Below are 72,089 nucleotides of genomic sequence, written 5' to 3'. Positions count from 1 at the left end.
GAACCCAATTAAACCTGAGTACAGCTCATCATCCCCAGTCTGATGGACAATCTGAGCGGACGATTCAAATTTTAGAAGATATGCTTAGATCTTGTGTGGTAGACATGGGTGGAAATTGGCATGGCTCCTTTTAAAGCTTTGTACGGTAACACTTGTAGAACGCCTCTGTATTGGACTGAGACAGGTGAAAGAAAAGTCTTAGGCCCGGAAATGATTGAAGCTACAAGTGCTATGGTCGACATGATTAGAGAGAGGATTAAGTCTGCTCAGTCAAGACAGAAATCCTATGCCGACAAGAGAAGGACCGACCTGGAGTTTCCTATTGGAGAGAAAGTTTTCCTTAAGGTATCACCTATGAAAGGTGTGATGAGATTCAATGTGAGAGGGAAGCTTAGCCCCCGCTTCATCGGACCTTTTGAAATCTTAGAAAGGGTTGGACCTGTTGCTTATCGCTTGGCCTTGCCTCCATCTCTTGCTGGAGTTCACAATGTGTTCCATGTTTCGATGCTTCGGAAGTACATAGAGAACCCGGAACACGTACTACAGCAAGCACCCGAAGGACTTAGTGCTGATCTTTCTTACGATGAAGGACCGGCTGAAATCCTAGATAAAAAGGACAAGCAGCTGCGGAATCGCACCATTCCTTTGGTGAAGATTCGGTGGAAGAACCATACCCCGGAAGAGGCTTCATGGGAAAAGGAAGAAGAAATGAAGGAGAAATTTCCTCATCTTTTTGGTAGCATAGGTACGCTTTCAATTTCGAGGACGAAATTCTTTTAAGGGGGGAAGAATGTAAAATCCAACTTTTACCTAACCCTGACCCGACCCGGTCATTGTTATGTTTGTAGGTCCAAAGACCCGAAGTGGTGGTAGGAGGGACTTATGGGCCCTACTGGTTGATGACGTAATGTCGGGATTCCATTTTATGGACATTGATGATGCTGCTCCTTCCTTGAGCACATTACCAGTGTTAAGTTAGAATCTGCGCACTGATGAAGAGCGAGACAGTTGAAATAGCAAACGGACTCCGGAGCATAATCCGAAGGTACTCCCTGAAACTAGACCTCTTGAGTGAACTGTAGGAGAAAACCCCATGCAATTTGACCTTGTATAGCCCTCCAAGTCCGCACCTAAAGTTGCTGTACTATTCTGTAAAATTCTGCAGAGTCTGAATTGGTCGATACTATTGGTCGATACCATCGACCAAATGTATCGACCAACAAGTCTGCTAAGCCCAGATTTAAAGATTCTTAGAATATTCTTTTCTATTTATTTATTCCTCGAGACTGGAGCCCTATCCTCGCGTCTTTAACATCTGGGAACGTGAGAGAGCCTCCCAAGAACTCCTCCTTGGTAGTGGTGAAGCATCTTCTTCATCAATCATTGCCAACCACTTATTCCTACCTTCTTGTTCCACTTTAAAGGTATGACTCTCTCTCCTAATCACTTTCTCACTCATCTTTTCTCTATTTTACTGTTGGGACCATGGTCAAGGTGCTGCAACCTTGCATACACCTTGCCATGAACCTTCTAAACCCCACACAATGATGTTTTCACCGATGTGACTATGATTGATTCACCTCATGATCATTGACTACACATTTCCATGATTTATTGCTTACCAACTTGCTTTATTTACCAAAACTGAGATGGAGCTCGTGTTTTACTTAATCTATACCTTGCATATGTACTCCATGTTGCTTCTAAACGATTCCCTACCTAATCCCCCATGTTTTCCCCTAATTTGCATTGAGTTGTAGCCAATGCTATGATCTACAACTCTTAACCTTAATATGTCAATTTGGGGATTTCCAAATGGACCATTGGATTATGAAAGTTTCTTGATAATTAGTGTCCCCATGTTGTGCCTAGACTATCCTCCAAGTTTCATGTCAATCCGAGACCAGGAAGACCAAATCTGGGCAAGAATCCGAAAAGCCAGCTTGCTGTCCTGGAATTGAATTGGTCGATACTATTGGTCGATACTATCGACCAAATGTATCGACCAATAGAGTTGCTGTCAACAACTTTTGCCCAGTTCTGATTCGTTTGATCTCCGATTGTTCTGATTTCTTCTCTAACCTTTCATATATGCTTGTTTAGGACTTTAAGACTATTTGGGCCACTGCTTGTGATCTTGGACCATTCTCTTCTCCGATTCAAGGTAAGGATAGTTATCGATGTAATTACCTAGGATATGGAAATCTTGACTTGGTATTCCCATCCTAGTAAATATAGTTTCTAATTCATATCCTTATCATGTTAGACTTGCTACATATGTATTTTAACAGTAGCTTTGTGTTTACATTATATTACTTCAATGTTGTATCATGTTTATCAATTTCAATATATGATGACTTATGTCAATGTCATGAATCGAATGTTTATTATGACGTTGTATCTTGTGAACTGATATGATGAACTTGGGCATGTGATTGCTTAAGTATAACTTGGGATTGAGGGGTACCCTACTGGTGCTTCTGTCCTTGGACATCGGAGGGAATAGTATGGGATATTCTCCGAAGGTGTCCATTGACGCTTTCCCGGGTTATTGAATGACATGCATAGGATTTGTCTAGATGTATGGCTAGGATGTCCCTATCATATCAGACCCGATTCGGAAGGGCATTGAGACCGAACAACCCGTGGTAGTAGTGTGGATTTGTGGGCGCTCAAGACCGGTATCCACTCCGTGAGAGGACATAAATTGCATTACGGTTACCCGAAAGGGGCCATTTATTGATAGGGTTACAAATGGCTAGACTTGGGCTCACGGGCACTCAAGACCGGTGAAATGATCCGTGAGAGGGACGTGAGAGCTTCCCGTTTACCATTTGTGGATGACCAATAGGGTTGATGAGTCCGGTGAGTAATATCCGTGACTCTAGTGTGAAGGATACCGGAAAGGATCCCGAGAGGGGAGGAATGGAAGTATCTGGAACTGGCATGATATGATTAAGTAGATGACTTGCATTGGGCTAGGCTATACCCTGACATGCGCCAATACTTAGACCAAACGGTGATGTGAGAGAGCGGTGACCGACACCCCCAACCATGGAATTGTCCGAGAGGGATGCAGGACCCAAGTCACCCCGGTGATGAGTGACTGAGACTACCCAAAGAAGTATGGTGCTATGACTTAAAGCATGTCTACCATAGATGACCAGCATACTTAGAATAAAGTCATATTGCATTATATGCCTCATATCATCTGCATCATTTTATGATTATCTTGTGGTTTATATGTGGAGGGATAACTTCCTTGCTGAGTTCTTTTGAACTCATTCCTTTTCTGTTGCAATATTTTGTTAGGCTACTCTACAGGTGATTACTCCGATGGTGCCCTCCCTGAGACGGACCCGGATACCTCATACTACTATCCGGAGGCTGGCTACACTGAAGACTTCGGTGACCATACCGAAGAAGATCACCCGGCGTACCAGGGTTAGCCCTGGAGTTGTATGGGAGCAGTCATGTTGGATCTCCATGGTCCTCACTTTTGAGGAGGACATATCCATTGTGGAGGAGACTTATGAGTAGTTACTACTTCTTTTTGTGACAGTTAAACTTAGAAGAATTGTAATAACTTTAATTTATCTTCATAACTTGAGACTTGTACTTAACTTAATTTTGACCTCACTTCCGTTTGGTGAAGGAGTGGATTCCGCCCACTGCCTTCTTAAGTTATCTGATTTGATATTTAATTCCGCACTCTGATTATGTCTGACATCTTATTTTTGGATTCCATGATCATTCATTGTTAGTCTATGATTATTATCTGTTCATGATTGTATTATCGTTGATGTGGATTATGTGGTCCCTGAACTATGGATCTACGGGGCTGTGGATCACATCCCGGGTATGCCAGATAGGGTACCGGCTGGGTCGATGTGACAATGTCAATGTCATGAATCGAATGTTTACTATGATGTTGTATCTTGTGAATTGATATGATGAACTTGGGCATGTGATTGCTTAAGTATAACTTGGGATTGAGGAGTACCCTACTGGTGCTTCTGTCCTTGGACATCGGAGGGAATAGTATGGGATGTTCTCCGAAGATGTCCATCGACGCCTTCCTGGGTTATTGGATGACATACATAGGACTTGTCTAATGGCGTTTGGCTAGGATGTCCCTATCATATCAGACCCGAATCGGAAGGGCATTGAGACCGAACAACCCGTGGGAGTAGTGTGGATTTGTGGGCGCTCAAGACCGGTAACCACCCCGTGAGAGGACATAAATTGCATTGCGGTTACCCGAAAGGGGCCATTTATTGGTAGGGTTGCAATGAAGCCTTTGTTTCTCTCCCCCCTGAGCAGTCGGATAGTGACAATAAAACCCTAACTACTCTTTGGCGTGACTTCACAGAATTTAGCCAACAAAGAGTAGAAGAAAAAACTGAGACATCTTCTGCCCCTCCTGGGTCTGGACCATCCATGATTCCTAAGGTGATTGCCGAGTCTTCTGGGCAGTCAAGACCGTCTACCAAATTCGCTGGTGGACCTGATTCTATTGCTTCCTCCTATAATGAGGAAAATCTTCCCTTAGCTGTCCAGGGTTTTGACTTTCCTTCTTCGTACCATCTTAGGGCTCCCAAATCTGATGAGAGAGTCGACTCAACCCTTCTGGGTGAGTTTTCTCTGTATATAGATGCTCTGGAAAGCGGGGTTCGCTTTCCTTTCTTTAATCCATTGTTTGCAGCCATTCTGAATCATTGGGACATTTGTCCCGGAATGTTTCTTCCCAATAGCTGGCGTCTCATCGTCGGCTTCTTGGGTTTGTGCTTTGAACTTGGCATCACGCCTTCTCTTCCTCTTTTTGTACATTTTCATGTTCTTTCTATTTTCCATCCTCCCAGTTGGGTTGTGCTTTCCAAGCGCAATAAAGTGGAGCTTGACTGGATGGGTAGCATTCTTGCCAAAGCAACCTGCCCTTCCAATCATAAAGGATGGCGCAAGTGGTATTTTTTCTGCCGAGCGCCTCAGTCAAATCTTAACTTCCCGACCGTCTGGAAACAGTATACTTCATACTTTGAGGGTAACTTGGTCCTTCCCTTATCCAAAGAAGACAGAATGGTAGTCAGGAAGATCAAGTCAATTCCATGGTATCAAGAGATACACGGATATGAGATGGAATACAACTCCATACTTCAGTACTGGGGGTTGGTTCAACGTGAGCTTCCTAACCACCAAGTTTTACTTTCTTGATGACACTGTGAATTCTTTCAACTCTGACTCTCATCCTTCTTTGTAGTGCCTCCAAGAATGAATCCCGAAAGTCTTTGGGTAAAGGCTGCGAGGGCTGTTGTGACTGCTGAACAACGGTCTCCATGAGCCTTAACAGCAGAACAGGTATCTTCTGCACCTCCTCCAGACCCTTCCTACAAGGGTATCAGGAATCTGAAGCTAGTGGTTGAGGCTTTGGGGAGAGGGAAAAAACCAATGGAAGAGGTAGATATCCCCTCTCCCGCTCGAACTAAGAGGAAGCATGACTCAGCAGACGCTTCTGCACCGAAGAAATCCAAAAAGAATAAAGACTCCAAGGAGATCTTTATGCCTCAATGGACGCTGACGCGTACCGATAGGGTAACACAGGATCCTGAGAAGGCCGCTGAATGGAGCTCTCTCAATCTTTTTCCTGCCGATCGTCAGGCCTTTGAAGCCCTGGAGGATGACGTCTCATTCGTCACTGCACAAGTTACTATTTTCCTTGATCTTCCACCCATTGCTTTGTAATCTTTCATGAGCTTTTCTGATAATCTCCTCATCCTTCCAGGAATGCCGTGTTGAGCTTTTATCAACACATGGAAGCGCTGAACCGAGTTGGTCGCAATGGTTTTTGCCTGCAGACTGCGAAGAGAATTTGGCAAAGGCCAATTCTGAAGTAGATCGGCTGAAGAAAGCAGCCGAAGAGCTGAAGGCGAAACACGATGAGGAGATGAATTCCTTAAGGAAGGAACTTGACTCGTCAATTGCTCACGCCCATGCTACCGAACGTGAGGCCAGGAAGCATAAAAGGGAGGCTATTGCTTTTGGTGACAGCCTCGAGTTTAAGTCCTTGGATAATGAACATCTGTTGAAGATGACAGTTCCCAGCGCACCCGAACATATTAAAACAGATCTTCGGAGGGACTACATCCGGAAGTACCTAAACAGTGTTCCTTTCTCCAATTTGTCGGGCTCCTTCAACCTTCAAGCTTACCGAGCGGGCCAAAATGACATCTGGGAGAAAATTCTTGAATTTAACCCCTCCTTCGACACAACTCCCTTCCCAGAAGTGTGTCACAAAGAAATCTTCAAGGAGCTTAAGTTGGAATTTCCCGACTGGGCTTTGGAAGAGGAGGATTCCTTTCCAGCAAACCCAAATATTGAGGAGTATCTTGCCGATTCACCGCCTCTTCCCGAAGAACATCCACAGCCTGGCTTAAAAAAAGATAAGGACTCCTCGGCTGATAATGAGGAAGAATCATAGGAAATCATGTTTTCTTTTCTTTTTTGTAAGGGTTGGCCCTCCACGATCTTAATGAAATAGAAATCGTCCTCTTTATCTCGAACTTTTCCAATGACTGCCTTAATACTTCCTCATCTCATATTCAAAAGATTGTTCTGGGAACAAAACGTAAATGATATAAGTTATCGTGTAGATTAACTTGTGCCTTAATGGGGGATAACGTTCGGGATATCATGAAGATGCGTTTGGGAGAGATGTGTTCAGCCTCTGATTACTCCCAACTATTCCTTCATTTATTGCGAAGTCCAAATGTTTCCCTGCATTCGTATATCCATTACTCCTCCTAAGGAGTTGGAAATACCTTATGTAATGGTGGTGCGACGGTTGATAGTATCCTCGTATCATGTGCATATTGTTCCACATGGAAACTTCATTTAATTTTCGAATTTGAAGCGCAGTTTTCCCCTGACCGTTGATCCTGCCTTTCGAAGAATTCGAAGCGTCTCTTCGATCCAGTCCTTTGGTTGCTTTAGGCTTTCAACCATCGCATCCCCCTTTGAGGCTGTTTAAACCCCTCAAGGGTACTTCACCATTATCTCACTATCTGCAAGTTATTTCTGTCTGGTAGATTTGCAAAACGACATTCCGTCTTCCTTTGCTGTATCCGTACTCTTGACCTCCAACACTATCTTCAATCAAAATCTGAACAAGTAAGTCTTCTTTTCTGTTGATGTCACTAACCTTTTCCTCTCCCTGAGTAAGCTCCACAATATTCATACTTAGGGTTTACTTATGACGGAATTTCAGAGTAGTTCATGCTTAATAGAGAACTAGGGTTTTCCTTTTCTTGTATGTTGTGGATTCTCGTATTGACACTGCTTTTTTGTATTTGCAGTGCCTCCCAGAATTAACTTGGACTTTATTAGGGCAAATTCCTGCAAGAAAATTGCTCCTGTACTGACGGAGATTGCTTCTTTTGAGGTGATTGCCGTTGGCGAATCTTCTAAACGTGAGGAGATTGCTGTTGGTGAATCTTCAGATCAGATTCCCACAGTTGCTGCTGATGTTTCTCCCACACTCCCTCTGCCTGAACAGACCGCTCGGTCTCATAAGGAGGATGTGGCTCCCTCCGTTGCTGCTTGTACTGCTGATGCCCCTGCTGTAGAGACCGTTCAGTCTTCCCTGATGAAGACCCTTCGGGCATCTGAGGCAATTATGTTGGCATCTGAGGAAGAAGTGGTCCCTATTGGTGCCGCTTCTATTTCCAACTCTAGAGCTTGTTTGGCATCCTCGTACTCTCCTTTGGAGCTGGAGGATTTTGCCACCAGGAAGCGCCCTAGGTTGGCCGTTGCTGTAGCTCATCCTTCTCTTGATGTAGCTCATCCTTCTTGTTTGTCAAAGAGGTCTAACTTGGTGACAGGCGATTTTGACAAAGCACTGGAATGGTGTACTGCTGTTCAAATGCCTGCCGAGAGTAGAGTCCTCTCCACGATCCCAGACAATGATTTTATGAAAACCGGTGATGTAAGTTTTTCTTGATTACTTTTTTGTTCTGAAGACTCTTCTTTTGCTCATGACTAACTCTGAAGTTGTTGCAGGAGTCTCACTAGTAACTTCCACAATCAAGTGGAAGCAGCCTCTAGACTCAGTAGACTGAGGGATGAAGTTTCCAGGCTTCAGGAAGACTCCAAAGCCAAAGACGTTGAGATTGCTCATCTTGGAAACCTAGCTTGGGAGGTTGCAAAAGAGAAGAATTTCGTGATCGAACGTCTTTGTTCGGATTTGGATGATGCAATGGAGAAGATCTGTCGGCTGGAACGGGAAGCAGGGAAGTCAGGGGTGAAAGGGTCTGAAGCGTTACCCCAAAGGCAAGCTGTTATCCCTTTTCCCGAGTCCCTCCCAACTGATGTTCGTAGGGCTTGCATCTTCAAGTATTTGCACAGTAAGCCTTTTGTTGACATGCTGAATGCTTATAACTTGCAGGCATACCGGGATGGCGAGAACGAAGTATGGGAATCGATATTAAGGAGAAATCCTTATTTCAACATGACTCCCCACCGCGCCAATTGTCATCCTGAAGTGTTTGCCAAGCTGGGACTTCCCCTTCCTACCTAGGCCAAAGATACGACAGACCTTCCACCTCCAGATCCGGATATCATGCATCATCTCGACAATTCTCCTCCTTATTCTCCTCTTAAAGGATTCAGTTATGAAGAGCTTGCCTTGAATGCCGAAGATCAGACTTCTTTTGGTCAAGCTAGATAAAGAGTATGGAATTGCAGAGGATTTTGATAACATGCATTTTCCCAACTCTGTTCTTCTTCTTCCTGAATTTATACTGCTTCTTGACTCTGTGTTACTTCTAGCAAAGCTCCTTCGATCTTGTTTAACTTCTTAATGATCACCGACGATGACTTTCTTTTTTGACCGAGCGAAGATTGTACCTCAACACTTGATGTCATATGTATGCTTGATGTAAAGGTTGGCCTCTTCTGGTTGTTTAAAGAAATAAAGAATTAACTTCATCTTTGAACTTTGTCAGTCACTTGAGTCATTGTTGCAGTAGGTCTTAGTTGTTCAATACAATGCCTTTACTTAGAGATTTCCGTAGAAATTCAATAAGTCTGAGAAGGAACTCACTCGGGTTTTAAACCGATGCCTTTACTTAAGAATTTCCAGAGAAATTCAATATGTCTGAGAAGGAACTCACTCGAGTTTTAAACCGATGCCTTGTAGAAGGAACTCACTCGGGTTTTAAACCGATGCCTTTACTTAAGAATTTCCGGAGAAATTCAATAAGTCTGAGAAGGAACTCACTCGGGTTTTAAACCGATGCCTTAAGATTTTCCGGAGAAATTCAGTAAGTCTGAGAAGGAACTCACTTGGGTTTTAAACCGATGCCTATACTTAAGGATTTCCAGAGAAATCCAATAAGTCTGAGAAGGAACTCACTCGGGTTTTAAACGGATGCCTTTTGATTTTGTCGTTGGATCTGTTCTCGAATGTGTTGTATGATGCCCCCAATCAAAAGACAGTATGTTGAAAATTGAGAATTGTATTGATTGAGTTTGAAATTTGTTACATCATGAACGAAAATGATAATCTTCAGGGATAATATTTCTTCAGATTCCTAGCATTCCACAAACGATCCAACTCTTTCTGGGTTGTCAAGTTCTTCAACCTGTAAGCCTCTGAACCGACTAGTTTAATAACCATATATGGTCCTTCCCATAAAGGGTCCAATTTCCTCTGATGGCGTGGATCTGAAGCTAAGGTATTTCTCAATACCATTTCTCCTGCTGAGTACCGACGGTTCTTTACTCGGGAATTATAATGTGACGCTATCCTCCTTTGATAATGTTGAGTTCGTGCTATTGCTTTTGTACAAACCTCATCCAATAAATCAAGGCTATCAAGTAGTCCTTGTTCATTCGCTTTTTCTTTGAATTCTTTGTCCCGCAGTGTTCCAGCCATTACTTCCACAAGTGCCAATGCTTCAGATCCGTAGGCTAGTTTAAAAGGAGATTCTCCTGTAGGTGTCTGAACCGTAGTTCGGTAGGCCCACAGTACATTCTGTAATTCTTCAACCCACAAGGCTTTATCAGCTTAGAGTCTTCTCTTTATTCCTTCAAGTAATGTTCGGTTTGTAACCTCTACTTGACCATTGCTTTGGGGGTATGCCACTGATGACATACGATGCTCGATCAAATAAGTCTCACAAAATTGTTCAAATTGTGGACAGTCAAATTGGGTGCCATGATCGGTAATGATTATTTTTGGCATCCCGAACCGGTAAATAATTGACTCGAGCACGAATTTCTCCACCTTTTTTTCAGTGATGGTGGCTAGGGCACTAGCCTCGACCCACTTGGTGAAGTAGTCAATTGCTACTATAAGATATTCTCTTCCGCCCGACGCCCTGGTGAATTTGCCCATGATATCGATTCCCCACATCGCGAAAGGGATGGGATCTAAAATCGAGGTCATGGTTTCAGCTGGGCATTTAGATATCGTAGTATGGATTTGACAGTTGCTACATCGGCGAGCATATTCCATAGTAGCTTGTTGGAGCTTAGGCCAGTATAATCCAAGCCTCAAAAATTTTTTGTGTCAAGGCCCGACCACCCATGTGAGCACCACAAATTCCTTCATGCACCTCAGCCAGGGCTGATTCCGATCCCTCGAGACCCAAACATCTCAGGAGGGGTCTAGAGTAAGATCTTCTGTACAGCCTTCCATTCTGCATAATGAATCGCGCTGATCGTAATTTGATTAATATCGCCTCTTTCGGATCCTCTGGTAATTTATCATCTCTCAGATATTCAACTATTGGATCCATCTAGCAACGCTCCGCTTCAATATAGGAAATTTCCTTCTCGTGATAGCTTGGAAATGTTATCTCTTCGATGTAGACCGAAGGGTCTAAATTCTTTTCTTTGGCATTGGCTAATCGGGATAGCTCATCTGCCATTGTATTTTCTTTTCTTGGAATCTGACATACTTTCAGATTCCTAAACTATTTCTGCAATACTTGCACAATTTCTTGATATTTCTGTAACCAGGGTTTCTTAACACCATATTCCCCCTGTACTTGATTGACAATTAGCTGAGAGTCACTATAAACAGTTACGTCTGCTATTGCTAATGCCTTTGACAATCTTAGTCCTGCTATAAGGGCTTCGTATTCCGCCTCGTTATTACTTGCTTTGAATGCAAATCTCAATGCGTACTGAATAATAAATCCTACCAGACTCTTCAGAAGAATTCCAGCTCCTGCTCCATCTTTGTTAATTGAACCATCCACATATACCTCCCACACTGTCGGGATAGTGGGTTCGGTAACTTCTTCCATGGGTGCAGTAGTCTCTACTACAAAGTCGGCTAGTGCTTGAGCTTTGATTGTCGTTCGAGGCTTAAAGCTTACTTGGAACTCATTGAGTTCAACTGACCATGCCACCATTCTTCCAGATAAATCAGGTTTACGAAGAACTTTACTAAGAGGAAAAGTAGTAAATACCTCGATGGAATGAACCTGAAAATATGGCCGTAGTTTTCTAGCTGCTATCATAAGAGCTAGAGCCTGCTTCTCGATCTGAGAATATCGTGTTTCCGCGTCCAGTAGTACGTGGCTGACATAATAAATTGGCCATTGCTTCTTGTCCTTTTCCCAAACGAGAACTGCGCTGACCGCCAAAGGGGATGCCGCTAAATATAGCTGCAAGACTTCTCCCTTCTCGGGTCGAGATAATAGCGGTGGTCTTTCCAGTGTCTCCTTTAGTTCCTCGAAAGCTTTCTGACATTCCTCAGTCCATTTTTCCTCCTTGCTACCCCTCAAGTCTTTGAGAGCTTTGAAAAAAGGTAGACACTTTTCTCCAGATTGTGAGATGAAACGGTTCAAAGCGGCTACTCTCCCCGTCAATCATTGTACATCCTGAACAGTTTTGGGGGCCTCCATATCAATCAAGGCTTGTATTTTGGCTGGATTAGCCTCAATACCCCTTTGTGATACCATGAAGCCCAAGAATTTTCCTGACGAGACTACGAAGGCACATTTCTCCGGATTCAGCTTCATCTGGTATTTTCAGTACTCCGAAAATACCTCTGTTAAATCTTCAATATTTTTCGTTATTGCAATGCTCTTTACCAGCATATCGTCAACATAAGCTTCGACTTTTTTCTCGATCAAATCCTTGAATATTTTGTTGACGGCCCTCTGGTAAGTAGCCCCTGCATTCTTCAGGCCGAATGGCATGACTTTATAATAAAAACTTTCACGATCATTCATGAAAGCCGTAAACTTTTCATCCTCCCTGTTCATGAGAATTTAATTATACCTTGAGTAAGCATCCATGAAACTCAAGGTTTCATATCCTGCAGTTGCATCTATCAGCAAATCAATCCTAGGCAATGTGTAACAATCTTTAGGGCAAGCCTTGTTGAGGTTTGTGTTATCTGTACACATTCTCCACTTCCCGTTTGCCTTTTTGACCATCACGACATTGGCCAACCAGATTGGGCATTCAATTAGTTTGATGAAACCAGAACTCTTCAGCTTCTCAACTTCACCCCGAACGGCTTCATATTTTTCCATGGAGAAATTTCTCCTTCTTTGGATTACTGGTTTCACCTTTGGATCTAGCCAAAGTTTGTGCTCTGCAACATGCCTATCGATTCCTGGCATATCATCTACAGACCACGTGAACACGTCACTATTTTGTTGAAGAAAAGACTTCAACTCCCCCTTTGAATTCTTCCAGCTGCTCAGACCCTATATAAGTAACTCTTTTTTCATCACCGAGATACAACTGGATTTGCTCCAACTTTTTTACTGGCTCGGGCCTTTGCATTTCTACTTCATCCCGATCATCTCGTACTTCAATCAGTAACGCCGTTATCTTTCTCGGCCCTTCCTTGTCTTTTAAATATGCAACATAACATTGCCGAGAAATTTCCTAGTCAGATGAAACTTGACCGACTCCCATCTCAGTCGGGAATTTTATTTTAAGGTGCTTCGTTGAAACGATAGCACCTAATTTTGACAAAGATGGTCTCCCAAGAATTACATTGTAAGCAGGGAGATCCCGAACCACCAGGAAATTTACCCGAATGGTGGCTTCCTTGGGGAAGCTTCCAATCGATAGGTCCAACTATACAGATCCTTCCGCTATTGTAGATGATCCTGCAAAGCCATATAAATGCGTGGATTGATGGCTCCATCAAGTCTTCATCCACCTTAAGTTTTTGATAGGCTGCATAAGATAAAAGATCTGCAGCAAATCCGGTGTCAACTAACACCCTGTGTACTTCGCGGCGTGCAATCTCTACCTTGATGACTATGGCATCATCATGAGGCAGACAAACGCCTCTCTCATCCTCCTCGCCAAAGGTGATCGAACCCTCACCATTTGGCCTCTTACGCTTCTGCGTTTCTCCGGTTTCAACAAATTTTGATTTTGCTTTCAGCCTCCGGAGTGATTCAGGCTCAGGACCTCCAAAGATTGTAAGGATCGGTGACCGAGTAGCATTAATCACCTCCTTACCCTTCTTAGATTTAGGAGCCTCTGCCGGTTGATCTGGGCTAACCGAACGGTCCTTTTATTGCTGCATCGTGTGGTTCCTCTCGCCTTCTATTGACGAAACTGGACAAATGTCGTTGGGATATCAATCTCTCGATATCCACCTTTAAATGTCTACAATCATTGGTATAATGACCGTAATCTTTGTGGAAAAGGCAATACTTTTCTCGATCCTGCTCCCCTGGTTTTGTAGGAAGCTTCGGAGGCCACTTCAAGATATTCCATTTCTTGATAATATTCAGAATATACCCCCAAGGAATATTTAATGGAGTGTACTCACTTTTGTCGGGAGATCTCGGCCGCCACGCCTGATGAGGTTTTCCAACTCGATCTTAAATATTCTGCTTCAGCTTCTGCTTATTCTCAGAAGCCTTTTGCTCTTTTGCGGAGGCTTTATTGTCCCCCTGGCGGGCGTCTAAGATTTCCGTGACTTTGGCCTGTTTTTGGCATCTCTGTACCAACTCAGCATAAGTTGTGGGCATATCTTGAAGTAATAAGTCCAAGAGTCTTCGATTAGTGAGGCCAGTGAACAAAGCAGTTTTAGCTACTTGCTCATCTAGATTCTCTATCTCCATTGTAACCCTGTTGAAGCTTTTCAAGTATTCCCGAATCGATTCACTCTTCCTTTGTCTTATAGTGAACAAGGTTTCCTCAGTCTTCTTGATCTGGATTCCACTCTGAAAGCGCCCTATAAATTTGCTTGCCAACTCGTCGAAATTCAAGATCCTTCCCGATGGGATGTTCAAGAACCATTTTTGTGCCGCTCCAGTTAAAGACGAACCAAAGACCCTGCAGAGAATTTCATCAGAATTACCTATGACCGCCATAGTTTGCTGATAATAACCGATGTGGGCCGTGGGATCTCCGGAGCCATCGAATGTAGAAAAAGTTGGCAAACGGAAATTGTGAGGAAATTGGTATCCAGCAATGGGCTGGCAAACGGAGTCTTTCGAATAACTGAATAGATATTATCAGTTATCCTACCTCTCGCCAATTGCCCGAGCTTCTGATTGATGTTAGCCAATTCTTGACCAATATGTGTTGATTGATCTTCAGCAACACGATCACAACCTCGAACAACATGATCATTTTCACGAACAGCACGATCATCACAAACAGCACGATCATCACGAACAGCACGATCATCTCGAACAGCACAATCATCACGAACAACACGATCGTCATCACGAACAAGACGTCTAATAGTTGGTGAGTGAGTTCTCACTCCTGTAACCAACCTTGTATTTGAATTAGTAGTACTCCCTTGTGGTCCGTCGAACCGATCATCATGCCTAGGGAGATTTTCAGTTCTCCTAGGTATTCGGTCACCTTCACGAAAGTTTTGACTGACATTTTGTTCGTCAATTAGTCTCCGGTCCCGCTGCGATGCGCGCCTTCCTGTATCACGACGATCGGGCTCTGGTGGTACCACCACCTGCTTGGTCAGTGCACGGAGTGCCTGACTTACATCCAGCATCTGGAGTTTCAGTTGATCCAGTTGATGTTGGAGTGAATCTGGAGGATTAATACCTCCTTGACCGCCATCTACTTCGAGCGGTCGACTTCCCTGAGGAATATCTGGATTGTTTACTCCAGGAATTTGGACGCCAGCATCTCGCTATGCAGCAGCTGCTGCTGCTACCGCTGATCTAGTCACCATAGCTTTCGAAACGTTTCCCACCAGACGGTGCCAAATGATGCGTCCAAGATCTGCTTAGCCCTTAGATCTCCTGAAAAGGACCTGCAAAATAAAGCGTCAGATGTGGCCCGACCGCTAGGATCAGGAGTCCACCTCCGAAGGCTAAGTCAGTTGATGAACTTAATCACAAATGGCTCTGCTAGAGCACAGAGTTAAGGAATGAGTAACAAGAATACGATTCAGATAGTAAGCGTCTGAGTGTTTTCGTCCGTCCCCCTCTTATGGGTAGGTTGATGTCTTATATAGAGTGTACATTCGAATCTTCTTCGTTGGATGTATTTGAGCCTTCTTCGGATAGTCGTTGGATCTTAACAGAAAGATCCGTTGAGTGATAGACTTCTACTAGTTTGGACTAGTAGAGGAATCCTAGGATAACTCGACTGTTATTTGGTGGTTATTCATATGATAGCGATGATTGACAACCACCGAACTCTGCTAGCCGTCATTAGGTTAATTAACCTGCTCCAAAAGTATTGGATTAGGGCGTGCTTGTGGCTGATTTAGTTTTCTTCCTCAGTAAGCTATCTCCTGAACCCGGCTCGCTCGGAAGCGAGTCGATTCCCTTCGTCTAGACCGGAGTCGAGGATCGAACCAAGAATGAACCAAGTTCGATCATATTTTCTCCATATCAGCTCGCAAATAAATTATGGAACTCTACTTGGGTGTTAAGTTATCAATTTTTGCAAGATGTTATCATTTTTTATTTTCTACCAAAAAAAATCAGTTTTTTATTTTAATAATTGTTGTGTCAAAATCTGCTCAGCCCTTACATCACTTGAGAATGACCTGCAAAACAATCGTCAGATGTGGCCCGACCATGGGGGTCGGGAGTCCACCTCCAATGGCTAAGTCAGTTAATGAACTGATCACAAAGGCTTTGACTTGCTGCAGAGCTAAAGTAAGAATACGATAACTGGGAATATGATTTAGATACCTTCTTTGTACGTAGGTTTTGACTTATATAGAGTTTACCTCTTAATCCCGTTCGTCGAACTCCTCTTGTCACATCCACCCAGCCGGTACCCCATTTGGAAGGGATGTGATCCACAGTCCAAGGATCAATGATCTGAGGTCCATGCCTCCCACATACACGGTAACACAATCATGAACAGTAATAATCAATGGTAAAAACAGTTAATACTAAGTATCATGAATAAGATAAGATTAACTAAATCAGAGTGCGGAATATAGATAATAATAGAGTGTGATCAAAATCATAAAGGGTGAGAAGGTGTGGTAGCCACCCTCTCAGAGCAGCGGAAAAGAAGTAAATCAAGTTAGTTACATATCCAAGTGTCACCAGAATAATCCAAAAACAAGTTAATTACAAGATCCAAGGTTCCACAAATACACCAGGGGAATGGGGCACTATGCTAGGGTTTCTTCTATACTAATGGTAGTCTCCTCAACAGTACGGATGAAGTAAACCCAACACTGCCGCTCCCGCACAACTGTGGGGCTAACCCTGGTGTGGATAATAATCCTCCTCGGCTCCAATATACGGATCCTCACCGACGCCACTACCCGGAGGGTGCCATCGTAATCTTCGGTACCTGGAATGTAATCTAAAACATTTGCACAAAAAGGAATGAGTTCGAAGAACTCAAAGAAGGAAGTTATTCCACAATTAGAAATCATACACATTCAGAACATATAATAATGCAATGCGATATGGAACATATGATGCAGATATGAGCCTAACTCTATGAATGCTAGTCTCTAGGGTAGACATGCTTTAAGTCATAGCACCGTACTTCTCTGGGTTGTCAGTCACTCTCCCATTTCCATATCTTGGGAATGCCCGGGGAAGATCGGTAAAGTCATCAAAAAGCCGTGGTAAGGGGATCGGTCACCACTCTCTCACATCACCATTTGGTCAAGTACTGGCGCATGTCACAGTAAAGCCTAGCCCAATGCAAGTCATCTACTTAGTCGATCAAGTCAGATTCAGATACGTCCATTCCTCGCCCCCGGCGATCCTTTCCGGTATCCTTCACACTAGAGTCAGCGAAATCCCGGATTTTGGACTCATCAACCCTATTGGTCATCCACATATAGTAAACGGGAAGCTCTCACGTCCTCTCACGGATTGGTTACCGGTCTTGAGCGCCCGTGAGCCCAAGTCTATCCATATGCAACTCTACCAATAAATGGCCCCTTTCAGGTATCCGTAGCTTGGTTTATGTCCCCTACCGGATTGGCTACCGGCCTAGAGCACCCATCCAACCATACACTACCACGGGTTGTTCGGTCTCAATGCCCTTCCGATTCGGGTCTGACACGACAAGATGAACCTAGCCACACAACTAGACAATCCTATGTATGTCATCCAATAACTCAAGAGAGTGTCGATAGGCACCATCGGAGAACATCCCATACTATTCCCTCCGATGCCCAAGGACAGAAGTGTCAGTAGGACACCCCAAAATCCCAAGTCATACGTAAGCAATCACACATCCAATCTCATCATTTCTCATGCATCCAATGCATATTCATAATAGTAATCAAATCATGATATTGAAATGAATCATTATAAACATAAGCAAATCAAAATGATAAAGTAACACAACAAGAGTATAAAGATTTAAATGCTACTGTTCTAACACATATGTAACAGTCTCATAATGATTGAAAGGAAATTAAGGGATTTCATTCTTTAAATAAAGCACAGTTCAATATTTGATGACTTATATGTTTATGGATATAACCATCCTTACCTTGGATGAATTGATGATGAATTGAGAATACCAAGAATAGTCCAATAGAATTGTTAAGGCCCTAAACAAACATCAATAATAAGTTAGAAAAGAAGTCGGGAAGATCGGATGTCATTTGGGTCAAAATCGACCAAGGTTGTTTGTCGGCAACAACTTTGGTCAATGGTCTTGGTCGATGGTATCGACCAAAAGGATCGACCAAAATTGTCTTCGGGACAGAATAGTGGATTTTGGGAATTTTGGTCCGAAATGAGTCTTCCGGTGTTCGGATCAATCTGAAACTTGGAGGCATACTTAACAACAGTAGTAGGACACTATAAATCAAGGAATTAACCCAATCCAATGGTCTAATTAAAAAGCCCCAATTTGAGCTATCAAGTTCAAGTGATAAACATAATGGCATGAGTTGGAATTGATTGCATTGATGAGGAATAGCATGCAATAGTTAGAGGAACTAATAGAAATTCGATTGGAATCATATGGCAATGTTAAACATGAACATAATACACTCTATAGCTCAGTTTGATATCAAATGGCATGATGTTAATAGGTAAATCATAGAATACATATGCTAGGCATGAGATAGAAGCATAGCATCAATGAATAGCTAAGGAAATCATGGATTGAACTTGAGTAGGCACTTGGAGTGGTGGTTGCAAGGTTGCAGCACCATTCCCAATGTCTCATCAGCAAGGTTACAATAGAAAAGAGTAGAAAATGGTAGGGTAGAGAGTGGAATGAGGAGTCATACCTTAGTGTGGAAGATGAAGACAAGAATCAATGATAAACTAAGTGTCTTTGATGAGGTACCCTTCACACTAACCAAGGAGCTGCTTTGGGAAGCTCTCCCCACGTTCTCAAGTGAGAAAATGATTGCAAAAGGGCTCAAGACTCGAGGTTATATTAAATAGAAAAGGAATATTCCATGGAATCATTAACTTGGCAGACTGGGATATTTTGGTCGATGGTCCTTGGTCGATGGTATCGACCAAAAGGATCGACCAAAATATTTCCAGCAGAAAACTCAGGTTTAGAACAGCAACTTCAAGTAGGGATTTGAAAGGCTATACAAGGTCAAATTGAGTGAGGCTTTCTTCCACAATTCAATCAAGAAGTCTAGTTTCGGGGAATACCTACGGATTATGCACAGGAGGTCATTTGGTACATCAACCATATTAATCTTCTCCGATGCGCAGACTTTCCTTAAACACTGACAATGCATTTAAGCAAGGGGTATCATTGTCAATGTCCATGGGCTCGGTCTCCGAATCATGATCATCAATCAGAATGGTCCATAAATCTCTTCTTCCACCGCTTCGGGTCTTCGGACCTGAATACAACAGTAGATCCGGGTCAGGGTCAAGGTTAGAATAGGGCTGGATATTACACCTACGCTCCTTCTTCTGGTGACCGTCAAATCTTGATGGTTAGACCCGTTAGTGGGGTAATGGTTAACCTCCCTTGGTTGCACAATCTTGATGCTAGGGTGTGGTAGTTATCTGATTTGGCACGATCGCTGATAATCATCCCTTTTGACGAACTATTCTTCCCGAGAATCTCGGACTCGTGCTTGCCTGCTGATCGTGTCAGGTTTCTTCTTGAACACGCCATCTTCGAACCCGGTTCTCTCGAACCTAATTCGATCAGTTCGTTCCCGACCGAAATTGATGGTTGAACCAAGGACGGACCCGGTTTAGCGATATTTTTCCCGTATCAATAATAAACTTGGTTTTTTGCCACATTAAGCCTCTGTTATTGACTATTCTTCTCAAGATTCAAGATGAAAAACCACCAGACTCCATGCCATTTAAAATTGTGTACAGCTTTGTCACATCCTACCAGCCGGTACCCTAACTGGCATACCCGAGAGTGTGATCCACAGCCCGAAGATCAGGTAGCCAGTAATCAACCTCCCACATAAACAATAACATAATCATGAACAATAATAATCGATGTGCGAAAGATAAACCATAGATCCAAATCAGGAAAGAATGAATCATATATAAATCAAAGTACTAATTATAATCAGAGTGTCTAAATCAAATAAGTAAAATGAGGCGAAATCCCACTCTACATGTCACATCCACCCAGCCGGTACCCTATCTGGCATACCCGGGATGTGATCCACAGCCCCGCAGATCCATAGTTCAGGGACCACATAATCCACATCAACGATAATACAATCATGAACAGATAATAATCATAAACTAACAATGAATGATCATGGAATTCAAAAATAAGGTGTCAGACATAATCAGAGTGCGGAAATAAATATCAAATCAGATAACTTAAGAAGGCAGTGGGCGGAATCCACTCCTTCACCAAACGGAAGTGAGGTCAAAATTTAGTTAAGTATAAGTCTCAAGTTATGAAGATAAATTAAAGTTATTACAATTCTTCTAAGTTTAACTGTCACAAAAAGAAGTAGTAACTACTCATAAGTCTCCTCCACAATGGATATGTCCTCCTCAAAAGTGAGGACCATGGAGATCCAACATGATCTGCTCCCATACAACTCCGGTGGCTAACCCCGGTACGCCGGGTGATCTTCTTCGGTATGGTCACCGAAGTCTTCGGTGTAGCTAGCCTCCGGATAGTAGTATGAGGTATCCGGGTCCGTCTCGGGGAGGGTACCATCGGAGTAATCACCCGTAGAATAGCCTAACAAAATATTGCAACAGAAAAGGAATGAGTTCAAAAGAACTCAGCAAAGGAAGTTATCCCTCCACACATAAACCACAAGATAATCATAAAATGATGCAGATGATATGAGGCATATAATGCAATATGACTTTATTCTAAGTATGCTGGTCATCTATGGTAGACATGCTTTAAGTCATAGCACCATACTTCTTTAGGTAGTCTCGATCACTCATCACCGGGGTGAATTGGGTCCTGCATCCCTCTCGGACAAATCCATGGTTGGGGGTTTCGGTCACTGCTCTCTCACATCACCGTTTGGTCTAAGTATTGGCGCATGTCAGGGTATAGCCTAGCCCAATGCAAGTCATCTACTTAATCATATCATGCCAGTTCCAGATACTTCCATTCCTCCCCTCTCGGGATCCTTTCCGGTATCCTTCACACTAGAGTCACGGATATTACTCACCGGACTCATCAACCCTATTGGTCATCCACAAATGGTAAACGGGAAGCTCTCACGTCCCTCTCACGGATCATTTCACCGGTCTTGAGTGCCCGTGAGCCCAAGTCTAGCCATTTGTAACCCTACCAATAAATGGCCCCTTTCGGGTAACCGTAATGCAATTTATGTCCTCTCACGGAGTGGATACCGGTCTTGAGCGCCCATAAATCCACACCACTACCACGGGTTGTTCGGTCTCAATGCCCTTTCGAATTGGGTCTGATATGATAGGGACATCCTAGCCATACATCTAGACAAATCCTATGCATGTCATTCAATAACCCGGGAAAGCGTCAATGGACACCTTCGGAGAACATCCCATACTATTCCCTCCGATGTCCAAGGACAGAAGCACCAGTAGGGTACCCCTCAATCCCAAGTTATACTTAAGCAATCACATGCCCAAGTTCATCATATCAGTTCACAAGATACAACGTCATAATAAACATTCGATTCATGACATTGACATAAGTCATCATATATTGAAATTGATAAACATGATACAACATTGAAGTAATATAATGTAAACACAAAGCTACTGTTAAAATACATATGTAGCAAGTCTAACATGATAAGGATATGAATTAGAAACTATATTTACTAGGATAGGAATACCAAGTCAAGATTTCCATATCCTAGGTAATTACATCGATAACTATCCTTACCTTGAATCGGAGAAGAGAATGGTCCAAGATCACAAGTAGTGGCCCAAATAGTCTTAAAGTCCTAAACAAGCATATATGAAAGGTTAGAGAAGAAATCAGAACAATTGGAGATCAAACGAATCAGAACTGGGCAAAAGTTTCTGACAGCAACTCTATTGGTCGATACATTTGGTCGATAGTATCGACCAATAGTATCGACCAATTCAATTCCATGACAAACAAGTCGGCTTTTCGGATTCTTGCCCGCATTTGGTCTTCCCGGTCTCGGATTGACATGAAACTTGGAGGATAGTCTAGGCACAACATGGGGACACTAATTATCAAGAAACTTTCATAATCCAATGGTCCATTTGGAAATCCCCAAATTGACATATTAAGGTTAAGAGTTGTAGATCATAGCATTGGCTATAACTCAATGCAAATTAGGGGAAAACATGGGGGATTAGGTAGGGAATCGTTTAGAAGTAACATGGAGCACATATGCAAGGTATAGATTAAGTAAATCACGAGCTTCATCTCAGTTTTGGTAAATAAAGCAAGTTGGTAAGCAATAAATCATGGAAATGTGTAGTCAATGATCATGAGGTGAATCAATCATAGTCATATCGGTGAAAACATCATTGTATGGGGTTTAGAAGGTTCATGGCAAGGTGTATGCAAGGTTGCAGCACCTTGACCATGGTCCCAACAGTAAAATAGAGAAAAGATGAGTGAGAAAGTGATTAGGAGAGAGAGTCATACCTTTAAAGTGGAACAAGAAGGTAGGAATAAGTGGTTGGCAATGATTGATGAAGAAGATGCTTCACCACTACCAAGGAGGAGTTCTTGGGAGGCTCTCTCACGTTCCCAGATGTTAAAGACGCGAGGATAGGGCTCCAGTCTCGAGGAATAAATAAATAGAAAAGAAAATTCTAAGAATCTTTAAATCTGGGCTCAGCAGACTTGTTGGTCGATACATTTGGTCGATGGTATCGACCAATAGTATCGACCAAAACAAACTCTGCAGAATTTTACAGAATAGTACAGCAACTTTAGGTGCGGACTTGGAGGGCTATACAAGGTCAAATTGCATGGGGTTTTCTCCTACAGTTCACTCAAGAGGTCTAGTTTCATTTAGTACCTTCGGATTATGCACCGGAGTCCGTTTTCTATTTCAACTGTCTCGCTCTTCATCAGTGCGCAGATTCTAACTTAACACTGGTAATGTGCTCAAGGAAGGAGCAGCATCATCAATGTCCATAAACTGGAATCCCGACATTACGTCATCAACCAGTAGGGCCAATAAGTCCCTCCTACCACCACTTCGGGTCGTTGGACCTACAAACATAACAATGACCGGGTCGGGTCAGGGTTAGGTAAAAGCTGGATTTTACACTACAACCAGCGGAAAGGTAGTTCTAAAAGAGAAGAAACAGAATAGAATCTAATCCCAATAGCAGGTACAAAAGGTAACTAAATTGTTCTCAATCTTATAGACAATATCCATATAAGTATAAATCTCATAAATGGCATAAGGGCGCTTCCACTCTATGGTCGGACTAAGCATCGTACGGAGCATAACCACTCGCGGAATCTTCAGTGTAAATGGCAAACTTGAGAAGAAGGTCCTAAACAAGTGTATACAACATATTAGGAAAGATCCCTAACAGAAAAGATACCAAAACATCCAACACAGACCAATTCTGGAGTTGATGTACTCATTGGTCGAGTGGATTGGTCGACTGGTCCAGTCGACCAATCAGTCGACCAATGCAGACAGTAGCCTAAAAAAAACAGAGTTTTAAGATATAAAATCCGAATTTGGTGGTTCAAAAGGGTACTAATCAAGGGGTAAACTACATCAGTAGTATCCTAACATATAGGGGACCTCAAAACACTAATCGAATCAAGCCATCAAGATCCAAATTAGGAAACAAAAAGTTACCATAATTAGATCAACCATGGATCTTGAAGAATTCAAGATAGAAATCAAAGACAAGAACAATAGGAGAATGGATCATTGCTTCAGGTAAAGGTATCATGAAAAGCATACTTAGATCTTCAAGAAAATAGACCTAAGAACATAAATCTAAATAAGGAAACAAAACCTACCATATATGTAACTATCATGATTCATGAAGAAAACATGGTATGGTAGAAGAGAAACAACTAGAGATTGATAGATCATGGATCATGAAAAGAAAACACAGCAATTGACTACTAACATGATCAATCTAGAAGATCCAAGGAGATCAGAATTCAAATCAGAAGTTAAACAAAGACTAGACCATGGTTTGATCATGATTCCTTCAAAAGCTTGCAATGATCATGGTTAAGATCATTGTTTTAGCCATTAATCCTTAGGATGATCATGAGAGACAAGTCCAGAGATGTTTGCAACAGAGAATGCAGCATCTACTCTACTGTCTCTGTCACATCCTCCAAGTCGGTACCCTATCTGGCATACCCGAGAGTGTGATCCACAGCCCGAAGATCAGGTATCGAGTAATCAACCTCCCACATAAACAATAACATAATCATGAACAATACTAATAAAAGTGCGGAAGATAAACCATAGATCCAAATAAGGAAAGAATGAATCATATATAAATCAGAATACTAGATATAATCAGAGTGTCAAAACAGATAAGTAAAGTGAGGCAAAATCCCACTCTACAACCAGCGGAAAAGTAGTTCTAAAAGAGAATAAGCTAGACAAAATCTAATCCCAGTAGCAAGTACAATGGGTAACTAAATTGTTCTCCACTTTATAGACAACATCCCTATAAGTATAAATCTCATAAACGGCACAAGGGCGCTTCCACTCAATGGTCGGACTAAGCATCGTACGGAGCATAACCACTCGCGGGATCTTCAGTGTAATTGTTGTAACCGCAATCACCTTTCTGGAGATATGCCTCTTCGCCTTGCGCTTCTTCATAGGGACCGTCATAATATTCAAGACTGCAGAATAGTCTAACAAACATTGTACAATAAAGGAATGAGTTTCAAAGAAACTCGAGAAGGCGATTAAATCCATAATAACATAAATGGCAGGATTTCAGAACAAACATAAATGCAATATGGTATGAGACAAGCAATGAATGAATGAATCTAACTCTATGTATGCTGGTCTCTATTGGCAGACATGTTTTAAGTCATAGCACCGTACTTCTTTAGGAAGGTCTCAATCACTCATCATCAGTTGGTAATGGGTCCGGCATCCCTCGGGACATTCCATGGCTGGGGGTTAAGTCACCACTCTCTCACATCACCATTGGTTTAAGTACCGGCGCATGTCAGGGTAAAGCCTAGCCAAATGCAAGTCTTCTACTTAGTTACATCAAGTCAGATTCAGATACGTCCATTCCTCGTCCCTGACAATCCTTTCCGGTATCCTTCACACTAGAGTCCTCATAGTCCCTGACTACGGACTCATCAACCCTATTGATCATCCACATATGGTAAACGGGAAGCTCTCACGTCCTCCCACGGGTTGGTTACCGGTCTTGAGCGCCCGTGAGCCCAAGTCTAACCATATGCAACCCTACCAATAAATGGCCCCCACAATGTGATTCCTGTCCTCTCACGGGTTGGTTACCGGTCTTGAGTGCCCATGAATCCCCATTGCTACCACGGGTCGTTCGGTCTCAATACCCGTCCGATTAGGGTCTGACATAACAGGACATCCTAGCCAAACACTACTAGACAATCCTAGATATGTCATCCAACAGTTTAGGATGGTGTCCATAGGGCATCTCCGGAAACATCCCATAATATTCCCGTAGTAGTCCAAGGACAGAAGTGTCAAAAGGACACCTCTCCTTTCCAAACCATACTTAAGCATACACATGCATCAATTCATATCATCACATATATGGTAACTTCATATATGGAAAGAAATCAATAATTACAATCACTTTGTATATAATTGGTAAGTAAATCATACATGAGTCAATTCAATATAAATAAGTAATGCTACTGTAATCAAAGTTATGCAACAGTAGTATATCATTGTAAGAATCTAATTAAGGAAACAAATCAATGATATTCAAATATAGAAACTAGATTCATGCTATCTATGTTGTTAAAGAAGTAACCATCCTTACCTTTTATAACTCGCAAAGGAATCCTAAGAAATCAAGTAAGATCTTGGCAAACTTGAGAAGATGGTCCTAAACAAGTGTATACAACATATTGGGAAAGATCCCTAACAAAAAAGATACCAAAACATCCAACACATACCAATTCTGGAGTTGCTGTACTCATTGGTCGAGTGGATTGGTCGACTGGTCCAATCGACCAATGCAGACAGTAGCCTAAAAAAAACAGAGTTTTAAGATATAAAATCCGAATTTGGTGGTTCAAAAGGGTACTAATCAAGGGGTAAACTACATCAGTAGTATCCTAACATAAAGGGGACCTCAAAACACCAATCCAATCAAGCCATCAAGATCCAAATTAGGAAACAAAAAGTTACCATAATTAGATCAACCATGGATCTTGAAGAATTCAAGATAGAAATCAAAGACAAGAACAATAGAAAAATGGATCATTGCTTCAGGTAAAGGTATCATGAAAAGCATACTTAGATCTTCAAGGAAATAGGCTTAAAAGCATAAATCTAAATAAGGAAACAAAACCTACCATATATGTAACTATCATGATTCATGAAGAAAACATGGTATGGTAGAAGAGAAACAACTAGAGATTGATAGATCATGGATCATGAAAAGAAAACACAGCAATTGGCTACTAACATGATCAATATAGAAGATCTAAGGAGATCAGAATTCAGATCAGAAGTTAAACAAAGACTAGATCATGGGTTATCATGATTCCTTCAAAAGCTTGCAATGATCATGGTTAAGATCATTGTTCTAGCCATTAATCCTTAGGATGATCATGAGAGACAAGTCCAGAGATGTTTGCAATAGAGAATGCAGCATCTCCTCTAATGTCTCAACTCAAAAAGGAAAGAACAACAGAGATGGAGGAGAAGAAGGGAGTGTAGACATACCTTTGATGCAAAAGGAAGAGTTTCGACGAAGATCCGTCAAGAAAATCACCAAGGATGCAAGGGAGATGACTTGCAGAGGTCTTTGGTTCGTTCCAAAGAGTTTGGAGGCAGCAAATACGAAGTAGACTCGAGATTGGACTTAAATAGAGCAAGCAAGACCTAATTGCCAAAGACAACACTCATTGGTCGAGTGGATTGGTCGACTGGTCCAATCGACCAATCAGTCGACCAATGCTGACAGCAATTCCAAAACAGGGAATTGAAGACCCAGATCAAATCCAATCCTAAAGGGGTTTTGCACACATAACAAATGACTTACCTAATAGGTAGAAATGCCTTCAAACCATGATAGAGAGCACTCCAAGTCCATCAACTAATCCGATCTTCATCAAGATTCAGTTTCCATAAATAAAACTTCATCATCAATTCTCATGGATTCAAAGCCAGACACCAAGTCCTCCACTGGGATGGCCCAAAGCTGACTTCTTACTTTACTTCGGGTCGTTGGACCTACAAATAACAAGGTTTCCGGGTCAAGGTTAGGGCTGGGTTTTACATTCTCCCCCCCTTAAAGAAATTTCGTCCTCGAAATTGAAAGCGTACCTGTGCTTCAAAAGAGGTAAGGAAACTTCTCCTTCATGTCTTCTTCCTTCTCCCAAGAAGCTTCTTTAGGGGTATGGTTCTTCCACCGAATCTTCACCAAAGGGATGGTGCGATTCCGCAGCTGCTTGTCCTTCCTATCCAAGATTTCGGCCGGTTCTTCATCGTAGGTCAAATCAGCACTAAGTCCTTCAGGTGCTTGCTGCAAAATGTGTTCCGGATTCTCTATGTATTTTCGGAGCATCGAAATATGAAACACATTGTGAACACCAGCAAGAGGCGGAGGTAATGCTAATCGATACGCAACAGGTCCAACCTTTTCCAAAATCTCGAAAGGTCCAATGAAACGAGGGCTAAGCTTTCCCTTAACATTGAATCTCATCACACCCTTCATTGGTGAAACCTTCAGAAAGACTTTCTCTCCAACTTGAAATTCCAAATCGGTCCTTCTCTTTTCAAGCATAAGATTTCTGTCTTGATCAAGGGACTTAATCCTTTCTCTTATCATATCTACCATAGCACTCGTAGCTTCAATCATTTCAGGACCTAAGACTTTTCTTTCACCTGTCTCAGTCCAGTACAAAGGTGTCCTACAAGTACTGCCATACAAAGCCTTGAATGGAGCCATGCCTATTGTTGCTTGATAACTGTTGTTATAGGCAAACTCAACCAAAGCTAGGTGTTCATCCCAATTACCACCCATATCCACCACATAAGATCTGAGCATGTCTTCCAATGTCCGAATTGTCCACTCGGATTGTCCATCGACCGTGGATGATGAGCTGTACTCAAGTTCAATTGGGTTCCCAAGGCCTTCTGCAAACTATTCCAAAACCTTGAGGTGAACCTAGGATCACGATCCGAAACAATACTCAATGGCACACCATGCAGACGAACCACATTATCCACGTAAAGCCTTGCTAGCTTATCCAAAGTATGAGTGATCTTCATAGGAATGAAGTGGGCTGATTTGGTCAACCTATCAACAATCACCCATACAGTGTCATTGCCTTTACTTGTCCGAGGCAAGCTAGTCACAAAGTCCATAGAGATATCCTCCCACTTCCAATTAGGAATAGGAAGAGGTTGAAGTAATCCAGATGGGGGTTGTCGAACGGCTTTCACATGTTGGCAAGTCTCACACTTGGCAACAAAATCATCAACATCAGCCTTCAGACCAATCCACCAAAAATGTTCCTTCAAGTCCTTGTACATCTTGGTGCTTCCCGGGTGTATAGTAAAGACTGACTGGTGTGCTTCCTTCAATATTTCTTTCTTAACTTCTTCATTTGCAGGCACGCACAGTCTTCCTCTAAACAATAAAGCACCATCCATGGATATACCAAAGTCGGGGTCCGACTCAAGATTCGAAGAAATCTTCTCAACTTTGATCAAAAGCTCTTAATCGGAACTCTGCAGAGCAACAATCTTATCTCTAAGACCAGATCTTGCCGTCATGGCAGAAAGAATAAAATCAGAATTCTCAGGGACAATTTCCAAATCAAAACTCTCAATAGAAGACCACAATGGTAAACTCAAAGCATTCAAATCCAAAGTCTTCTTCTGGTTCTTCCTACTAAGAGCATCAAGCAACAACGTTTGCTTTCCCAGGGTGATACTGAATATCACAATCATAATCAGAGACTAGTTCGAACCATCTCCTTTGTCTCATGTTCAACTCCTTTTGGGTGAAGAAGTATTTCAAACTCTTATGATCCGTGAAAATGGCAATCTTCTCACCGTAGAGATAATGTCTCCAAATCTTCAAAGCAAAGACAACAGCGGCAAGTTCTAGATCGTGAGTGGGGTAATTCCGCTCATAATCTTTCAATTGCCGAGAAGCATAGGCTACGACCTTGCCATGTTGCATCAGTACACAACCCAATCCAATCTTTGACGCATCGGTATAAACTGTCATACCGCCTGAACTATCAGGTATAGTCAAAACCGGGGCACTTGTCAATCTATCTTTCAACTCTTGGAAATTCTTCTCACAGGCGTCAGGCCAAACAAATTTCTCCTCTTTCTTGGTCAACTTAGTAATAGGAGCAGCCAACCGAGAAAAATTCTCAATAAACCTTCTGTAGTAACCCGCCAATCCAAGAAAACTTCTTATTTCCGTTACCGACTTCGGTCTTTCCCAATCAGCCACAGCTTGAACCTTTTCAGGATCGACACGAATACCTTCGGCTGAAACCACATGACTAAGGAATACTACTCTCTTAAGCCAGAAATCACACTTGCTAAACTTAGCGAACAACTTCTTTTCTTGCAACCTTTGCAAAGTGAAACTTAGATGACTCGCATGCTCTTCTTCGCTCTTCGAATAGATCAAGATGTCATCAATGAAAACAATCACAAACTTATCAAGCACATCGTGAAATACTCGGTTCATGAGGTCCATGAACACCGCAGGAGCATTGGTCAATCCGAAGGGCATGACTCTAAACTCGTAGTGACCATACCACGTTCGGAAAGCTGTCTTGAAGATATCACTAGACTTCACTTTCAATTGGTGATATCCGGACCTTAAGTCAATCTTTGAGAACACAACTGCACCCTTCAACTGATCAAAGAGATCATCAATTCTGGGCAGCGGGTATCTATTCTTGATAGTCAGCTTATTCAACTCACGGTAGTCGATGCACAAGCGCATACTACCGTCTTTCTTCTTGACAAACAAGACCGGAGCTCCCCAAGGTGAAACTCCCTTCTCTTCTTTAACTTTTCCCACCTAGTGTATCACCTTGGTTTCCAAATCAGAAGCAAGATATCCAAGAACATCATCAACAACTTGCTTCCACTCTTTACTTAAAATCATCAAAAATCCACTTGACCAAATGATTTGAAAACTTAAATCATGCTCAAATATATCCATATAGTCATCAAACAATAATCCATAAGGCAAAAATCACATTTTCCAAAAATTCAATAGCAAAAGAGGTCTCTGTGACCATTGGTCGAGTGATTGGTCGACTGACCCAATCGATCAATGAGTCGACCAATGCAGACGGAATGCGAAAATTCGCATTATAAGCCTCATTTCCACATTCCAACTTCATTCTATCTTCTTCCAAAGGTGAGAGAGCTCTAGGGAAAGTCTCCAAAGGTTCTCACAAGTGTTCTTGAGGTGTTTTGGCGCTTCAACAACAACACACAATCATCACAAACAAGGTAAATCTCTCATTCTTTCTTCCATTTTCATCTTCTCATGCTTGCATTTCAATCAAAACCATGCTTTGCTTGTATCCAATGCTAGAAATCATGCTTAGGAATGCTTAGAAACATATTCCCTAGGTTTTAAACACAATGCCGTGCATAGACAACAAGTTCTAACATATTGGTGTTCATCTCGCAACATTTTCATACCGAAATCGTTATCTTTAGAAAAAATTTGTTTTCTCTCAAACCGCTTGAAATTTTCGCACGAGATCAAATGCTACATGCTCAAGATGATATTGTAGATAGGTCCATACAATTTGATTAAACCAATTTCCACTTTTCAAAAATCCCATTTTGACCTAAATTGCAAAATCCCCAAATTTCCTTCTTGCTGAATTTTTCGCTTTAATCCAAGTTTTCGATCGATTTTCTTCAAACAAACTTCATAAACATGAAATTCCAAGTATTGCGCACATGCTAGTATGTTCAAATCAAATTTCCCCCAAATTTGAAATTTTCCAAAAAATTACGGAAATACCCTTTTGGCTCAAATCTTAAAGTAGCACTAACTGGAAATGTCTCTTGTCTCTTTCACAGATACACTATGCAGAGGGGAGGGCGAGGACGAGGTAGAGGTCGTGGTCGCATTGTAGGGGCACTTAGGGGCAGGGGTCAGGTTCCTTCAGAGCCTAGACAGGAGGTTAGGAGACCAGACATGTTCGACACACCTCAGGCCGTGTTCCTGTACGAGGCCTACTTTAGTTACTGCAATATCGAGATGGGACGTCTACTTCACTTACGCCAGCTCAGAGTCTTTAGGATTCGGCAGAGATTCGACACATTGCAGTGGACTCATCTCTTCACCGAGGATCTGCAGGTATACCCGGAGCTAGTGAGGTTGTTCTTCAGCAACCTTACCTACACAAAGGAGGCTCGAGGCCAAGGACATCCACTTAGACTTGTCCTAAGGAGCAGGGTCTTCCGGACTCAGATTCGCTTCTCCACCCGAGCACTGGCTGAGATCTTGCAGGTTCCTTACTATCCACAGTAGTGTGTGTGGATATCTGTAGGAGCAGATCTGGACAGCCATCTGATGCCGTACGAGCTTCGCGAGATATGCTCTACGCTATGGGATAGTCGTCGATGCTTCACTCCTTGGACCAGCGGACGGATGACGGATTCTGCACGGATTATCGGTCGCATAGTCGGCCGAAACATTATGCCGAAGGCCGGACATCACCATCGGGTCATAGTGATGGAGGCCTTAGTCATCTACCGCATCTACATGGGCTTCGAGATCGATCTCTCCTACATCATTCAGCAGGTCATGCTGGACTTAGTTCTGCGGCCTAGCATGCGGAACCTTTGCTATGGGAGGCTACCGACCTTGATCTTCGGGCATTTCGGGGTGAGTTTCGAGGATACACCAGTGGACACCGGTTCCACGGGGATACTCAATCGGGACTCGGACCATTCGTCGGATGAGACTGCAGCAGTTTGAGAGATCTCTGGTCCGGAGGGTGAGGATGATGAGGAATCGAGGGATGAGGATCGGGAGTCGGAGGATGGAGGAGAGGATATCGGTCCCGATAGTGATGATCAGGCCGGAGATGATGCGAGATATGTACGAGGCTGAGCCGGTGCATCACGAGTTTCCTTCATCACACTTCGAGGCGGGTGGCCCTTCACATGCAGTTCCGGAGACTTCGGATCTTGGGGCACGAGATGAGATCGATGACTTCCATGCTAGAGAGGATGGAGGTCGACAGAGCAGATGTATGAGAGGATGGAGTCACGACGGGATAGGATAGAGCATCGGGTGACTCGGCTAGCGGAGGAGTTCGAGCATACGAGAGATCGGAGAAGATCACCTAGATAGACTGTACCCTAGGATTTCCATTTATACATTTCAGATGTAATCGTTGTAAAAACTTTTGAAATTAATGAAGTTCATTTTGTTTCACTTAATTATTGTATATTATGCACCTTTCTTTTCTTTGCATTAGTGACATTTGTTTAAGTATAATTATGGTATGTTATTCGGAAATGTTCTGTTATGCATCAAAGGTTAAGTTTCTAGTCCAAGTGTTCTATTATTCACTTCTAAGAGTAGAAGAGTCATTTCAGATCAATGACTCAGGAATGTTCAGTTATTGTCTTTTGTGGTTAGGATTTCCTCGAACCTTGGGCTCTGATACCAATCTGTCACATCCTCCCAGCCGGTACCCTATCTGGCATACCCGAGAGTGTGATCCACAGCCCGAAGATCAGGTATCGAGTAATCAACCTCACACATAAACAATAACATAATCATGAACAATACTAATAAAAGTGCGGGAGATAAACCATAGATCCAAATAAGGAAAGAATGAATCATATATAAATCAGAATACTAGATATAATCAGAGTGTCAAAACAGATAAGTAAAGTGAGGCAAAATCCCACTCTACAACCAGCGGAAAAGTAGTTCTAAAAGAGAATAAGCTAGACAAAATCTAATCCCAGTAGCAAGTACAATGGGTAACTAAATTGTTCTCCACTTTATAGACAACATCCCTATAAGTATAAATCTCATAAACGGCACAAGGGCGCTTCCACTCAATGGTCGGACTAAGCATCGTACGGAGCATAACCACTCGCGGGATCTTCGATGTAATTGTTGTAACCGCAATCACCTTCTCGGAGATATGCCTCTTCGCCTTGCGCTTCTTCATAGGGACCGTCATAATATTCGATACTGACAGAATAGTCTAACAAACATTGTACAATAAAGGAATGAGTTTCAAAGAAACTCAGTAAGGCAGTTAAATCCATAATAACATAAATGGCAGGATTTCAGAACAAACATAAATGCAATATGGTATGAGACAAGCAATGAATGAATGAATCTAACTCTATGTATGCTGGTCTCTATTGGCAGACATACTTTAAGTCATAGCATCGTACTTCTTTAGGAAGGTCTCAATCACTCATCATCAGTTGGTAATGGGTCCGGCATCCCTCGGGACATTCCATGGCTGGGGGTTAAGTCACCACTCTCTCACATCACCATTGGTCTAAGTACCGGCGCATGTCAGGGTAAAGCCTAGCCAAATGCAAGTCTTCTACTTAGTTACATCAAGTCAGATCCAGATACGTCCATTCCTCGTCCCTGACGATCCTTTCCGGTATCCTTCACACTATAGTCCTCATAGTCCCTGACTACGGACTCATCAACCCTATTGATCATCCACATATGGTAAACGGGAAGCTCTCACGTCCTCTCACGGGTTGGTTACCGGTCTTGAGCGCCCGTGAGCCCAAGTCTAACCATATGCAACCCTACCAATAAATGGCCCCCACAATGTGATTACTGTCCTCTCACGGGTTGGTTACCGGTCTTGAGCGCCCATGAATCCCCATTGCTACCACGGGTCGTTCGGTCTCAATACCCGTCCGATTAGGGTCTGACATAACAGGACATCCTAGCCAAACACTACTAGACAATCCTAGATATGTCATCCAACAGTTTAGGAAGGTGTCCATAGGGCATCTCCGGAAACATCCCATAATATTCCCGTAGTAGTCCAAGGATAGAAGTGTCAAAAGGACACCTCTCCTTTCCAAACCATACTTAAGCATACACATGCATCAATTCATATCATCACATATATGGTAACTTCATATATGGAAAGAAATCAATAACTGCAATCACTTTGTATATAATTGGTAAGTAAATCATACATGAGTCAATTCAATATAAATAAGTAATTCTACTGTAATCAAAGTTATGCAACAGTAGTATCATTGTAAGAATCTAATTAAGGAAACAAATCAATGATATTCAAATATAGAAACTAGATTCAAGCTATCTATGTTGTTAAAGAAGTAACCATCCTTACCTTTTATAACTCGCAAAGGAATCCTAAGAAATCAAGTAAGATCTTGGCAAACTTGAGAAGAAGGTCTTAAACAAGTGTATACAACATATTGGGAAAGATCCCTAACAAAAAAGATACCAAAACATCCAACACAGACCAATTCTGGAGTTGCTGTACTCATTGGTCGAGTGGATTGGTCGACTGGTCCAGTCGACCAATGCAGACAGTAGCCTTAAAAAAACAGAGTTTTAAGATATAAAATCCGAATTTGGTGGTTCAAAAGGGTACTAATCAAGGGGTAAACTACATCAGTAGTATCCTAACATAAAGGGGACCTCAAAACACCAATCCAATCAAGCCATCAAGATCCAAATTAGGAAACAAAAAGTTACCATAATTAGATCAACCATGGATCTTGAAGAATTCAAGATAGAAATCAAAGACAAGAACAATAGAAAAATGGATCATTGCTTCAGGTAAAGGTATCATGAAAAGCATACTTAGATCTTCAAGGAAATAGGCTTAAAAGCATAAATCTAAATAAGGAAACAAAACCTACCATATATGTAACTATCATGATTCATGAAGAAAACATGGTATGGTAGAAGAGAAACAACTAGAGATTGATAGATCATGGATCATGAAAAGAAAACACAGCAATTGGCTACTAACATGATCAATATAGAAGATCTAAGGAGATCAGAATTCAGATCAGAAGTTAAACAAAGACTAGATCATGGTTTGATCATGATTCCTTCAAAAGCTTGCAATGATCATGGTTAAGATCATTGTTCTAGCCATTAATCCTTAGGATGATCATGAGAGACAAGTCCAGAGATGTTTGCAACAGAGAATGCAACATCTCCTCTACTGTCTCAACTCAAAAAGGAAAGAACAACAGAGATGGAGGAGAAGAAGAGAGTGTAGACATACCTTTGATGCAAAAGGAAGAGTTTCGACGAAGATCCGTCAAGAAAATCACCAAGGATGCAAGGGAGATGACTTGCAGAGGTCTTTGGTTCGTTCCAAAGAGTTTGGAGGCAGCAAATACGAAGTAGACTCGAGATTGGACTTAAATAGAGCAAGCAAGACCTAATTGCCAAAGACAACACTCATTGGTCGAGTGGATTGGTCGACTGGTCCAGTCGACCAATGAGTCGACCAATCAGTTCAGCAACTTCTAAACAGGGAATTGAAGGCCCAGATCAAATCCAACCCTAAAGGGGTTTTGCACACATACCAAGTGACTTACCTAATAGGTAGAAATGCCTTCAAACCATGATAGAGAGCACTCCAAGTCCATCAACTAATCCGATCTTCATCAAGATTCAGTTTCCATAAATAGAACTTAATCATCAACTCTCATGGATTCAAAGCCAGACACCAAGTCCTCCACTAGGATGGCCCAAAGCTGACTTCTTACTTTACTTCGGGTCATTGGACCTACAAATAACAAGGTTTCCGGGTCAAGGTTAGGGCTGGGTTTTACAGTCTCAACTCAAAAAGGAAAGAAAAACAGAGATGGAGGAGAAGAAGAGAGTGTAGACATACCTTTGATGCAAAAGGAAGAGTTTTGACGAAGATCCGTCAAGAAAATCACCAAGGATGCAAGGGAGATGACTTGCAGAGGTCTTTGGTTCGTTCCAAAGAGTTTGGAGGCAGCAAATACGAAGTAGACTCGAGATTGGACTTAAATAGAGCAAGCAAGACCTAATTGCCAAAGACAGCACCCATTGGTCGAGTGGAGTGGTCGACTGGTCTAGTCGACCAATGCAGACAGCAATTCCAAAACAGGGAATTGAAGGCCCAGATCAAGTCCAATCCTAAAGGGGTTTTGCACACATATCAAGTGACTTACCTAATAGGTAGCAATGCCTTCAAACCAAGATAGAGAGCACTCCAAGTCCATCAACTAATCCGATCTTCATCAAGATTCAGTTTCCATAAATAGAACTTCATCATCAACTCTCATGGATTCAAAGCCAGACACCAAGTCCTCCACTGGGATGGCCCAAAGCTGACTTCTTACTTTACTTCGGGTCACTGGACCTACAAATAACAAGGTTTCCGGGTCAAGGTTAGGGCTGGGTTTTACACTAAACAAGGGGTAAACTACATTGGTAGTATTCTAACATATAGAGGACCTCAAAACACTAATCGAATCAAGTTTTCAAGTTACAAATTAGGAAACAAAAAGTTACCATAATTAGATCAATCATGGTTCTTGAAGAATTCAAGATACAAATCATAGACAAGAACAATAGGAGAATGAATCATTGATTTTGATAAAGATATCATGGAAGGCATACTTAGATCTTCAAGAAAATAGATCTAAGAACATAAATCTAAATAAGGAAACAAAACCTACCATAGATGTATCAGTCATGATTCTTGAAGAAAGCATGGTATGGTAGAAGAGAAACAACTAGAGATTTATAGATCATGGATTATGTAAAGAAAACACAGCGATTGACTACTAATATGATCAATATAATAGATCTAAGAAGATCAGAATTTAAATCAAAAGATGAACAAAGACAAGATCATGATTTGATCATGATTCCTTCAAAAGCTTGCAATGATCATGGTTAAGATCATCGCATTAGCCATTAATCCTTAGGAAGATCATGAGAGATAAGTTCAGAGATGTTTGCAACAGAGAATGCAGCATCTCCTCTACTCAACTCAAAAAGGAAAGAAAACAAGGATGATGAAGAAGAAGAGAGTGTAAACATACCTTTTTGTGTAAGAACACGAGTTTTGACGAAGATCCGTCAAGATAAACACCAAGGACGCAAGGGAGATGACTTGCAGAGGTCTTTGGTTCGTTCCAAAGAGTTTGGAGGCAGAAAATACGAAGTAGACTCGAGATTGGACTTAAATAGAGCAAGCAAGACCTAATTACCAAAGACAGAACCCATTGGTCGATTGGATTGGTCGACTGGTCCAGTCGACCAATGAGTCGACCAATCAGTTCAGCAACTTCTAAACAGGGAATTGAAGGCCCAGATCAAATCCAACCCTAAAGGGGTTTTGCACACATACCAAGTGACTTACCTAATAGGTAGAAATGCCTTCAAACCATGATAGAGAGCACTCCAAGTCCATCAACTAATCCGATCTTCATCAAGATTCAATTTCCATAAATAGAACCTCATCATCAACACTCATGGATTCAAAGCCAGACACCAAGTCCTCCACTGGGATGGCCCAAAGCTGACTTCTTGCTTTACTTCGGGTCACTGGACCTACAAATAACAAAGTTTCCGGGTCAAGGTTAGGGCTGGGTTTCACAGCTTGATCTTTGTAAATTCCACTAGCTCCCATGTTCTATCAAAATTTGTCCATTTTGATTCTGGACAGGTAGTCCTACCATCCCACCTCCCCTTTTCTCTTTCAACCTATTGAAAATAATGTCGATTACAACTCCATTGGCATCTAGATTTCCTTTTCAAACCGAGAAAACACCAGTTCAATGATTTCGTATTTTCGAATATCAAACCAAACCCTAAACCTACAAGATGACCAGAGCTAAAAGGGGCATCAAAGCCATAAAAAGAGAGAGTCATTTTTAGGGATAGGGTGGAGGTGGTTTGGCGATGGGAACAAAAGTGAAATTGTGAGAAAAGAAGAAAAAAAAAATAGAGGAAGAGCAGGTAGGGGTGTAAATGGATAACCGAAATCCGCTTCCGAATTCACATCCGCATCTGTTTAGAGGTATTTGTCCGATTACTAATAGGATGCGAATATGGTATACTCCTTTATTACTGATTATTATCCGTCCGATAAAATTATTCGATTAAGTTACTTATTTAGATTTTTTTGCCAATGATATGTGACTATTTTTCTAGATTTTCTACTAAAATAGCTACCAAATTTCTAAATTCTTAAATTTTAAACCTAGCCCTCACAAATAAAATGGTAAAGATGTAAACAGGTTGTCGAAAACTTGTATTCAACCTGTGTTCATACCCATTTAGAAGAATATACTTAAGAAAATAACTATCTGATTATCATCCGAATCAGACTGAATCAGTCTGAAAACCGATAGGATATTATCCGAATTCGTCCGAATATAATAGGATGTGGATATGGTATTACCACTATCCGATCCGAATCTGGTCCATTTACACCCCTAAGAGCAGGTTGAGGTTGCAGGAAGGAGATGAAGAAATATCCCTGAACTCCATCAATGGTGGTGCCGAAGGAATATGTCACACGGTCTCTCTCTCGGCAGTTCAGCTGGACTGAAGAAGAACGAAAGAGCCATGTTTTTCCATCGATTTGGCATTTTGATGGTCCAGCAAATCGGTTTGGTTTTTACTTCGTTGAGCCAGAATGGTCTATCAGTTTGTTCACTTAAATTGAACAACTACCACAAGGGTTTAATCAATGGTCACTATTCTTTTGAACGACAGTGACTTCATAGCAACCGTTTATAGCTCAGTGCTACGCATTTATTTATTTATTTATTTTTTGTCTAGTGCTTTTTTTTTAAGGGTAATTTTCATCTTGGACCCCCGAGGTTTGGTCCAGGTCACTTTTAGTCCAAAAAAAAATTTTTATCTTTGCATATGGCTCCCCTGAGGTTTTTAAAATTGACTATTTAAGGACAAATCATAATTTGATTACCAAAATACCCTTTATGGTGCAATGGTCAAGATTGTACCATTTATGTCATTCCAATCTAACGGTTTATATTAAAAAGACAAATTATAATTGAATTTTAACCTTTTTATTTTATATTGAAGGGTCTTAAGAATTCAAATTCACAAACTTATACCCTTTATTAAAACTCAAACGGTGGAAGAAGCCATTTACGACATCAATATACACAGATGGCATGTGATTACTCTTTATCAGGAATAGAAAATAAAAAGGCGAAGGACAGGAACTCACAGAAGGCGAACAGAATACCTGCTTTGCTAGCATGTGTGATCTCCTCATTATTGCTTTTCGCTTCTGATCAAAAGGAGTTCGGCTTGAAAGGTATCCTCGTTATCCGTCTTTTCTCTCAGAAACCCTCATTTTCTGAACTTAAATAAACAACCTTTTTCCTTCTCCAATCTTACAATTCGTTTCAAGTTAAAACCATTTCTACTTTCTCAAAACCAAATTTTTCAACAATATCCTGGTTCCCGGATCCCGAAGCTTCTGAACTACGACTCATCTTCAAAGATTTCGATGAACTCATGGGATCTATCTCACCTCCATTACGAGTCAAACCAAATCCAGAAGTTGAGGTTTTCCATTTCCATTCTCTATCCTGAATCAACTGAAGCCGTTTGAGCGTTTGAATAGAAACCGTAATCAATACATCGTAAGAGCTCGATTTTGCCGCTAGTTTGGAAGAAGAACTTTTACTTTGGATACCGTTCTGCAATTTCCGTTTAGGGTTGCATCTTTTTCCTTAAAAGGTGAAAGAAGAGTATAAGAATCTCAAAAGGAACAAGAGAGATAGGGTGAAAGAAGAGTAAGAAAGGGAAAATGGTGGATTTCAGAAGGGATTTCCTCTGCTTATTCAACAAATACAATGCTCTGTTGAAGAAGAATTTTCTGTTCTCATGGAGACACAGGAGATCTACGTTGATGCAAGTATTTTCGTCTCTCTTCTTCATCTTTCTTATCTTCGCCATCGATAAAGCCATTAGAAATCGATTCTCTTTTACCCTTTAATTAATGGTTTCTTTTTATTTTGTAATGGGAATGGGATTGCATTGAGTTTTAATCAATGGGTATAAGTTTGTAAATTTGAATTCTTAAGACCCTTCAATATAAAATAAAAATATTAAAATTTGTCTTTTTAATATAAACCGTTAGATCAGAATGACATAAATGGTACAATCTTGACCATTGCACCATAAGGGTATTTTGGTCATCAAATTATGATTTGTCCTTAAATAGTCATTTTTAAAAACCTCAGGGGAGCCATATGCAAAGAGAAATTTTTTTTGGACTAAAAGTGACCTAGACCAAACCTCAGGGTCTAGATGAAAATTACCCTTTTTTTAATTTTGGAAATGAAATGCCGTCGGATAGGTGCGAACCCAAGACCTCGAGTACGGATCAGCGACCCCGATAGGTGTGCTCTCAGACGCTTCCTGACCACAAAGATCAATGGGGCCCACGGTGAAAAACACTTTTTGGAAAAAGAAAAAAAATCACCAGTGGGACCCACTGGTTTTTGTGGTCAGGAAGCCATGGGGGAGCACCCTCGATGGGGAGATGATCTAGATTCCAAGACCTCTCCATGGAAATCTGAGCTTTTAACCACTCAACTAACCCACCATTGGCTCAGTGCTACACATTTAGCACTGAAGCAAAATTGTGTTACTGTTGTATATGGTTGGATAGAAACGAACGGCCAAGATCGCGAACGTATGCAAGACAGTATACGCAGCAAAGTGTGTTTAATGGACAGCACCCAACCAATTTCGTTAATAAACTATGCTATTTAATTGTCTCGGAACTAGCCCAAAAAAGGAAAAAGATGCTGCTCGCCTCGAATTCCTGTCTTTCCTGTCTTCTTTCTACAATCGGAGCTTCAGATCTTATCTTCACCGACACTCTTGTGTCTTTCTTCCTCTCCTACTTCACTCCTCACTGCAATGGCTACATTGCCGCCGTCGCTGTTTGCTCTCATGATACTTGCAAGAATCTCTGGTGTTGCAGTTGCAGGTCTGGTGCTCACTTGGGCACTTGTCTTCAAGTCGAGCTTCCTTCCTCGTTCTTCCTCTCATGAAGATTTCCTTTACTCTGTAAGCATTTTAATAGATCCAATTTCTCTCCCCTCAACCATAACATCCACCATTTTCTTTTGATTAATTATTTAAGCAAAGCCCACCAGGTCAGGGGAAAAAAGCAAAAGGAACTGTTGATTTTCAATTTTTAGTGGTTTCTTTTTACTCCGAAATTTTACTTGCGATTTTGTACAGGTCCTGCATCCGTTGTTAATGGTGATAGGTTTCATAATAATCAGTGGCGAAGGTAGTGTGAATCAAAGCCAGTGACAAGATCCAGTAGTGGTTTTTTGAAAAGGGAAAGTGAAAAACAAAATGCATGGGGTGAGATGGATTCTGATTCTTTTTGTTGCTTGTTGCTGCCTCTGAATGTTTCAGCTATTCTGGTTCATCGTTCGGTTCCGGGTTCAAGAACTCTGAAGAAATCGATGCATCTGAGCATGCAAGGAGTAGCTTTAGCTTCTGGGCTGTTTGGAATTTGGACCAAGTTCCATCGCCAGAAGGGAATTGTCGCCAATTTCTACAGTCTTCATTCCTGGATGGGTCTGATCACAGTCTTCTTGTTTGCTGCTCAGGTTTGTTTCTCGAAGATTATGCTTCTTAACCTTTAATTGCTTTTGAAATTTGAACCCATCATCAACCCGGCCAGCGGCATTACAAACATTTCGTTTTTCACGTTTGCAGTGGTTGATGGGGTTCCTGAGCTTTCGGCCGAGAGGGGAGATTCGAAGAACAAGGCTAAGTGTCCTGCCATGGCATCATGTGTTTCTGGGTCTATACACTTATGGGTTAGCCGTGGCAACAGCAGAGACTGGCCTTCTGGAGAAGCTGACAATCTTACAAACGAATAGGAACGTGTTGAAACGTTCGACCGAGTCTGTAGTGGTTAATAGTTTAGGACTTGGGTTAGCTTTACTCGGTGGCATTGTAGTGTTTGCTGCATTGTCTCCCAAGCATCAAATTCGCTCTAGAAGACAAATTCTGCACATCTTTTAAATTAAATGGATTGTATGGTGTGGACGGGGATTGCATCCTTTCTTATGTATTTGTTTAGATTTCTTGATATTCAGTTGCAATATCCCACCTATTTATCCTTATCTATTTCATGGTTTTTCTTAGTAAATTGCATATGAATCCCGTAAATTTACAAACTATTCTGTTTTCACCCCTAGAAGAATTTATCGTATTATGATTAAACCTTTTATATTTTAAAGAGTTTTTTTTATATGTACAACCATAGTTCATTGTGTCGGCGACATATCGCCCGACACAAGGCGATATGTCGCCATGTCGCTGGGGGGCGACACGACTCCCCCCAGCGACACGATATATACCAAATGTCGGCGACATATCGCCCTGTGTCGGCGATATGTCGCCGAAAAGTCGATATATCGCCGAAAAATCGGCGATATATCGCTACATTCGCCGAAAAATCGGCGATATATCGCTACATTCGCCATATATAACAGCCTTTCGTTTGTTTTTCCTTTCGTTTGTTTTTCGCCGATTTTTCGTTCGCTTTTTGCCAAAGTGAGCGGGACCCCCGTATCCATCGGCAACAATATGTGAAGCATGAGCCATACTCAACATAGTTGTATAATGAATTGTAAACTTTAGTACATCTCTTTACTACTTGTGTATTTGTGTTCTCTTTGCATATTTACATTAGTTTATATGAATTTTCCAAACTTCCAGTTTTGTCCGCATATAGTTGGACATGTGCCAATTATAAACTTTAGGTTAGGTGATGTTTTAGGTCAAAATAACACCCCCAATGTGTTTATTGGCCTCAAATTAGTTTACACGTCAAATTTCATGTCAAAATGACCCCAAATACCCTTCGAAACAGGGGTTCGATTTTTCATCGAACCCTTGCCAAAAGTCGAGCGACTTTTGGCGACATGTCGCCCGTGTCGCCGTGTCGCGCGAGTCCGACACGGCGACACGAGTCGACATGTCGAACCTTGTGTACAACTCCAAATTTGCTATAAATTTGTGATGCATGCATCATAAACGTCTTAAAATGACAAATATGTCCACAAAAATTAACACCGTCCCTTTGTTGTCAACGACAGAATTGAAATAATCATTATATTCTCAATTAAAAATTATTTTGAAAAATATTATGAATTTATTACTCTTACCCTTAATCTCATCCAACTTTATTTTAAAATTAACGAAATAGGTCGGACTGTATAACCTCAATCACTCGATGATGCGTCCAAAATCTGCCCAGCCCTTAGATTTTCTCGTGATGACCTGCAAAACGAAAGCGTTAGATGTAGCCCGACCGCGGGGTCGGGAGTCCACCTCCGAAACCTAAGTCAGTTGATGAACTTAATCACAAACGGCTCTGCTAGAAGCACAAAGCTAAGGAATGAAGAACTGGGAAAGGTGATCTAGATCGTGAGCCCCTGATAGTTTACGTCTACCAGTGTGTATATGAATCTCTGTCCCTCACCTCGTATGGCAGTGAGGTTTATATAGAGTGTACCTTCGAATCTCCTTCGTCGGATGCACTTGAGCCTTCTTCGGGTAGTCGTTGGATCTTAACAGTTAGATCCGTTGAGCGATAGACTTCTACTAGTTTGGACTAGTAGAGAACTCCTGAGATAACCTCTAGGTTATGCGATGATTATCCCTTCGATAATGATTGGTCACAGCCGTCAATTTGAGTCTGCCATCATTAGGATAATTAACCTAATCCATAAATTGGATTAGGGCGTGCTTGTGGCTGAATAAGTTTTCTTCCTCAGCAAGTTATCTTCTGGATCTAGTTCGCTCGGGAGTGAGTCGATTCCCTCTGTCTCGACCGGGGTCGAGGGTCGAACCAAGTATGAACCCGGTTCAATCATATTTTCTCCATATCACGAGCCCCCCAGACCAAGCGTTCGGTCGATCCCGAGGGCTTGGTTTTTAACTGGGTTCTTCGTCAGACGATAGTCTCTGCGTGTTCCATTAAATGTCATATCACATTTAATGCGGTGGTCACTTTTCCTCGAGCAATGTGAGGGTAATGCCACGTGTCTCCTTGCAGTCGATCTGTCGTGGCTCACGTAACCCAAGCGACAGTTTCGAACGCCTGTTTCGGATTCTTGAGTTCAAACTTTCAAAACGTCTTCTAATCTCGATCGTTGATTTTGAATCAATCTCAATCGTTCAGATTCCCGAACACTCGTGCGGGTGTTTTAAAAGTGGTTCGTTGTCTTCGTAGATTTCATTCTTTTTGTCTGGAATTTGAAACTTTGTCGTCTGTTTCGCGCCTTCCTGCTCTCAAGCTTTTGCCTCACTGAATCAGTAAGTTTACTGGTCTTTTTCCTTTTGTACCTTACTAAAACAAGTAATGGCGGATAATAGGGTTTCTCCGGTACCCAGTGTTAGTAATAGTAGTGGTAAGGAAGCTTTTGCTTCTCCTCCTTCCGAATAGTCGGATAGTGATAACAAAACCCTAACTGTCCTCTGGCTTAAGTTTACTGAAGTTTCTCAAAAAGGTTTAGAGAGAAAAATCGAAACTCCTTCCGTCCTTCCTGAGTCTGGATCTTCTAAGACTTCCAAGGTAACTGCCGAGTCTTCTAGGCAGCCTCAAACTTCCAGGTCCGATGGCGGACCTGGCTCTGTTCCCTCCATTTTCAAGGAGGAAACCCTTCTTTCAGCCATCCAAGATTTTGATTTTCCTTCCTCTTATCAGGTTAGGGCTCCCCATCCTGATAAGAGGGTTGATTCAACCCTTTCGGGTGAATTTTCTCTGTACATAGATGCACTGGAAAGCGGGGTTCGCCTTCCCTTTTTTAATCATTTGTTCTCAGCCGTTCTGAATCATTGGGACATGTGCCTTGGAATGCTCCTTCCCAATAGCTGGCGTCTCATCGTCGGCTTATTGGGTTTGTGTTTTGAACTTGGCATTACGCCATCTCTTTCTCTCTTTGTGCATTTTCATGTTCTTTCTATCTCCCATTCTCCCGGTTGGGTTTTTTTGTCCAAACGCAATAAAGCTGAACTTGATTGGAGGGGTAGCATCCTTGTCAAAGGAACTTGCCCTTCTAACCACAAAAGATGGCACGAACAATACTTTTTCTGTCGAGCGCCTCCCTCAGATCTTAACTTCCCGATCGTCTGGAGGCGGTGTACTTCTTCTTCCAAGAATAACCGAGGCCTTCCCTTATCCAAAGAAGACGAGGCAGCCATCAGGAAGATCAAATCCATTCCATGGTATCAAGAGATACATGGACTTGAGGTGGAGTATAACTCCATTCTTCAGTACTGGGGCTTGGCTCATTGTGAGCTTCTAACCATCATCCTTTAATTTTACTAAAGTGATACGTCTTTAATTCTGACTCTTGCTCTTCTTTGCAGTGCCTCCAAGAATGAACCCCGAAACCCTGCGAGTGAAGGCCGCTAGGGCCGTTGTGACAGCCGAGCAACGATCGCCTAGAGCCTTGACCGTTGATCAAAAGGCTTCTTTTCCCTCTCCCGACCCCTCTTATAGGGGTATCAGGAATATCAGGCCCGTGGCTGATGCTTGGGGAAAAGGGAAGAAGCCGATGGTGGAAATGACTAATGTCTCCTCCTCCGCCCGAACCAAAAGGAGGCATGATACAATTGATGCTTCCTCTCATAAAAAATCCAAAAAATCTGCTGATTGTGAGGAGATCTTCACCCCCTAGTGGACCCTGAAGTGACCGACAGGGTGACACAGGATCCTGAGAAAGCTGCAGAGTGGAGCTCCCTCAGTCTTGTTCCTTTTGATCGCCAGGAATTTGAAACCCTGGACGACATTGCCCTTGTTAGTCAATCCACAAGGTATCGGTTTTCTTGCTTACTTATTTTTTCATAATTTCTCATGACTTCTTCTGATAATTTCCGCCTTCCCAGGAATGTTGTGTTCAGCTTCTATCAACACATGGAAGCATTGAGCCGGGTTGGCCGCAACAGCTCCTTGCTGCAGACCTGTGAAGAGAATTTGGCCAAAGCCAATTTTGAGATAGACTGGTTTACTGCAGCTGCCGAGGAGCTGCAAAGAAAGCACGAGGAAGAAGTGATCTCCCTCAAGGAGGCCCTTGATGCTTCAAAGGCTCGTGCTGTTGTTGCCGAGCGCGAGGCCAAAAAGCAAAAAGAAGCTGCCACGTTGTTCAGTGACAGACTTGAATTTAAATGTATAGAGAACGAAGAATACTTGAAGTTGGCTATTCCCAGCAAGCCCGAGCACATCAAGCCAGAGCTTCGGAAGGATTGTGTTCAGAAGTACCTGAACAGTGAACCTTTCTCCCAGCTATTGGGGTGCCTACAACGTCCAAGCTTATCGCTTGGGGCAGAATGATGTTTGGGAGCGAATTCTCGCATCAATCCCTTCCTTCGATACTGCTCCCTTTCGTGAGGTGTGCCATAAAGAGGTCTTCAGGAAATTAGGCATGGATCTCCCAGACTGGGCTCGGGAAGAAGATGATCCTTTTCCAGCCTACCCACAATATGAAGCATATCTTGCTGATGAGCCGGCACTTCCAGAGGAAAAATCACAAGCTGCTGCTGAAGAGGGCTCTGACAATGTCAATATTGAGGAAGGCTCTTCTCAGGATCCTGAGAAAAGTCCTCCTTCTCAGGGCTCCTCGGGCATCAATGAAGAAGAGGCTTAGGGAGTTATTATTATTTATTTTTTGTAAAGATTGACCTCCTTGCTAATGAATAGACACTTTTTTTTCATGTTGGCCTTTCCATTTCCCTCTCTCCTATCGAAATCTTGTCTTGAATATCAAAATATAAATGATAAAACTTATCACTTAACTTCACATTCTTTGACGAATAATAATCTTGTAAAGATATTATGAAGTTACGTTTTGGAAAGATGCATTAATCTTCCCCACTCCTTCATTTACTGCAAAGTCCACACGTTTCCCTTATGGTATCTGCGAAGTCCAAACGTTTCCTTGCCTTTATATACCATTCACTGTTTCCAATGAATCGGTAATACATCCATTATCACAATGGCGGTGCTACGGTTGGAGGTATTCTTGCATCGGGTGCTCGCCTCCACATGTTTCCATGTGGCCTCCCTCCGACTGTTGATCTTGCTTGTTGTGGATTTCGAAGCGTCATTTCGATCTGGGCCATTGGTTGTCTTTAGCTCTCAACCGTCGTCTTAATACCTGAGGCTATTTAAAGCCTTCGTGGGTACTCTCCATCTATCCTGCTATCTGCAAGTTAGATTTGTTAAAGCGACATTCCGTCCTCCTGCTTGCTTCCGTATTCCTCGTACTCCAACAATAACTCTATCAACTTATGAACAAGTGAGTTTTTTGATCACTCATCTCTTTCCCCTTTCCCCCTGAGTAAACTGCACAGTAGTAGTACCTGGGGTTTAGTTAATCGGGTTTGCATATTTGACAGAGAACTAGGGTTTTCCCTTGTTGCTGTTGTTGTTGGATATCTGTACTGATACGGCTTTTTCTGTGTATACAGTGGCTCCCAGAATCGACCCGAACTTTATTAGAGTGAAATCTTGTAAGAAAATTGTTCTGTCGGCGGTGGTTGGGGCCAGTGAGGTGGTTTCAGCTAGTGAATCCTCCAAGCGTAAGGCGACTGCTGTTGGTGAATCTTCAAGTCAGATTCCCACAATTTCTATTGATGCCACCCCTACGCCTCTTCTGCCTGAAGTGATCGCTCGTTCTTCCCAAGAAGATCTTGATCACTCCGTTGTTGATGGTGCTGCTGACGCCCCTGCTGCAGAGACCGTTCATGCACCCCCGAAGGAGATTCTTCGGGCATTTGAGGCAACTATGTTGGCATCTGATGAAGGTGTGGTCCCAGCAGGTGCTGCTCCTATTTCCAATTCCAGTGCTTGTTTGGCATCCTCCTCCTCTCCTTTGGAGTTGGAGGATTTTGCCACCAGGAAGTGCCGTTGGGTGACAAGTGATGCAGCTCATCCTTCTCATCCTTCACCCGAATTAGTGTCAAACGAGTTTGACAGAGCGTTGGAATGGTGCACTGCTGCTCGAATGACTTCTGAGAGCGCAGTTCTTTCCAAACTTCTAGATGAAGTCTTTATGAAGTCACTGGTGATGTAAGTCTTTCTTCATTATCTTTTGATTCTGAATATTACTCTTCGGCTCCTTTTTAACTCGGAAGTTGTTTGCAAGAGTCTTACTGGTAACTTCCACAACCAAGTGGAAGTAGCCTCTAGGCTCAATAGGTTGAGCAATGAAGTTTCCAGGCTTCGGGAAATCTCTGAAGCTAAAGATGCTGAGATTGCTTGCCTTAGGAAACTAGCCTGGGAGGTTGCAGGAGAAAAGAATTCAGTGATCGATCGTCTTCGGTCAGACTTGGATGATGCCAAGGAGAAGATTCGGCACCTGGAGCGAGGAGTTGGAAAGTCAGGAGCCAAAGGATCTGAAACGTTAACCCAAAGGCAAGCTGTCGTTCCTTTGCCCGTATCCCTTCCAACTGATGTTCGCAGAGCCTGCGTCTTCAAGTATTTACACAATAAGCCCTTTGTTGATATGTTGAATGCTTATAACTTGCAGGCGTACCGGGATGGTGAGAACGAAGTATGGGAATCAATATTAAGGAAGGATCCTCATTTTGATACAACTCCCTACAGTGTTGTTTGCCATCCTGAAGTATTTACCAATTTGGGCCTTCGTCCTCCTGACTGGACCAAAAATAAGATTGATCCTCCACCTTCTAATCTAGATATTATGCATTATCTGGAAGATTCTCCTGTTTATTCTCCCTTGGAAGGATTCAATTATGACGAGCTCGCCTTGAATGCAAGTTTGGTCGAGGACCATACTTCTCCTGGACAAGCTGGACAAAGAGTATGAAATTGCGGAGGATTTTATACATACTGAAATGTTTTTTGTAATCCTCATTTCTCCTCTTCTTTTCCTTGAATCCATACCAATGATTGACTCATGTGTTTGTTCTAGCAAAGTTGTGCCGATCTTGTATGACTTCTTAATGATCATCGATGATGACTTTCTTTTTTGACCGAAGATTGTATCCAGCTCTTGTAATCTTATGTTTGATGTTGAGACCGGCCTCTTCTGGTCTTTTGAAGAAATAAGAAATTAACTTCATCTTGAACTTTGCTAGTCACTTGAATCGCTGTTGTACTAGGTCTTAGTTGTTTAGAACAATGCCTTTACTTAAAGATTTCCGGAGAAATACAATAAGTCTGAGAAGGATCTCACTCGGGTTTTAAACCGATGCCTTTACTTAAGGATTTCCGGAGAAATACAATAAGTCTGAGAAGGAACTCACTCGGGTTTTAAACCGATGCCTTTACTTAAGGATTTCCGGAGAAATACAATACGTCTGAGAAGGAACTCACTCGGGTTTTAAACCGATGCCTTGTAGAAGAAACTCACTCGGGTTTTAAACCGATGCCTTAACTTAAGGATAATTCAAAAATTCAATAAGTCTTGAAGGAACTTACTCGGGTTTCAAACCGACGCCTTGCGGAAGGAACTCACTCGGATTTTCATCCGATGCCTTGACTTAAGAAATTCCGAAAAAATTCCATAAGTGTTGAAGGACCCACACGGTTTTTCATCCGATGCCTTATAGTTGGATCTTGTTCTTGAATGTGGTGTATGATGCCCCCCAATCAAAAGATAATTTGTTGAAAGCCAAAAATTGCATTGATTGAGTTGAAAATTTTGAGATGCCTGGCATTCCATGAACGATCCAACTCTTTCTGGGTGTTGATGTTCTTCAGCTTGTAAGCTCCTGAACCAACTGGTTTTACAACCATATAAGGTCCTTCCCATGAAGGGTCCAATTTTCTTTGGTGACGTGGGTCGGAAGCAAAGGTGTTTCTCAACACCAAATCTCTGGCTAACTACTGACGATTCTTCACTCGAGTATTATAATGAGACGCTATCCTTCTTTGATAATGTTGAGTTCGTGCTATTGCCTTTGCCCGAACTTCGTCCAACAGATCAAGACTATCAAGCAGTCCTTGCTCGTTTGCTTTTTCCTCGAACTCTCGATCCCGTAATGTCCCCGCCATTATCTCCACCGGTGCCAATGCTTCAGACTCATATGCTAACCTGAATGGAGTTTCTCCTGTGGGTGTTCGAACTGTAGTTCTATAGGCCCACAGTACGTTATGAAGTTCTTCGACCCAAGAAGCCTTGTCAGCTTCGAGTCTTCTCTTTATTCCTTCAAGTAGCGTTTGGTTAGTAACCTCTACTTGTCCATTGCTCTGGGGGTATGCCACTGAGGACATACGATGCTCGATCATATATGTTCCGTAAAATTGCCCAAATTGCGGACAGTCGAACTGAGTACCATGGTCAGTGATGATAATCTTTGGAATCCCAAAGCGATATATGACTGACTCAAGCACAAATTTTCCCACTTTTTTCTCAGTAATTGTTGCCAGTGCACTGGCTTCAACCCATTTCGTGAAGTAATCAATTGCTACTATCAGATATTCCCGTCCGCCTGACGCTTTGGTGAATTTGCCCATGATATCAATTCCCCACATCGCAAAGGGAATGGGATCTAGAATTGAAGTCATGGTTTCCGCCGAGCGCTTCGATACTGTAGCATGAATTTGACAGTTGCCACATTGACGAACATACTCCATAGCAGCCTCTTGGATCTTAGGCCAATATAACCCGAGTCTTAGAATTTTGTGGGCCAGGGCTCGTCCACCCATGTGAGCCCCACAAATTCCTTCATGAACCTCAACCAAAGCTGACTCTGCTCCTTCGGGGCCTATACATCTCATAAGGGGTCCAGAATAAGATCTTTTGTATAGTCTCCCATTATGAATGACAAATCTCGTCGATCGTATCTTGATCAACCTTGCCTCTTTCGGATCCTCAGGTAATTTGTCATCTCTCAGATACTCAATTATCGGATCCATCCAGCAACGCTCTGCTTCAATGTAAGAAATTTCTTTCTCATGATAACTTGGAAATGTTATCTCTTCAATGTAGGCCGAAGGGTCTAGATTCTTTTCTTTGGCATTGGCTAGTCGGGATAGCTCATCTGCCACTGAATTTTCAGTCCTCGGAATCTGAGATATCTTCAAATTCCGAAACTGGTTTTGAAATGCCTGCACTATCTCTTGATATTTCTGCAAGCGTGGTTCTTTAATACCATATTCCCCCTGGACTTGGTTGACTATAAGTTGAGAGTCACTATAAATAGTAACATCTGCAATAGACAATGCTTTTGACAACCGAAGTCCAGCTATCAGAGCCTGATATTCTGCTTCGTTATTACTTGCTTCAAATGCAAATCTCAAAGCATATCGAATAATAAAGCCTGCTGGACTTTTCAATAGAATTCCAGCTCCTGCTCCATCTTTATTACTCGAACCATCCACATATACCTCCCAAGTGGTTGGTATAATGGGATCCTCAATGGACTCCACTGGTGCAGTAGTTTCTACTACAAAATCGGCTAGCGCCTGAGCCTTGATTGCCGTTCTGGGCTTAAAGCTCACTTGGAACTCGCTGAGTTCAACCGACCAGGACACCATCCTTCAAGATAAATCAGGTTTATTAAGAACTTTACTGAGAGGAAAAGTTGTAAATACCTCAATTGGATGAGCCTGAAAGTATGGCCTTAGCTTCCTGGCGGCCATCATGAGAGCCAGAGCCTGCTTCTCAATCTGCGAATATCGTATCTCCGCATCTAGCAATACGTGGCTCACATAGTAAATCGGCCACTGTTTTTTATCTTTCTCACTAACAAGTATTGCACTGACCGCTGAAAGGGACGTCGCTAGATATAGCTGTAATATTTCCCCCTTCTCTGGTCGGGACAAGATCGGCGGTTGTCCAAGTGCTTCTTTTAACTCCTCGAAAGCTTTCTGGCATTCTTCAGTCCATTTTGCTTCCTTGCTGCCCCTCAAATCTTTGAGTGCCTTGAAGAATGGCAAACACTTTTCTCCAGACTTGGAGATGAATCGATTCAAAGCGGCAACTCTCCCTGTTAAACACTGCACATCACAAACAGTTTTGGGAGCCTCCATATCAACCAGAGCCTGTATTTTGGCAGGATTAGCCTCAATACCTCTCTGTGACACCATGAAGCCCAAAAATTTGCCTGAGGAAACTCCAAAGGCGCACTTTTCTAGATTCAGCTTCATTTGATATTTTCGCAGTACTGAGAATACCTTAGTCAAATCTGCAATATGATTTGTTTTTGTAAAGCTCTTCACAAGCATGTCGTCAACATAAGCTTCAACATTCTTTCCTATCAAATCTTTAAAAATCTTGTTGACGGCTCTCTGATATGTAGTTCCTGCATTCTTTAGGCCAAATGGCATGACTTTATAATAGTAGCTTTCACGATCAGTCATGAAAGCCGTAAACTTCTCATCTTCCTTATTCATAAGGATCTGATTATACCCTGAGTAGGCATCCATGAAACCTAGAGTTTCATATCTTGCAGTCACATCTATCAAGAGGTCAATCCGAGGCAATGGATAGCAATCTTTAGGGCAAGCCTTGTTGAGATCTGTGTAGTCTTTACACATTCTCCACTTCCCATTCGCCTTTTTTACCATTACCACGTTAGCTAACCAAGGTTGGCATTCAATTGGTTCTATGAAACCAGAATTCTTCAGTTTTTCAACTTCGCCCCGAACGGCTTCATACTTTTCAATGGAGAAATTTCTCCTTTTTCGTATCACTGGTTTCACCTTCGGATCTATCCAGAGTTTATGCTCTGCGATAGCCCGACCGATTCCTGGCATGTCTTCAGCAGACCATGCAAATATGTCATTATTCTGTTGAAGAAATAACTTCAACTCATCTTTGAACTCCTCCATCTGTTCAGACCCGATATAAGTAATCTTCTTCTTATCTTCGGTACATAGTTGGATTTGCTCCAGCTTCTTCACTGGTTCGGGCCTTTGCATTTCTGCTTCTTCCCGATTGTCTCGAACTTCTATAGGTAGGGCAATCACCTTCCTCGGGCCTTCCTTGTCTTTTAAATAGGCAACATAACATTGCCGAGAGATCCTCTGGTCAGAGGAAACTTGACCAATTCCCATGTCAGTCGGGAATTTTATCTTCAGGTGTTTTGTCGAAACAATAGCACCTATCTTGGATAAAGATGGTCGCTCGAGGATAACATTATAAGCTAGCAGTTCCCAAACCACCAAAAAATTGATTCGGACGGTTGTTTCCTTAGGAAAACTTCCAATAGATAATTCCAACTGGACAGATCTTTCCGCCACCGCAGACAACCTTGCAAAACCATATAGATGCGTGGATGAAGGCTCCATCAAGTCCTCATCCACCTTCTTTGATACACTTCATAAGAAATTAGGTCAGCTGCAGACTCTGTATCAACCAAAACTCTATGCACTTCCCGATGTGCAATCTCTACCTTGATGACTATGGCATCAACATGAGGTAAACAAACGCCTCTTTCATCCTCCTCGCCAAAGGTGATAGAATCTTCACCATTCAGCTTCTTTCGCTTCCGTGTCTCTCCGGTTCCGACAAATTTGGATTTTGTCTTCAAACTATGGAGTGATTCGGGCTCTGGTCCTCCGAAAATGGTAAGGATAGGTGACCAAGTAGCTTCAGTCACCTCCTTGCCCTTCTTAGACTTCAGAGCCTCCCTTGATCATTCTGAACTAACCGAACGATCCCTTTTAGGAGCAGCCGCGCGTGGCTCACGTGGCTCCTCCCTCCTTCTGCTAACAAAATTGGACAAGTGTCCCTGAGATATTAATCTCTCAATATCTGCTTTCAGATGACGATAGTCATTTGTATAATGACCATAGTCCTTGTGGAATTGGCAATACTTTTCTCGATCCTGCTGCTCCCCAGGTTTCAAAAGAATTTTAGGTGGCCACTTCAAAATATTTTTTCTTTTGATGATATTTAGAATATCAGCCTGAGGAACATTCAATGGAGTATATTCACTTTTACCTGGAGACCTCTGGCGCCAAGCCTGAGATTTTCCAACCCGATCACGGACATTTTTCTTTGGCTTCTGCTTTTGCTCAGGAGCCTTCTGTTCCTTATTGGAGACTTTATTATCTCCTTGGCATGCATCTAGGATCTCCATGATTTCGGCCTGCTTCTGACATCTCTGTACCAACTCAGCATAAGTTGCAGGCATACCCTGTAGTAATAACTCCAGGAGTTTCCGGTTAGTGAGTCCAGTGAATAGAGCAGTTTTGGCTACTTGCTCATCCAAATTTTCTATCTCGATCGTTACTTTGTTGAATCTTTTCAGAAACTCTCTGATTGATTCGCTTTTTCATTGTCTGACAGTAAACAATGTTTCTTCCATTTTCTTGACCTGTATCCCACTCTGGAATCGCCCTATGAATTTGCGCGCCAATTCATCAAAGTTTACGATCCTTCCAGATGGGAGGTTCGAAAACCACTTTTGTGCTGCTCCGGTTAAAGATGAACCAAAACCCTGCATAAAATTTCATCAGAATTACCTGAAACTACCATGGTTTGCTGATAATAGCCAATGTGGGCCATTGGATCTCTGGAGCCATCGAAAGTAGAAAAGGTAGGCAAACGGAAGTTATGGGGAAACTGATATCCCGCAATTGGCTCGGTAAAGGGGGTCTTCCGAATGATTGAGTAAATATCCTTGGTCATCCTTCCTTTAGCCAATTGCCCTAACTTCTGATTGATGTTGGCCAATTCTTGACCAATCTGGGTCGGGTGATCTTCAGCGATATGATCACGACCTCGATTAACACGATCATCACGTGCTATTCGATCATCATGAACAGCCCGTCCTTCCCGAACATTCTGCTCGTCGCGAACTGCTCGATCATCGCGACCGGTTCTTCGACCAGTTGGTGAGTGAGTTCTCACCCCTGTGTCCAACCTTGTATTTGAATCGGTTGTACTTTCCTGCGGTCTGTCGAACCGATCGTCCCGCCTAGGTTGATCGTCAACTCGTCTAGGTCCTCGGTCGCCTTCAAAAAAGTTCTGACCGATATTCCGGTCTTCAGCCAATCTTTGATCAAGCAGTTGATCACGTGGTAACGCGCGCCTCCCTGGATTGCGATGGTCAGGCTCTTGTGGTAACACCACTTGTCTGGTGAGCATGCGGAGTGCTTGGCTCACCTCCAAGAGTTGAATCTTTACTTGATTCAATTGATCTTGGAATGTATCAGGAGGATTATGTCCTCCCTGACCACCATCTACTTCAATAGGATTTGGCTTCCCTGGGGAACGTCTGGATTATTCACTCCAGCCAGAATCGCGCTGTGCAGCGGCCGCTGCGGCTGCTGCCGATCTAGTCACCATGGCTTTACAAGTCTTTCCCACAGACGGCGCCAAATGATGCGTCCAAAATCAACTCAGCCCTTAGATCTTCTCGTGATGACCTACAAAACGAAAGTGTCAGATGTGGCCCGACCGCGGGGGTCGGGAGTCCACCTCTGAAGCCTAAGTCAGTTGATGAACTTAATCACAAATGGCTCTGCTAGAAGCACAGAGCTAAGGAATGAAGAACTGGGAAAGGTGATCTAGATCGTGAGCCCCTGATAGTTTACGTCTACCAGTGTGTATATGAATCTCTGTCCCTCACTTCATATGGCAGTGAGGTTTATATAGAATGTACCTTCGAATCTCCTTCGTCGGATGCACTTGAGCCTTCTTCGGGTAGTCGTTGGATCTTAACAGTTAGATCCGTTGAGCGATAGACTTCTACTAGTTTGGACTAGTAGAGGACTCCTGAGATAACCTCTAGGTTATGCGATGATTATCCCTTCGATAATGATTAGCCGCAGCCGTCAATTTTAGTCTACCATCATTAGGGTAATTAACCTAATCCATAAATTGGATTAGGGCGTGCTTGTGGCTGAATAAGTTTTCTTCCTCAGCAAGCTATCTTCTGGATCCGGTTTGCTCGGGAGCGAGTCGATTCCCTCTGTCTCGACCGGGGTCGAGGGTCGAAACAAGTATGAACCCGGTTCGATCATATTTTCTCCATATCACCTAGTTAGATTGTATGTTCAATTAAAAAGCTATGGGAAAAATGGGTGCATGTTCAACTCAAATATGGATTGTACTTCATTTGTGACTACTGTGGGAAGATAAACCACTCTTCCACTCGGTGTCCCATTGTAGAAGATGAGGGCAAAACTCAATCTTGCCACGAGAAGATCTATCAAAATCTTATCACACAGCCAATTAAATTTGGAAACACCTGAGTACTCTCAACAAAAGTCTGGAGAACTTATTCATGCTTTCTGCTACGATGAGTAGGGAGGCTGATGGTGATCGAAATGTGGAAGGTGTTGATACTCGTAATAGTAGGCTTCACCTTCAAGGACCTAGTCCAATGTCAAATAGCTCAACATATGATGAAAATGCTGCTGGAACTAACAAATTACGAAGGAAAAAAAAAATGTTGAGGGACTAAAGGCGATGGAGGTCGTTTTCTCAAGTGGTAAGGAAAGGCTGAAGGGGCTACCTCTCAGGAATGAGCATTTTGAAGATGATCTAAGGGATGATGATGATGTTCTGAGAAAGAAGGGACTTTTCAAAAATAACTTGGTGGGTTTGATTTTCCAGGATGAAGAGGGACTCAACAACAAAGTGAGTCAAACCTTTGATCCTCAGTGTTGTAAACATCAATACAAAGAATAAGGGGTTGGATATGAGCATGCTGCTAGATTCGACCGAGGAGATGACTATAGAAAAAGTAAAAAAGGAAAACAAAAAATGGAGATGGGAGAGGAAGAAGGAGAAGGGGCAACTTGATACACATGGAGCTAAGGTGCAGTGGATGCAGAAGATGCAATTGGCCCTTGATCGTATTGAAAAGTTGGAGAGGGTGACTGTCCATTCACCTAACACTCAGTCTGCTACACTGGTGTCCAAATGTGATTGTACTAAACCTAAGAAGAAAATCAGTAGGACCAAGGTTGACCAAAAAGTTTCTACAACTAATGCTTAAACTCAAAAGATGAACGGATTCACATGGAGGGTGGGGTGGAAGAACAACTTGTAATCATTATTCCAAGCACGCTCAAACATCGCAGGATATCTCCAAATTGCATGCAACTCCTACCTCTCAATTGTTTCAACCTCTTTTTGGATTCACTGCTGAGGAAGTCTTTGGACCCTAACACCCTATTCTAGGTTTCTTTGGGATCCATGGAAGCACGTTATCTTCTTAATCCAAACCCAGTTATACCGATACAGCAGATGGCTCCAACTCAACGGGCTCCTCAAGTTATGTCCCAGAATGTAGTTGTGGAACCGGCGACTTGCATCCCCCAAGTCTTCCCATGTCATAAATACTCTGAATTCTTTGATTTTTGCATCGTACTCTTCATTTCAATACTTGATATCATGATAGTTGGTTAAACAAAATTCATCCCAAGTCTAGAAATAGGTTTTCTGCTTGATTTGAGGTTTCTTTGTGTATCATTGTTGTTATTTTATGAATGACAATGTTTAATAGGTGTAGGGATCTGTGTAATCTATTTACTTCTTTCCTTTTTCCTATTTTTAGTTCTTCTTTTCTATTACTTTATCTGTATCCGCATTGTGATTCTATCCTAGGGAAATTGGTGGTGGAAAGAAGTTACTAGTTTCTAGAAGTTCTTATTTGTGCTTGATTATTTGTCTGTTAGCATGAAATTTTTGGCTTGGAATGTGAGGGGTATCAATGTTAAATTTACTCAGCACTATCTGGAAATTTTTTTGAAGAAACATAAACCAGACCTAGTTTTTTTGTGTGAAACAAAATGTAGGGACCATCAAATGCTAGTGCATGGTAAGAGGAAACTTTTTAGTGGGTATAACTTGCTGGGACATGAGGCTAGCCTTGGAACCAAAGGGTTAAAGGGAGGGATGGTGGTTTTAGCTTTGTCGGGTTTTCAAACTCAATTGATTCATTTTGACCCCTCATCCTTTATGATTTAATGCGAGATGAAGGATTGTCCCTTTGTGGTTGTGCTTATGCCCCCCCCCCCCTAACTATTCTGATCGAAAGGTGTTTTGGTCACATGTGGCTTCCTTATTACATTTGATTAAGGAACCATTTGTGATTATGGGGGACTTCAATGAACTTCTAGAGGCTAAAGATAGATTCGGTGGTGCTTTTAAGCCCTCTAGTGCACTCCTTGCTTTGAGAGCGATCATTAATGCGGAAAACCTCTTTGAGATTTTGGTGCCTGGGTGCCCATACACTTGGACTAATAGACAAAAGCCACCTAATATGGTCAAAGAATTTCTTCTCCAAACTGGTTTAGTTGTTTCTCGAACCCACGGGTTGCAAAATTACCTGCAACTGGATTTTACCATAACCCTCTGATACTTGAACCTTGTGTGACACCGAATCATAAACGGAATCTCTTTCATTTTCTAAAATGCATGGTTTTCTCACCCTAATTTCTCTTTAGATTTTTAGTCTGCATGGTTTGAGAACTCTTGTATTCCTCTCATTGGAAAGTTGGCTAATGTGTCTCATTTCTTGTGACACTGGAATAATTCAGTGTTGGGTTATGTGGACAACATGTTCCATAGAACCACACTTGAAATTGATGAATTGGAACAAGATGTCAATCCGGATTGGAATCTCATACATCAAAAGAAACAAATGTTGGATTGGGCCCCAAAAACAAAAGAGATGTTTTGGTTCCAAAAGTCTCAAGGTATGTATATTTATGATAGGGACCGAAACACTAGATTTTATCATCTTTCTAGTAAAATCAACCATCACTAGAGACGGATCTCTTCAATTGAAGCTAATGGTCAACGGTTCTCTAATCCAAGAGAGATAGCTAGGGTTTTTGCCCACTACATGAAACAACTTTATCAAGCCCCTTGTTCTCTGGATCCTGAGTTTGTAAAATGTACGTCTCTTCCCACCTATTGAGGTGAGAGGCGGATCTCTCTCGGCAATCCCGGATCAATTAGAGGTGAAAAGTGCCGTCTTTTCCCTTCGACCTTTTAAATCCCCTAGGTTCGATGGGTTTAATGCCTTTTTCTTTCAAAAATTTTGGGATTTAATTAATGAGGATGTGGTTAAAATTGTGACTTCCTTCTTTTTGGAAGGTCGATTACCTGATGGAGTCAACCACACCCTCTTGTGTTTTATCCCTAAAAAGGAAGAAGAGAAAGTTGTCTCTGACTTTCGACCTATTAGCCTATGCAATGTGTCCTATAAAATTATAGCAAAATTTTTGGCCAAAAGACTGAAACCCTTTCTATCCAGTATCATTTCACCAAATCAGAGTGCTTTTGTGGCTAACAGACGGATCACAGATAATGTTATAGTAGCCCATGAAATCTTTCATTACATGCAAAAATCCCATAGCAAGACTGGGTTTGTTGCCTTGAAATTGGACATATCTAAAGCCTATGATAGAGAAGATAGAGATATCATTGTCAAACTCTTTCATTTTCTACTGTACTTGTCATCTTCTTTTTCTCTATTGTACTTGTCATTTTCTTTTTCTTTTTTTCCTGTTATTTTGATTTCTTTGCTTGCCTTTGTCTTGTTTTTCTTTTCTTTGCGTTTGTTTGTTCTCCCCTTATGACTATTATGGTCTCCTTTATTCTGAAATGTAGCGAGCTTAGGAGCCCTTTTGAGCTTATCAAACTCTTTCTGCCAATTTCTCAACTTCTACGTGGTTGGTAGAAAAATCATCGCAAAAAAGCCCCATCATTCCATGACCGACCTTCATCCTTCAGAAACGACCTCTTTATTAGACGGTGAATCTACTAGTCAGAGACTAGGTTCTGCCAACTAGTCCTTAGGAGACAAATTAGATTTCCCGACTCCCTCAATATCTGCTCTAGAGTCTTCGGGCAATGAGGGTGAAGACTCTTAGCATGACTCCCAACCCCTTGTAATTTTTGTTGGTGATCGGGGAAAATTAGTAGTTAGTGCTCGAGAAAAATTTAAGGTTGAACAAAAGAAATGGGTTGATAGTTCTACTCCCAAACAAGATAAGGATCCCTCTCCCAACCACATTGAGTTCAACCCAAATAAGTTTGGTCCTGAATTCAGAACCTTTGAAATAACAACTGACAGATTAGAGTATCTTAGGTTGAGATACGGTATTCCCCAAGACTTTGTCTTGCACGCCCCTGACAAGTCTAATCAGGTTGATAAATGTTGTCCAGGGGAATTAGTTCATTATGAAGATGCATTGAAGAGTGGATTCAAACTTCCTATCCATCCCCTCTTCAGCGAGATCTTTTGTCATTTGGGATTGTGCCCAGGCATGCTGGCTCCAAACAGTTGGCGTAATTTTGTATGTTTTTGGGGATTCTGCGAGTAGGATTTAGTTAACATCTGACCTTTTCTGTCTCTATTCCTATATTTCTTTATGGCAAAAAGAATGGAACAGAGTGGATGGTTTTATTTATCTAAGAGACTATCCAGCCAAACTGGTTGGGAAGGTAATTTCATCGGGAATGAGACACTCCCATCGAACACCAAGGATTGGCAACCACAGTTCTTCTATATCTGCCCTTCTTGTACTCCCTCTTTCCTGACCTCTTGGAATAAGGGACCATCACGAGGGTTGAACAACCAACCAACCCTCAGCCCCTCAGAAAGTAGAGAGAAGGACAAAGAAGAATCTTCGTGCAGTGAGCGGCTACGCCCGAAATATTCACTTGTGAAATCCAGCCCAAACCTAGCTAGGACACCCTATCTGTTTTGGGTAAAGAATGGTTAGTTTAATGTTACACCTTGAAGTTAGACCTTGATTTCAGTGTTCTATCTCCTTCTTCTCTCTTTTCTTCTTCTTACTGTTCTGTCTTGATGTTTTGATTGTGGAGAAGGTGTTACACTACTGTAACTACCTATTCTCTAATCTCCTTATGTCTTAGAGTGAACCCCCAATCACTCTATGCATTCCTTGAAACCACATGGTGAATCTCTTCAATTCTTCATTTATTTTGATTGAGTTTTGGACAGCATGATCATTCTATTGTAGCTTCTTTTCTAATTAATGTTTAACATGTTTGATCTTAGCCTTTACTGCTGTTCTAATGTATTTCATCTATTTGAATCAACTCCCCTTTCTTTCTAGCCATTATAGCCTTTTATGTTGATCATTGATATAAGCATTCTAGTAAGTTTCTATTTTTGATTCCTCTCATTCTAGGATTAGTATTCTTTTGATTTTCTATTTAGTTATTCTTGCCTTTGATATGTTTTTGATATTCCATTAGAGTGAAGCCTTGTTCTCTCTAATTCTTCCCTTGAATCCATAGTGAGTTTGCTATGAGTAACCATGCTGTTTCCTGATATGGAGAAAATATGATCGAACCTGGTTCATACTCGGTTTGATCCTCGACCCCGGTCGAGACGGAGAAATCGACTCGCTTCTGAGTGAGCCGGGTCCGAAAGATAGCTTGCTGAGGAAGAAAACTAAATCAGCTACAGGCAAGCCCTAATGCTACTTATGGATTAGGTTAATTACCCTAATGACGGTAGGCATAACTTGGCGGCTGTCACTTATCATCATTAAAGGGATAATCATCGAATAACCATAAGGTTATCTTAGGAGTCCTCTACTAGTTCAAACTAGTAGAAGTCTATAGCTCAACAGATCTAACTGTTAAGATCCAACGACTACCCGAAGAAGGCTCGAGTGCATCCAACGAAGGAGATTCGAAGGTACACTCTATATAAACCTTACTTGCCTACGAGGTAGGAAGGACTCAGATCAACATACACACTGGTAAACGTAAACTATCAGAGGCTTACGATCTAGATCACTTTCCCCGTTTTTTCCTTAGCTCTGTGCTTCTAGCAGAGCCGTTTGTGATTAAGTTCATCAACTGACTTAGCCTTCGGAGGTGGACTCCCGACCCCAGCGGTCGGGCCACATCTGACGCTTTCGTTTTGCAGGTCATCACAAGGAGATCTAAGGGCTGAGCAGATTTTGGACGCATCATTTGGCGCCATCTGTGGGAAACGACTTGTAAAGCCATGGTGATTAGATCGGCAGCAGCCACAGCAGGCGCTGCACAACGGGATACCGGTGTTCAAATTCCTGGAGAGAATAACCCGAATATTCCCCAAAGAAGTCTACCACCTCTTGAGGTAGATGGTGGTCAGGGAGGACATGATCCTCCAGAGACATTGCAAGATTAACTGAATCAGGTAAAGATTCAACTCTTGGAGGTGAGTCAAGCACTTCGTGTGCTAACTAGACGAGTGGTATTACCACAAGAACCTGATCATCGCGATTCAGGGAGGCGTGTATTGCCACGTGATCAAAGACTGACTGAAGATCGTAATATCGGTCAGAACTTCCGTGAAGGTGACCGAGGGCCTAGGAGAATTGACGATCAACCTAGGAGGGACGATCGGTTTGACAGACCACAGGAAAGTACGACCGATTCAAATACAAGGTCGGATACAGGCGTGATGACTCACTCACCGACTGTTAGACGAACCGTTCGTAATGATCGAGCAATTCGCGATGAGTGAAATGTTCGTGATGGACGGGCCGTTCGTGATGATCGGATAGCTCTTGAAGATCGTGTTGTTTGAGGTCGTGATCGTAATGCAGAAGATCACTCGACTCATATTGGTTAGAAATTGGCCAACATCAATCAAAAACTATGGCAGTTGGCTAGGGGAAGGATAACCGAGGATATTTACTCAGTTATTTGGAAGACCCCCTTTGCCGAGCCAATTGCGAGATATAAGTTTCCCCACAACTTCTATTTGCCTACCTTTTCTACATTCGATGGCTCCGGAGATCCTACGGCCCATATCGGCTATTATCAATAGACCATGGCAGTTGGCGGGTAATTCGATGAAATTCTCTGCAGGGTTTTTGGTTCATCTTTAACCGGAGCGGCACAAAAGTGGTTTTCGAACCTCCCATCTGGAAGGATCGTAAACTTTGATGAGTTGGCACGCAAATTCATAGGGTGATTCCAGAGTGGAATCCAGATCAAGAAGATAGAAGAAACCTTGTTTACCATCAGACAAGGAAAGAGCGAATCAATCAGAGAGTATCTGAAAAGATTCAACAAAGTAATGATGGAGATAGAGAATTTGGATGAGCAAGTAGCTAAAACTGCTCTATTCACTGGACTCACTAACCGAAGACTCCTGGAGTTATTACTACAGGATATGCCTGCAACTTATGCTGAGTTGGTACAGAGATGCCAAAAGCAAGCTGAAGTCATGGAGATCTTAGATGCGCGCCAGGGAGACAACAAAGCCTCCACTAAGGAACAGAAGGCTCCTGAGCAAAAGCAAAAGCCAAAGAAGAATGTTCGCGATTGGGTTGGAAAACCTCAGGCCTGGCGGCAGAGATCTCCCGGTAAAAGTGAGTATACTCCATTGAATGCTCCTCGGGCTGATATTCTGAATATCATCAAAAGGCAAAATATTTTAAAGTGGCCATCCAAAATTCCTTTGAAGCCTGGAGAGCAGCAGGATCGAGAAAAATATTGCCGATTCCACAAGGATCATGGTCATTATACTAATGACTATTCATCTAAAAGCAGATATTGAGAGATTAATATCTCAGGGACATTTGTCCAATTTTGTTAGTAGAAGAAGGGAGGAGCCACGTGAGCCACACGAGGCTGCCCCTAAAAGGGATCGTTCGGTTAGTTCAGAACGATCGAAGGAGGCTCCGAAATCTAAGAAAGGCAAGGAGGTGATTGATGCTACTCGATCACCTATTCCTAATCTTGCTATTGTACCTAATGCATACATACCTTATGCATTATTCGATTTATTCTTTGCTGTATGAATTGCCTAGTTTCGTTCGGTAGAAGTTTACCCCAAAGTTGATCTATTCTCTCCACGATTTCTTCTTGTGCCTTACCTTCCCTTTGATAGGAGGATGATCTTAAATCATTCCCATGACTGATCCTTCTATCCCTGCTGTTCTAGAGTGGATCTCCATACACTCTATAACCTTGTGAATTCTCCACATGATGATTTTGAAGAGAAATCAAGTGTGATCTTCATGATTTGTTATTCCTTCTAATTGTTTCAAGACTTCAAGCTTTTCATCTTCTATTCTTCAATCAAAGAATTGTAATCTCTCTTGTGTTGTATTGATCTACTCTTGCTATGATTTATTCTTTGAGATTGAGATTATGAAGTAGATGTTGCATCCTTGTAACATTTTGATCCTCGCAACCATCTCTTCTACAATCTCCTTTCATTCTTACAGTTTTATGATCTTCATATAAATCTTCTCCATGATCCTTGTGAAATCTTCATGAAGCCATGATCATACTTTCGATTTGATTTCAAAGCATGTCAGATATATTCCTTGTCTCCTTACATAAGACTTATTGTTATTTGTTTTCCGTGGACTTTGGGTGAAGGAAGCCAAGATAATAGGAAAGTACCCCTGCCTTTTTGAAACCAAGTTCTCTCCCAATTTAGAGGACGAAATTATTTTAAGGGGGGGGGGAGAATGTGAAATCCAGCCCAAACCTAGCCAGGGCACCCTATCGGTTTTGGGTAAAGAAGGGTTTGTTTAAATGTTGATTTGAAGTTTGACCGTGATTTCAGTTTTACTATCTTTGAAAATCTTAGGAAGCCATGTCAAACCTTTCTCTTAGGGTTGATCCAATGTCCCAAAATGAGGGATGATGTCTTTGTGGGCCATCTCAGTAGAAGATATGGTGTTTGACCCAAAACCCATGGATATTGATGATGGTGTTTCCTTATGGAAACCTTAATTGATTTGGTATTGAACTACTCACTAGTGAAGAAGAACTTAGTTGGACCTGGTTTGAAGACATCCCTCCATACTAGGTAAGTAGTATGATGCGTTGAAAGAAGCCCATCCAAAAATATTGAAGTTAGGCCCATTAAATCCCTATTTTTGAACAAGCTGTCTAGGCAGTGGCATTTTGGTAATTTTCTGTTTTGAAGGTTTTTGAAAGCTTTATTTCTTTTAATTTCGTGGTAAACAATCCTACTAGGTTTCTAACTCTCTAGAGAACGTGGAAAGGACCTTATATCTTCCTCTTTGGCAACCAATCAATCAGCAGGGGAACTCCATGTTTTTCAATCCCAATCTGTTCTAAACCTTTGGAGAACGTGGGAAGAGCCCTAGATCCTCTCCTTCGAAGCCAAGGAAGACCCTCAAGCATCTGTTCAGATTTCTTCATCGGTTTCTCTTCTAAAAGGTTAGTATTCAATTCGTTTCTTCTTTAATTCATTCTTTCTTCTCTACTTCTGATATTCTGATTATGAGAAGTGTATTACACTGCTGTAATGACCTCTTCTCTAATTCTTTTAGCCCTAGAGTGAATTCCCCAATTCACTCTATGTTCTTGAAGCCATATGGCGATGATTCTTGAATTTGATTCCACCAACAATCTTGATGATACTTTCCCTGAATTTTCTACCTATCTTTATGATTGTGGGGAAGGTCTCATACTATTACCATGACCTTCCCTTGTGTCCTCATGATTGAGGAGTTGATCCTTGTTTTTCCTTGGACCATTGGAAACCAAAAGGGTAAGATTTTGAGGGGAAATTCTTGGGTAACTCTCATGAGAGGGTAACCAATTGGCAACCTTTTATTTTCTGTTAATTCATTGGATCCTCCCCAAGACTTTCTTTATTATGATTTCTTTATCTTTATTCCCTAGGGTGAATCCTTATTCTCCCTAGTCTTCCCATGGGATATTAGGATTTCTTTCCTTTGAATTTATTTACATTCTTTCCTCTCATTGGTAGACCCTTCCTAATTCCATTCTTGATTTTGAAATATTAATGAGATGTTCCTTTATCTATCTTGGGTTGTTTTTGTAAGAGTTAATTATGGGTAACTCTTATGGGAGGTAACCAACTCTTATGAGAGGTAACCATATCTGAGACCCTAATGTTCTTTTATCTGTTGGAAACTTCCCAACACCTTTTCAGATTGTGCATTTTTTGTTTCTCTTTCCCTAGGGTGAATCTTGATTACCCCTAGCCTTTCCATGAGAGCCATCAGTTTTGTTCTGAATCTGCGCACCGAAGAGGGGTGAATTAGTTGAAATACCTAATTAACTCTTGTGCTCAATCCGATTATATTTTCCGAAACTAGACTTCTTAATGGACTTCCAGGAGAAAACCCCACTCAATTTGACCCCATATAACCCTCCAAATCCCTGTCCGAAGTTGCTGAACTATGTCTGGCAAATCCTGCTTGCGCATCGAAGAAGGTGAGCCTAGTTTGTGGACCTAATGAACTACCATTATTGATCTGAAAGTATCTCTGGAAACTAGACTTCTTGATTGACTCGTAGAAGAAAACCTCACTCAATTTGACCTTGTATAGCCCTCCGAATCCCTGTTTGAACCTTGCTGTCCTGATTGGTCGATTCATTGGTCGATTGGACCAACAGACCAATCAATCGACCAATGGTGTCTGAATTTACCAATTTGGTCCTATCTCTTCTATTTAAGTCCAAATCTCGGGAATACTTCGCCTCCTATGCCTCCTAAGCCTCTGGAACGAGTTAGAACCCTAATCTAATCCATTCCCTTGCATGCCTTGGTGATCTCTCTCAAGACTTGAAGAAATCTTCATCCTCCTGCAGCAAAGGTATGTCTACTCTCTTTTCTTTCTTCTCCATCTCTGATTTTCTTTCTTTAATCTGTTCTTGGCTGAGATCAGGAAGAAGATGATGCACTCTTGCAACCATCCACTCCATGATCTCATCTTATTCTTTGAGATCTATGATCATCATCATAATCTCAACCTCAGCCAATTGAATTCTTGAAACCCTAACCTTGTGTGTTCATCCAGAGAACCTTTGGTAACCTCCCATGTGAGGGTAACCTCTTGGGTAAAAGTTATGTGAACCTAAACTTTATCATTGAATGATTCTTCTTGTTATTTTTGACTAACAATTTACTTCCCTTCATCCGGTGCTCTCAACCTTTTCATGGGAGCCACAAAAGGGTGAAACCCTAACCTCTTGGATCAAACCAAGAACCCTTTGTTTGATCTTGTTAACATCCAATTAATGTGTTTTCCTTACTAGAATTGTAACCTATCATTCTCTAATTCTTTATCCTTGATCACACTATATTTTCTTCATGATCCATGTTTAACCTAATTAGGATTTCTAATTATTCTTTCTTCGTTCTTTTTCTTGATTGAGATCAGGAAAAAGATGATGTATCTTTGCAACCATCTATTCCATGATCTCATTCTATTCTTTGAGATCTATGATCATCATAATGATCTTAACCCTAGCCAATAGATTCTTGAAACCTTAACCCTAGCCCTTGAATGATCTTTCTGGAAACCCTTGGTAACCTCCCATGTGAGGGAAACCTCATGGGCAATGTTTTTATTAACCTAAACAAGATTTTCTTATTATGTTTTTGATTGCAATCATTCCCTCTCTTTCCGTGATCATAACCTTTTCATGAGAGCCATAAAGGTTGAAACCCTAGTCTCTTGGGTCAAATCAAGAACCCATATTTTGACCATGACTTGGTGATTTTATCTTCCCATATGATTCTAATACATCCTAGGAAGTTCCCTTTGAATTTCGGATCAATCTGACTTCAAACGAAGAAGTTATGGCCAAAACAGTTTTCACTATCTCGTACTGACTCAATTGGTCGACTGATTGGTTGACTGGGTCAGTAGACCAATCAATCGACCAATGAAGACAGTAGCTTCAATTTTGGCTCAGTTTGATTCGTTTGCTCTCTGATCTTTTAGGTATCTTTCCTAATGTTGTATCTATGCTTGTTAGGGGTTTATTTGCCATGTTTGGTGTCTCTCTCTTTGATCTTTGGATTATCTTCGGCGAAAATCAAAGTAAGGATAGTTGATTCCTTTACTACATAGATTGCTTGTTCTCTGGTTTCTACTTTGTGGAACTATGAGATCACTTACTGTTATTATAATTTAATTCTGATCTCCTACTGTGGGAACAGTAGCACTTGTTTATATCATTTTTTTCATTATTTATGTTATATGAATTACTTATTACTGCTTAATCCGATGTTGCTTTTACATTCTCTTTTATATAATGAACTACTGGTTGTGTATGTCATGACTGATTTGAGAATGTGTTTGCTTAAGTTTGGTTTGGGATTGGGAAGTGTCCTTTTGACACTTCTGTCCTTGGACATTATCGGAAATAGTATGGGATGTTTCCGGGGTTGCCCATCGACGCTTTCCCGAATCAATGATTGTCATACCTAGGGATGTCTAGTGGCGTTTGGCTAGGATACACCCCTGTTATATCAAACCCGATTCGGAAGGGTATTGAGACCGAACGACCCGTGGTAGCAATGGGGATTCACGGGCGCTCAAGACCGGTGAAATGATCCGTGAGAGGACGGGAATCACATTGTGGGGGCCATTTATTGGAGGGTTGCATATGGCTAGACTTGGGCTCATGGGCGCTTAAGACCGGTGAAATGATCCGTGAGGGGACATGAGAGCTTCCCATTTACCATATGTGGATAACCAATAGGGTTGATGAGTCCGGTGAGTAATATCCGTGACTCTAGTGGAAAGGATACCAGAAAGGATCGCCCGGGGCGAGGAATGGAAGTATATGGACCTAAGTTGATGTAACTGAGTAGATGACTTGCATTGGGCTAGGCTTTTCCCTGACATGCGCCAGTACTTATGCCAAATGGTTGTGAGAGAGTGTGTTGACTTAACCCCCTGCCATGGTTTGTCCTGAGGGATGAAGGACCCATTACCAACCGGCTGCTCAAGACCGGTGAAACTATCCGTGAGAGAACCCAAGATATCTTATATGGTTGAGGGTGTGAGCGGACTTTCCCAAAGAAGTACGGTGCTATGACTTAAAGCATGTCTGCCATAGAGACCAGCATACATAGAGTTTAGATGCATACATACATCACTTGTTTCATATTGCATTGCATCTTGTTATGGTTTGCTTCCATGTTGTTTATGTTGTTATGGATTAACTTGCCTTACTGAGTTTCTTTCGAAACTCATTCCTATGCATCTTGTTTGATAGAGAACAAAGTGACTTCTCTCTTTTTTGTACTTACTTGTGAAACCCGGCCCTAACCTTAACCAGGATACTCTATGATTGTAGGTCTGAAGACCCGAAGTAGAAGTGAAAGTCAACTATGGGCCATATTGGTAGAAGATATAGTGTTCGACTCCGAACCTATGGAGATTGAAGATGATGCCCCATACTTGAAGACAATGTTAGATATAGAGAAAAGACTGCACCTTGATGAATAGAAGATTAGTTGATGACCTTAGAGCTTGGTGGGATATTATTTAAAGTCATTTTTCCATGCTAAGTATGTTATAGAATATGTGTTTACAGTTTCGTTTGATTCGTAGTAGTGGAAGACCCTCAAATCCCTGTCTTTGGCTTTGCTGACAGCCTCGGTCGAGTGCTTGGGTCGACTGGGCCATGCTAGCCAGCCAATCGACCCAGAGTTGCTGAACTCGAACAGAATCTTCTATTTTGAGTATCTTGCTATATATACCCCATGACTTCGTAATTTTAGTATCCCTAGCCTCCATTACACTTAGAGAACGAATGGAAACCATCTCCAAGCCTCCAAGAGTGAAGAAGAAGACCTAATCTTGCAATCTTGCAAATTCTTTCTCTTGTTCTTCAATTAAAGGTTAGTAATCTATCTTTTATGTTAATGATTTATTCTTTCCATGATCACTCTCATCTCTGAACTGAGATTATGATGAAGATGTTGCAACCTTGTAGTCATATCTTAACAATCTCTTTTCATTCTCTTGTATTATCCATACCTCTGATCTACTGTGTTCTTGTACTAGAATGAGATCTAATCATCTCTAGTTCATCTCTTTCATTCATAGCATGTTTCCAATGAAAACTATGATTTTTACCAAAATAGAAACTATGATTCTAAATTAGTAAGTAATGGTTTTAATGGTGGTTTGATGTCTAAATTATGCTTTTTAGTCTTAGACTACTGTGTTAGACAATCTCCAAGTTTCGTCGCATTCCGGTTTGTGTAGCATAGGTTTCGGATCAAAATTCTCTTTTTATTTTCGGATTTGCTCTTGGGCAGATTGCCTGGGTCGACTGGAGCACTCAACCCAGCCAATCAACCCGCAAGAACAGAATCTATTTTCTTCGTCCGATTCGATTTGATTCATGTTTATTCTTAGGACTACTTCCTAATGATTGTGTGATGCTATTCTAGGCTTTGTTTGATAACTTTGGATTCATCCTCTTGTCCGTCCGGAATACTTTCGAATCTATTTAAGGTAAGGAAAGTTGTTAGCATATTAACATAGATTGCATAGATTTAGTTTCTAATTTGGGAACTACTTAGATTTGCTACTGTTATGTTAGTTTCTATTATGATATGAATGATGCAAGTACATTAGGATCTTATTTCCTTAATTACTTTATGTACTTGATTATGTATGAATACTTACTCATGTATGTTTCTTATTTATTTAATCTTGTCTTATTATACTCTTTCATATGATGAGATATCTGTCGTGGATGATATGACTGAATTATGATTGTGCTTGTTTAGGTATGATTTGGGATTGGGGAATGTCCTTTTGACATTTCTGTCCTTGGACCTCATTGGGAGTAGTACGAGATATTTCCAATGTTGCCCTTCGACACTTTCCTGGATTATTGGTTTTCATACCTAGGACTTGTCTAGCAGTGTTCGGCTAGGTTATACCCTTGTTATATCAGACCTGATTCGGAAGGGTATTGAGACCGAACGACCCGTGGTAGCAATGGGGATTCATGGGTGCTCAAGACTGGTGAGTTATATCCGTGAGGGGACATGAATCACATTGTGGGGACCATTTGTGGGTAGAGTTGCATATGGATAGACTTGGGCTCATGGGCGTTCAAGACCGGTAACCAACCCGTGAGAAGACATGAGAGCTTCCCGTTTACTATATGTGGATGACCTATAGGGTTGATGAGTCCGTAGTCAGAGTTGGTTGTAGCCATAGGATACGCTGACTCTAGTGTGAAGGATACCGAAAAGGATCGCTAGGGGCGAGGAATGGACGTATCTGGATCTGAGTTGATGTAACTAAGTAGAAGACTTGCATTGGGCTAGGCTTTACCTTGACATGCGCCAATACTTAGACCAAACGGTGATGTGAGAGAGAGGTGACTTAACCCCTAACCATGGATTGTCCAAGATGGATGAAGGACCCACTACCAACCGGCGTTGTGTGATGAGACCTACCCAAAGAAGTATGGTGCTATGACTTAAAGCATGTCTGCCTATAGAGACCAGCATACATAGAGTTAGACTCATACATGCATTGTTGTCTCATATCATATCACTATATGCTTTGTTTGCGATACTATGTTATTTATGCTATTATGGAATAACTTGCCTTGCTGAGTTTCTTTTTAAACTCACTCCTTTTTGTACAATATCTTTTGTTAGATTATTCTACAGGTTTTGATGGCTATGAAGCTCAATATGAAGAAGCGTACCATACGCAAAGTGTTGGCGATTACGAAGATTACTGTGAGGATCCCTCGAGTGGTCTCTCTTGTTACCAGGATTAGCCCTACTGTGGAGTGGGAGCGTCTGAGAGTAATCAATGAAGTTTATGTTTATGAGGACATCCTTTATAAAATAGAAAAGACTCTAGTTTAGTTAGATTATATCTTTCTTTCTTGTCTTTAGAATCGGTTGTAATCCCATTTGATTTTCGAACTACATTTCGCTGTACTCGTGGAGTGAGATTCCGCCTCACTCTACTTTTGATTTATATATCTATTGGTATCTTTTCCGCACTCTGATGATTATCTCGTTACTTAACTATGATTCATTTGAATAATACTGTTAACATTGATTTAGTCTTGTTCTTGATTATATTGTTGTGAATGTGGGAGGATGATTTCACTAACTACTGGATCTTGTGGACTGTGGATCACTCACTCGGGTATGCCAGATAGGAAACCGGCTGGGTGGATGTGACATACTCCACTTTGGAAGCATGACAAGAAAACTCGACCAAGACTGTCAAAATTCTCAATTGTTCCATTCTGTTGTCCCAAAAACCATTCAGAT

The 72,089-nt window shown here is 41.8% G+C and overlaps 1 protein-coding gene across 2 annotated transcripts; it reads left to right on the top strand.

Annotated features, from left to right (window-relative positions):
• Window positions 1-40,866: 40,866 nt before the first annotated feature.
• LOC149029062 (Cytochrome b561/ferric reductase transmembrane protein family) lies at window positions 40,867-71,804 on the top strand. 2 transcript variants are annotated; one of them, XM_089149791.1, is made up of 4 exons: window positions 40,867-41,135; window positions 41,313-41,364; window positions 41,496-41,692; window positions 71,457-71,804. In XM_089149791.1, the coding sequence occupies exons 1-4, from the start codon at window positions 40,986-40,988 to the stop codon at window positions 71,670-71,672; spliced, it is 615 nt and encodes a 204-aa protein (XP_089005917.1). In that variant the 5' UTR covers window positions 40,867-40,985; the 3' UTR covers window positions 71,673-71,804. The 2 variants fall into 2 exon arrangements, with proteins under 2 accessions (XP_089005917.1, XP_089005908.1); XM_089149782.1 differs by lacking the exon at window positions 71,457-71,804 and adding an exon at window positions 41,802-42,341.
• The last annotated feature ends 285 nt before the right edge of the window (window positions 71,805-72,089 follow it).

This window comes from Hakea prostrata, chromosome 1 (genome assembly GCF_041222555.1).
Source record: "Hakea prostrata isolate BN-2017 chromosome 1, UWA_Hpros_2, whole genome shotgun sequence".
Taxonomy (NCBI): domain Eukaryota; kingdom Viridiplantae; phylum Streptophyta; class Magnoliopsida; order Proteales; family Proteaceae; genus Hakea; species Hakea prostrata.
The sequence above is the reverse complement of the archived record's forward strand: the minus strand, read 5'-3'. Positions and strand labels throughout refer to the sequence as shown.

What these genes read in the sequence shown, in the direction of transcription:
- LOC149029062 (XM_089149782.1), top strand. Translation starts at nt 40,986, where the DNA reads ATGGCTACATTGCCGCCGTCGCTGTTTGCTCTCATGATACTTGCAAGA. An exon ending in ATGAAGATTTCCTTTACTCT is followed by an intron (nt 41,136 to 41,312) that starts GTAAGCATTTTA and finishes GATTTTGTACAG; the next exon opens with GTCCTGCATCCGTTGTTAAT. An exon ending in CATAATAATCAGTGGCGAAG is followed by an intron (nt 41,365 to 41,495) that starts GTAGTGTGAATC and finishes TGAATGTTTCAG; the next exon opens with CTATTCTGGTTCATCGTTCG.